Raw genomic sequence first — 72,089 nt, 5'->3', positions numbered from 1 at the left:
AGGCGCTGCGGGTGTAAACCATTTGTCAGGCGCAAACCAAAACAATAATTGTAATTTAATTTGTATTTGTTAAAGGAAAATAAAAGGAATAAGGTCAGTCCCAATTGTGTTCTCATTTGAAATAGTAATAAGGTAATTAGATAGGTAAGTAGGATAGAAATTATAATACACACAAAGCATTTGTCAGGCCCCGGCAGACCGCTGGTGCTGCGGCTTAACACTAAACACTCACGCACATTCGGTAGTTGTCTTGCACCTTTTTAAGAGTGCTGCGACCGAATTAACACTTACAAGTAGTGGTACTAAACATTTTAACTCCATACAAAGCATTTGTCAGTCCCCGGCTGACCGCTGGTGCTGCGGCTTAACACTAAACAAGCACGCACATTTGGTAGTTGTCTGGCACCTTATTTTAAGAGTGCTGCGACCAAATAACACTTGCACATAGTGGCTCTGTATAACTTAACATTATATCTCACGTTTCACACATTCTGCAGTTAAGATAAATCAGTCACGTGGCAAAGAACCCATCCCTGAGAAACTTTGATAAAAAATACAAAATAAAATAGATACAGTTAAATGAAATTCAGATTTAAGTCATTGAGACGTTACAGTACTTTAATTGCAAGGTAGTGTTTTGCCTCATCAACTGTCTATTCTACTGCAATTACCCAGTGAGTGTTGGTGTTCCAAGCCAGTCCGGCGCCCACCATGAACCCCGGCCAGCTGAAGGGGTAGTGTGTGATGTGGTAGGAGCCAGACCAATGCGCCACCACTGTCCCCAACGCTCCTGTGTTCTGTACAGCCTGCACCGCTCTGTATATGTTACATATAGACGCCTCTGGACACCCTGCTAAGCTGTAAATCAATAAAATATTTGTTAGAGTATGCTTCTATATATTTTTTACTCTAGTTCTGCATGACTAGGAGATCTAAACACTCCGATTACACAAAAAATGCTAACAACTTGTCACGATTGATCCACTGTCTTACACCAACCAAAGAGAAACCCACCTCATCCACAGGCTTTTCAATATACTTTCAAACCACATTAAGAAAATAACAGAGAAATGCACTTCCAGAAGGTAATATGACAATGGCTTTTAGAGAGGATATTCTCTACAAACTCAACAAATTCCTAAACTGGAAAAATCTCTAATATGAAGAAAACTTATGAAAATTAATCTATGGGTAACACGTAACACCAATGTATATTTCTATGAAATTACAATGAAGACTCTATGCTATGTATATTGAATACATTTGATAAGGATACCGTTGAAGTGTAATTCTAATCTCTATATTAATTTGAAACTGTTTTTCTTTGTCACAGCTATTTTGAGAGAACGGCTGGGCGTAGAAACTCGGTAGAGGTGTCTAAAGAAAGGTCTTGGTCTGTAGATGAGCCATCAAAAGAGAAACATGGTGAATTCCCTTGGGGCTCTGCCACAGTGGCCTTTGAATTCCCATCCCATGTTATTCTTATGGAGGAAAACGGGTTTTTTGTCACAGGTAATTTGAGAGAACGGCTGGGAGTAGAAACTTGATAGGGGTCTCTAAAGAAAGGTCTTGGTCTGTAGATGAGCCATCAAAAGAGGAACGAGGTCAATTCCCTTGGGGCTCTGCCCCAGAAGCCTTTAAAGTTGCCTCTTCAGATTTGTTTACATTACGACCATATGCATAATTCTACACTACTTTTTAATGAAACATCTGTTAATATTTAAATTGTAATTTATTGAATTTGCCAAAATGAAGTACAGTATTTGTAATGGGTTTTTCTGATTTTAAAATGGATTTTCTTCTGCATCGTGTCTTGTTTTGCAATATAATGTTCTATTACCAAATCAGTGGAAAATCCTATTATCACAGTAACTCTTAAAATTATTTCTTTTGGAGTTAACTTATATCTATTGTATGGGTTGGATTCTGCCTTTTTTACCCCTTCTTGGAGATTGTACGTAGGTGATATTCGTTGGCATATTGCATCTGTAGACGAAACTTGGTTGGGTTGGGTTGGTGATTAGAATGGAAAAGAGTGAGAAATCCTGGATAATTTGATATAGGCTAAAAATAAAACTGAATTAACACTGTTCTAGATTTCTTGAGCAATCATTGAAATAACCGATTTGCAAACAATGGAAACATAGAAAAAGTCATAGAACACAACCAAGTAGAAGAAATAGAAATAATGTTTTTTTTTCATTTATAATCGTTATCATAGACAACCTAATGCGGCTATGAGAGGGAAAATTTTGTAGAAAACACTAAAAAAACAAGATCAGCTTTTTGAAAAAAGATAAGATATTTACAAAAGATTTTGATTATATCTAACTGTTGTGTAGATTTTGAGTATTTCCATAATCTTTGAGTCGCCTGTAATGCAATTGCTCGAATTCGAGCAACAGGTACACTAGTCTTCCCTTATTCTTTAAAAAAGGGGTCGGCAATCTTCCTTGTTTTCAGCCACTTTTAATCTTACACATTACCCTCAAAGGCCTGTGCATGGAAAGAACTCGCAAAGCATGAGGTGAGCTGTTACAGTGCAAGAATGATCTGTACAGGATAAATTAACAGTATTTTGTTTTACATCGACCAATATTTAAATATTTATTGTGTCACTACAAAATTTTCCAAACCATATTAACCAAGAACTCATTCGGGAAAAAATAATCTGAAGTAAACTAGATGGCTGACAAAAATATTTTAACCGGCAATATTTCTTGAACATTAAAATATTGATATTTTTGAGTGGCATCCAAGTAAGTAGTCATAATTTGAGCGAAGCGAGCGAAGCTCTTATACGTCGACTTTTATGCATTTCGTAATACGCAAACTCCTCCTAGACGGCTGAATCAATCGTTTTCAAATTTTGCATGGTGATAAAGACCATATCGGTGAGTGCCAACATCTATATGGCGTTAAAAAAGTCTCTCAGGAATCCGTAGAAAAATGAAACTGAAAATCACATTTTCTTAACATTAGTCTTATGGGTTGCTAGGTAACCATGTTGGCTGAATTAAATAACAAGTAAAAAGTAAACAAAAGATTTGAAGTTTTAGCATGTGTTCATAATAAGCCAACTACCCACAGTATACTAGGAAATTACAAATACAGTACAAAAGGAAAAACACCACTTGTTAATATTGAGCAAAGATTATACTTAAGATTACTCGATACATTGTAGTCAAGGGCAGCAGTGCGAAGTCTAGGATCTGTTTATGACGAATACATTAAGGTATCTGCAATCCTAAAATGCTATGGGAAGGGAAGGAAACAGGTCCGTGACGTAGAAAGTAGTGAAGAAAGTAGTAAAGGCAATCATAAAATGCTATGGGAATAGAGGGAAACAGGTCCGTGACGTAGGAAGTGATATGAAGGAAGTAGTAAATGCGAGCAGTCCGGAGTGTGGGGACTGTTTATGACGATAAGATTAGGGTATCTGCAATCCTAAAATGCTATGGGAAGGGAGGAAAACAGGTCCGCGACGTAGGAAGTGGTGAAGGAAGTAGTCAAGGCGAGTAGTCCGGAGTGCGGGAACTGTTTATGACGATTAGATTAAGGTATCTGCAATCTTTAAGTGCAATGGAAAGGGAGGGAAACAGGTCCGCGACGTAGGAAGTGGTGAAGGAAGTAGTCAAGGCGAGCTGTCCGGAGTGTTGGAACTATTATGACGATTAGATAAGGGTATTGGCAATCAAAAATGCTATGGGAAAGGGAGGGAAACAGGCCCGTGACGTAGGAAGTGGTGAAGGAAGTAGTCAATGCGAGCTGTCCGGAGTGTGGGAACTGTTTATGACGATAAGATAAGGGTATGGGCAATCCTAAAATGCTATGGGAAGGGAGGGAAAGAGGTCCGCGACGTAAGAAGTGGTGAAGGAAGTAGTCAAGGCGAGCTGTCAGGAGTGAGGGAACTGTTTATGGCGATTAGATAAGGGTATGGGCAATCCTAAAATGCTATGGGAAGGGAGGGAAACAGGTCCGTGACGTAAGAAGTGGTGAAGGAAGTAGTCAAGGCGAGCTGTCTGGAGAGTGGGAACTGTTTATGATGATTAGATTAAGGTATTTGCAATCCTAAAATGCTATGGAAAGGGAGGAAAATAGGTCCGCAACGTAGGAAGTGGTGAAGGAAGTAGTCTAGGCGAGTTGTCCGGATTGTTGGAAATGTTTATGGAAATGTTTATGACAATTAGATTAAGGTATCAGCAAACCTAAAATGCTACGGGAAGGGAGGAAAACAGGTCCGCGACGTAGGAAGTGATGAAGGAAGTAGTCAAGGTGAGCTGTCCGGAGTGTGGGAACTGTTTTTGACAATTAGATTAAGGTATTTGCAATTCTAAAATGCTATGGAAAGGGAGGAAAATAGGTCCGCGACGTAGGAAGTGGTGAAGGAAGTAGTCTAGGCGAGTTGTCCGGAGTGTTGGAAATGTTTATGACAATTAGATTATGGTATCAGCAAACCTAAAATGCTACGGGAAGGGAGGAAAACAGGTCCGCGACGTAGGAAGTGGTGAAGGAAGTAGTCAAGGCGAGTAGTCCGGAGTGCGGGAACTGTTTATGACGATTAGATTAAGGTATCTGCAATCTATAAGTGCAATGGGAAGGGAGGGAAACAGGTCCGCGACGTAGGAAGTGGTGAAGGAAGTAGTCAAGGCGAGCTGTCCGGAGTGTTGGAACTATTATGACGATTAGATAAGGGTATGGGCAATCAAAAATGCTATGGGAAAGGGAGGGAAACAGGCCCGTGACGTAGGAAGTGGTGAAGGAAGTAGTCAAAGCGAGCTGTCCGGAGTGTGGGAACTGTTTATGACGATAAGATAAGGGTATGGGCAATCCTAAAATGCTATGGGAAGGGAGGGAAAGAGGTCCGCGACGTAAGAAGTGGTGAAGGAAGTAGTCAAGGCGAGCTGTCAGGAGTGAGGGAACTGTTTATGGCGATTAGATAAGGGTATGGGCAATCCTAAAATGCTATGGGAAGGGAGGGAAACAGGTCCGTGACGTAAGAAGTGGTGAAGGAAGTAGTCAAGGTGAGCTGTCCGGAGTGTGGGAACTGTTTATGACGATTAGATTAAGGTATTTGCAATTCTAAAATGCTATGGAAAGGGAGGAAAATAGGTCCGCGACGTAGGAAGTGGTGAAGGAAGTAGTCTAGGCGAATTGTCCGGAGTGTTGGAAATGTTTATGACAATTAGATTATGGTATCAGAAAACCTAAAATGCTACGGGAAGGGAGGAAAACAGGTCCATGACGTAGGAAATTGTGTAGGATGTAGATGTGTGGATTTATGTATCTCAAATACTACGGTGCTTTCAGAGTGAACTAATGAAAGCTCGGTCCCCAGGTACTATAATCAAATGACGACACTAGCTTGAGGTTCGTGACGTATGAAGAGGTTAAGGAAGTAGTAAAGGTGAACAGTCTGGAGTGTGGGAACTGTTTATGACGATTAGATTAAGGTATTTGCAATCCTAAAATGCTATGGAAAGGGAGGAAAATAGGTCCGCGACGTAGGAAGTGGTGAAGGAAGTAGTCTAGGCGAGTTGTCCGGATTGTTGGAAATGTTTATGGAAATGTTTATGACAATTAGATTAAGGTATCAGCAAACCTAAAATGCTACGGGAAGGGAGGAAAACAGGTCCGCGACGTAGGAAGTGATGAAGGAAGTAGTCAAGGTGAGCTGTCCGGAGTGTGGGAACTGTTTATGACAATTAGATTAAGGTATTTGCAATTCTAAAATGCTATGGAAAGGGAGGAAAATAGGTCCGCGACGTAGGAAGTGGTGAAGGAAGTAGTCTAGGCGAGTTGTCCGGAGTGTTGGAAATGTTTATGACAATTAGATTATGGTATCAGCAAACCTAAAATGCTACGGGAAGGGAGGAAAACAGGTCCGCGACGTAGGAAGTGGTGAAGGAAGTAGTCAAGGCGAGTAGTCCGGAGTGCGGGAACTATTATGACGATTAGATAAGGGTATGGGCAATCAAAAATGCTATGGGAAAGGGAGGGAAACAGGCCCGTGACGTAGGAAGTGGTGAAGGAAGTAGTCAAAGCGAGCTGTCCGGAGTGTGGGAACTGTTTATGACGATAAGATAAGGGTATGGGCAATCCTAAAATGCTATGGGAAGGGAGGGAAACAGGTCCGCGATGTGGGAAGTGGCGAAGGAAGTAGTAAAGGTGAGCTGTTCGGAGTGTGGGATCTGTTTATGACGATTAGATTCAGGTATCTGCAATCTTAAAATGCTATGGGAAGAGAGGGAAACAGATCCGCGACGTAGGAACAGGTGAAAGAAGTAGTAAGGTGAGCAGTGTGGAGTGTGGGAACTGGAAACCGTTTGTAGCAGTTTTAATGTATCTGCAATGCTGAAATGCTATGAGAAGGGATGGAAGCATGCCCAAGACATAGGAAATTGTGAAAGAAGTAGTAAAGTCTAGCAGTACGGACAGTGGGGATGTTTGTTGCAATTAGATTAACGTATCTAAAATACTAAAATGCTATGGAAAGCGATGAATACAGGTCCACGACGTAAGTGGTGAAGGAAGTAGTAAAGGCTGGCAGTGCAGAGTGGGGGAACCGTTTGAGCAGATGGATAACAGAATTTGTAATACTTAAATGCTATGAGAAAGGAAGGAAACAGGCCAATGACGTAGTAAATGGTGAAGGAAGTAGTAAGGCTAACAGCGCAGAGTGTGGGAACTGTCTTTGGCAATTACATTAATGTATCTGCAATCCTAAAATGCTATGGGAAGAGAGGGAAACAGGTCCACGACGTAGGGTGTGGTGAAGGAAGTAGTAAATGTGAGCAGTGTTGAGTTTGGGAATGGATTAATGTATCTGCAATGCTAAAATGCTACGGGAAGAGACTGTAGACTGTAATATGTTAAAAATGATTACGAAGCACAAATTGATACATATTTTCGATACATGCAATCGTTTACAATCGAAATTTACAACTGAGTTGACAACAGCTGATATTTACTCCATAGAGGCTAAAAACGATTTTTACTCCCTAAATATTAAAAATGCTACTTTAGACCCGCAGCGCATGCATGAAAAAATACTGTTTTTACTGCAGTAAGACAAAAACAATATAATATGAACCCTTGATGACTCCGCTCAATTTTGTGGATGCCTTTGCGAACGCCACCTAGTACTTAAGACAATTCCACCAACAAAGAAAGGTAATTTTCATGTTTCAATGTTGCCAAACCTGTTCCAACTGGCAGTTCCAGGACATAAACAGGTTGTGCAACCGTATTGGTGGAACTCTTGCGTCCAGTCAGCAAAGTCGTAATCTGCCTGTAAACAAACCAAGAAATTGATGAATAGTGGCTTGGAAGACAAGTTGCCAAAGCAGGTAACCAGGAGTGAGTAGAATAGTATCGTTTTATCTTATGAGTAATACAATAAAGAATACACAAACCTCTCAACTTGAAAAGCAGCAATAGGCTATGTTTAAATGATTTGGAATTCAGCAACCTACTAACATATTACTTCAGCAACCACGTCATAATTTATTAATCATAAATAAATCCCAAGACATAAATCATAATTAATATGATAAGTTATTTATTTTTATTAGTTAAATTTATTTGTTTACAATTCAAAATAAGAAAAGAAACCCAGTGATATTTCCTGAATTTCCAGGATCCGTTTTCATTTTACTTCTCCAAGTTTAGACCTCCTGTAGGCTACTAAACAATCTATAAATTGTCCTAATATTTAACTGATATACCTGAAAGCCGTAGTCCATCAGTACGATGTTGGCAGGAACATAGACTTTGGCAAGGTGAAGGTTGTGAAGTGTGTTAGAACACAACATAACAGTTACATCAGGGGACAGTGACAGATGATGCCAAATGTCCTGTAGAGACACATCAGCACCTTCCTCTCCTCCACAGATCAGCAGACTGCTTAGTCTAGGGCCTAGGTGGACGTATCTGTAATATATCATGTTTGTTTGAGTTATGTATTTACTATAATCTTATAGTAGGGAACAAAATTGCAGAGATTCAGAAAATGGAGAAATAAGGAGATCTTTGGAGAAGGGGAGATGGAGATGGAGAGTTAGCAAAAAATGTAAAGATGGGTAGACGGAGAGACAACAAGTGAAAAAAATCCACTTCCAAGACTACAAACAGTACAACAATGGATTTAACACAATATTTTTTCCATAAGTATGAGGCAAAGTGAGTAGGGTAGTGTATTTAGCAAAGCACTCACTTGAGGTTAGTAAAGCTAGCGACTATGTCTTGGAACACCGGCCACATTTCATCCAGGTCGTGGCGCTGAACACTGTTGTCTATGTCCAACACAGGGAGGAGACTGATGAACCTGTCATGGCAGTAGCGGTCAATCATCACCATGTCACTGTAACAAACATCAAATCCAATCAATAAACAGTTTTATACTACATCCATTTCATAGAGTTCACTTTTTTGGAAAATCCAGTCACTGCCAGGACCGATTAGTCATGAAAGCACTATATTCGTTTGTTTTATGTCCCAAGTTTCTGGTTATTGTCTTGTTTTGTGTATTTATTAATCTTGATGTTTGTACATGATTTGACAATGTTACGCCTGGAAAAGGTTGGAAACTTAACGGAAAGGACAGAGTTATCAACAGAAATAATTACTGTAAAATGGAGGCTTTGTTATGATCCTAGTTGTCCTAGTTCAATTAGAATAATTTAAAATAAACATTCACTTTTTCCTTTACACAACGGAATTAGTTCTTATTTATAAAAGTAAATTTTGATTTTATAGCTAAAATGCCAAGTCCTAACTCAATTTGAATACCATACTACTGACAAAACAAACGTAAGTTATAATATTAAAATATAAATCAATACAGTTGAAGACTGTAAATTACGACCGACTAACAAAACACATCAATCCTCTCATATCCAGTCATACAATGAGAAAAAATAAATAACAGAAGTTTCCAGACTGTAATCATGCTCAACCACATTTAACATATTCCTGCTCAAGATTACGAGATTGAATGTTGTACCTACCTCTGCTTGTAACACAGTTGCCATTCCCGGCTGGACACCAGTCTAGTGTAGAGATGCAGATGAGAGATTTTGAGTGACGACCACTTGTCTATCATCTCAAACAGGTAATCCTGGAACATAAAGTAGCATCTAAAATGTGCTGAAAACATTGAAACAGTAGGCATCTCATCCAAAAGCATATTATTAGATAATGAACAGATCATTCATAGGTGTACTTAAAAAGTAAAAAGGCAGTAACTTACTAGTACTTGAATTTGTCAGTGAAAATTTCTGTTCCAGTTTAACCAAACAACATATTACAAAATTGCTAAAATCAGAATAAAAAAAAAAACTTAAAATCTAAAATCCAAGCCTATGAAAAATACTAATTAGAATCTTTAGGGAACATATTTTTTTATTATATTTTTATTTAGTAAAAGTGATATGTCATCCATCCTAGCTTTTTTCAAATGTGAATCTTTTCTTGATTTGAGACTGGGCTAAAACACATGTCTACTAAGAGACTTACCAATGTCGGTACTCGGCTCAGTGGTGCAATATCCAGCAGCACGGCACGATGCTTCATGGCCGGGTGGTCCTGTATCAGCACAGGCACCAGGTCTAGACTGTCCTGGGCCTGGGCCAGCTGCAGCAGTTGTGTGAACGTACAGACAGCGTAGTGCAGTCCAGTCACACTGTCTGCAGATATCTGCACCTGTGTGAATAATGTATTTGTATAAATCATCTATTGTTTTAATAAGCTTCCTGAAAGTACAAAAATACGACAAATAACATATATTTACTAGTGATGGGCGGATCCAAGAAAATGGTGGTACCGGATCCGGATCTTGAAAAATTCGGATCCGGATCCAGATACACACTGTAATAAGGGCGGGTTAAAAAAAACGTAATTAACAGAATGCCAATTTATATCATACTGTTTAAAATTAAATTGGTAATGTTTAAAGGTTAAATACATCTTATACAGTAGAACCTCTTTAATCCGAACCCCCGTAATCCGAACCCCCGTAATCCGAACGTCCACTAATCCGAACGCCTCATTGAACTGTACTCTATACACAGTACAGTAGTTATTTATTGTATACGTACGCACCATAATTGTTTCTATTGTAATTTACAGTACTGTTTATTTATTATGTTTACTACTGTATTAAATAAACACTGTATTATAGGCCCTACTTTATAAAGCATTTTTTCACTCTTCCTGTAACAATTAAGAGCCATTTTAGCCACATTTTAGCTATTCTTATGTAAAAACAACAATATGATCTGTAATCCGAACTATTCAATAATCCGAACTACCCCCGGTCCCAATTAGTTCGGATTAAAGAGGTTTTACTGTATATTGAGTAATCTCCAGTTGAGCCCATAATCCCTCATTTTTTGGGGACACTAAAACTTTTCAAAACTTTTCTAACACAAAGCTGCCTGTATCCATGTACAAGACCGATTAACCGGATAACACGGCGTAAAAATTATTACCGGTGGAAGTACATATGCCCGGCTATCATTACCTACTGTGGACCTGGAACAAAATTCGGCGGTAAAAATTATTACCGGTGGAAGTGCATATGCACGGATATCATTACTTTGGACCTGGAACAAAATTGAAAAAAAACAGCTATATACAGTACTGTGTATTTGCTCGACTCTCGATAGTCTAGATTTTTCGTAAGACAGCTTTGTGTTAGTAAAAAAATCGGGAATAATCGGTCTTGTACATGGATACAGACAGCTTTGTGTTAGTAAAAAAATCGGGGGAAATCGGTCTTGTACATGGATACAGACAGCTTTATGTTAGTACAAAAATCGGGGAAAAAATCGGATCCATGAAAACCGGATCCAGCCCAAGATCCGGAATTTTTTGGATCCGATCGGGTGCCAGTTCTGGTTCCGATCCAGTAGTCTGATATCCGGATCCGACCATCACTAGTATTTACACTTATACTGTTTACTCACAAGACAGTAAATACATATGAAGGATGATAATAATTGTAAAAAAAATCTAAAAAAATGAGTGCACAATAACTGAAATCCAGGGAGACAGCGAGACAACTGTATAGATTGTTACCTTATCAGTAGATATGTGTATCTGGTAGGCGTGCTGGTGAGAGAACAACTGGGGGTTGACTACACAAGTGACCTGACTAGACACAGGTCTACCACAGGAAGGCTGTACATCTTTTACTCTCACATCCAGTCCCAGCTTGAGCAACTGACTACGGTGGATCTCCCACACATTCAGTATCCTACAAAAATCAAGGAACCGAGCAAAGCCAATTAGATTACAGGTATCATCTTAAAAATCTGAATCCACAAAACCACAAGAAAAGATTGGATTCCAGAAATTAATCTCGAGTCATATATTTAGAAACACCTGCCATTTTCCTACGCTATCTTAGAACTTGTGGCTCTTTCAAGATTGCAAATGCAAAGTATCAAATGAAGATGTTCAAGGGGCAAACCTTTGTGAAAAAATTCAATTTCTATCTTTGAAGCAAGATTTAAATATTTTAGGGGTTATTCAGCAAATAATCTTGTAGCCTAATATTATTAAGGATACATAGGCCTATGTCAGTAAACCAAGGATCAATCTCGTCCCTTCCGCACTCAACAAGATGCTGAGTAGCTAAGATGGTTACTCACTCGTGAACATTTGTGGAGCTCTGTACAACACTGATCTGCAGTTGGGGGTCTGGTACAAACGGAGGCCCGGCCAGCTCCAACATGTGATGAGGCTGTGGCCACAAGAGATGCAGGCTAGGGTTGGTCACCAAAGGTCTCACCGGAGTACTGATGTGGGTCCGTACCAGGTTCTCTATAACCTGTAGGGAAACATGTTACAACTGTAATAGTTACTCTTTTTAACAAAGATTATTATTTAAAAGATAGGTAAATGTGTTGTGATCAAAATGAGGGAATATTTATTTTAGGAGGAATAGATGAATTTCATCATCATCATCCTCACTCGCGATAGTGGCAAAATTCTGAATATGTCCCGCAGTCACAGAAACGACGTTACCATCGTCATCAGCCAGCGCATCATAATCCTGAATATCTCCTGCGGTCTCCTGTAATCATCATTGACTTCCACAACCATGAAAACGTTATGTTTAATATCTTCCACGGTGGTGTGGTCATCTACATCATCTTCTGAGGTCACAGCGATTATGGGAACTTTATCAACTTCATCCAAATTGTTTGCTCGTGCGAACTTTGCAGATGCGTTTTACAATAGCGATTGTAAAAGCTCGACTCGAGCTTGATTTTCCGACTTTGTGCTCAATCCCTCAAAAATGCTGCTCAAAAATCTAGCCGCTCGCACAAATCTAATAAAAACTGAATAGCCAGGCCAATGTTAGAAAACTTATCTGAATAAAACCCCCAAGTTTAAAAAATAATTGGATACCCCACCAGATTATCTCACCTTGACCCAAAGCTAAAAGCTTTGGGCTCCAGTGCCCCTAAAAAGAACCTGTCTACTGAAAATCCTACACCAGTGCCACCTCAAACTGCCCCCCCCCCCTCAGAACAAGTACGATCTGACATCAACAGGCTTCTGTAGGTCAGCAAAACAAGTTTTTTTTTGCACACAACATCACCAAACACTTTATCTTCACAACTTGATTCCTCAAATAACAGTAGTGTATTTACAGCTACTCACCTGCTCCAGTTTAGGGGACAGGTCCAGAGAGCTAGCATGGTTTAGTGAGTGATCCAGTGGTGCTATCTGTTGTTGCTTCTCATGATGTCCGTTTGTGATGTGGTCAGTTTTGTTCCTCATGTGGTAAGAGTCCACAGAGATGCTGCGGGCTGGTCTTGTGTGCTTCTTCAGATTGACCATGGGCATTGCCTCTGAAAAGATAAATGCTTGATATTCACATGAAAAATTTACTACTTGCTGGTGTTACTTATGTTGTCGTCTGTATTGCTTATATTAAACAACATAAACGTGCTGTGTTACTTGTAAATGTTGATTGCTCACCAGAAGGTCCGTAGTTGTTGTTGTCCAGCAGTGTTGCCAACTGAGGTCTGTTATGCAGCATGTCTAGAGGGGTTGTGCCAATGTGTTTACCTCTAGTAGCTCTAATACCTAGGTCTGGCCCTCCACACAGCAACTCCGCTATCACCTGCACAGCGCACAGCATCAATAGTATAGTCTACCTATGCCGATAATCAGTTTGGATCTAAGTTATAGAATATAGAAAACAGATTTAATTATTAAACCTATTTTAAGTATGGTGTGGAAATTGAATAAATTAAGACAGGGAAATTTATTTACCTCAGCCTCCCCTCTATCAATGGCTTCATGAAGAGGTGTAGCTCCCCAACTGTTGACTGCATTCATATCAGCTCCTTGTTCTGCAAAACACATAGGCTACTCGTAATAAAGGGGACTTGTAAATTAAAAAAGTAAAACGAGTTTAACAAAAACTTATTAACAAAATGAGACCCTCAGAATAACTTTTCTTTTTTTAAGTGAAAAACATAATAACATAATAAATGCCTTATGTAAAAATTCTGCAAACAAAGTTACAAAAGAGTGCTGAAATTGTTATTTGTCTACCTAATGTGGGAAGTGGCACTTTGCTATACACAAGAGAAATGGACACGAGCCGTAGGCGAGTGTGGAAAGTTTCTCAAGTGCAGCAAAGGCACTTTGCACTCGCGTTACACATATTTTTACTAAAGTTACTGTACTATAAAGCATATAAATAATTAAGTCTTTCAAACACTGTCCAAACCTTTTTATGTTAGGTTCAAACCAAACATTGAACGGAAAGGGAAACGCTGCTTCCAGGAAAGGGAACCAGCTGATCGTAGTCGTAATATCTTTCAGTGTTGCCAACCTATTTTCAAGCGTACAAGTATTGAGTGCCTAATAAAAGCACGCTGTTTTGTGTTGTTTGGTTGGAATACTGGTGTGCGGCAAAAAAAAGTCTACAGAGATACCCTATTACATTCACTCACCAATGAGGTAAGCGACCACTTGACTGTCGGCGTAGCACGCTGCCCAGTGTAGAGGGGTGTTGCGAGTCGCGTCACTGTCCCAAGTGTTGACATCCACTCCTGCCTTCACCAACTGGTAAACTCTCTCCAATCTGCAACAGAATAAACTCTGCTCTATACCAAGTGGTGATTAGAATAATCGACTGTTGGACAGTAAAGTAGACATCCCGTCTATATGTAGAATTGTTATTCAAACTGAGCTTAGGTGAATGAACAAATGAGTGTAATGCAACATATAAAACATACTCCCTTAGAAGATTTCTCATCCCTATGTAACAGCTGAAGCCAATTTTATTGTTAGTTCAGTCCGAAGCACTGTAGAGGTTGTGTTTTCTTTATAACTTGTTTCTTGTTATTTCAGTTGATTAAAACCTCGTTTAACCAAATAAAACGATCAAATCATAAACAATAACTCGTCTCCTACTTATAAAAACAAAGAGTAAAGCACAAATCATGAAATTAACCCTAGAACAATAAAAACCAAATTTCGTCGACACTAGCGATCACTGATCAGTGTCACCGGACACCAAATAGAGACGAAAAACAAGCTTCAAAATTTACAATGGGATGAGAAGTCTATTTGTGTTGGTTAGTCTATGGTTATTCTGACAAGTTATATTTTATCCCTTATTTGATTCTTTAAAATAGGCTAGTTGGATGTGACATCAAAGATACTACGTTTAAAAAATGTTGTCTCTCAGTTTGGCTTGGTAGATTAACAAGTTGGTCTGTTTTGGAACAAAGTATAGTAGTCGTATTTAGTGTGGGCGTGCGGCCGCGCTAGGGCCCAGGGTGTAGGGGGGAGTGGTTATTGCTCCTTCCCAAAAACATCTGGCCCACATGGCTCTGGGGTTGTTCAGCTGTCTTCATGGCATTTACCTAGCCCCCAGAGGGGAGGTAAATGCTCCGTGTTGGTATCGGCATTTTCAAGTTGGCCACAGACATGGTCGACTGGGCATCGGGTCCCAGTGACATTCCTTTATCCAGGATGGAGGGGTGTTTAGCTCTAGGAGAGATGGAAGTACATCATAATCTCTAACCTACCTGTGTCTGTGGTTCTTTGGGCTTCGGCCTGCTTGTTGTGTGCGACCAGCATTCAGTGGGCAAATCCTCGACTTTGGAAGTAACCTTTCCTGGAGGTGAAAACGGGCAAGTACCCGCAGCTCACGGGGACACTCAAGGGCAACGTAACTTTCCGCAGTGTGAGGGCAACGGTTTGTAGGTACTTATGCAAACTTATCCCTGTCTCTGAGCACGGACGGTATGGTTATCTTGAGTGTGGGGGGTTCTTCCCGGAACCTCAATTGAGTTAAGGGTGTCGCCACCTCTGGTGGATAGGTTCATCCGGGTGGGTCCCACTTCTATACCTGCCTCCTTTTGGGAAACCCTGATGGCCTGGCAGTGATGTTGGGTCTGACGGGCAAACGAAGTAGATCGGGTGCTGGGTCCGAGCCCGCCAGGGGTATCTGGGGATCTATCGCTCTGGTTATCTCTGGTTTCCCAGCAATGGGTAAGGCCTCGATCGGGCAGCGGTGTAAATGGGAGGTTGGGGTTCCCCCCGTCAGCGTGCTGATGGTCCCCTTCCTCCTGGCTATTGATGGCGGGTTCTGCCTGTCAGGGATTAGATAGGTCCCGAGTGTTGCTTGCACTAAATGCGTCGGGGCGCTCTACTATGGACCTCTAGGTTCCGACCTAGTGGAACCCAGGTGGAGTGACGCTTAAACAAGCAGCCGGAATCCCTGGTTAGGATTGAGGGGCAACCCTCTTTCCGAAGGGTCTGCTTCGGCAGCCGGCGAGCCTGATGACCTTAAGTCATCCGCCCATGATGTGCTAAAGGTTGATGCGTAAGCTTCGGCCTACATCATGGGGCCCGGGTATGTCCTGAAGGATAGGTACCGGGTAAGCAGTCAGGGGGCTTCGGCTCTCATGACAACAAATGTAATGTAATGTAATGTAATGTCTTCATGGCTAGGCGTAGTGGAGGGGGTGGGTGACATGTACACAGGATGGCTAGTAGGAACGGAACCGCGCGCCCAGACTGCTTGCGCTTACTTTACAGTATACTATGTTACAGAAACCATTAACCATTATGTAGCCTATGTGGTGATTGACATTAATACACTTTCTCAACAATGTGTTCATTTTACTTTCTCCCCCTATCCCCTAATTTTGTATAGGCTACGGAGAAAGTATTGTTTCATCAAAATATTCAAGTTTGAGTATTGAGTGCATATATCCAGTTTGAGTCCCCATGGACCCATAAAAGTGGTTTTATAATAGTGATGTCTGTGTGTGTGTGTCTAGGTATTTGTGAATGTGTACAGAACTACAGACCACGCCTGTGGTCCAATTTTGATGAAATTTGGTGTGTAGGTACTAATCCATATTATCTCCAGGGGTTTTTTCATTTTTAAAAATTTTGATTTTAAGGGTGATTTTTCCATAAAAACCCATAAATCAACAGAAAATTAGAATTTTCACAAAAAAGGCCTGAATGATTTCCATAAAATTTTTGAATGTTATATCCCTTTAAATTCTTAACAAAATGGTAGGCCTATAACTCCCATTGCTATAAAAATTATAGTTAAAAAATTATTGTAACTTATGTTATTTTCCCATAAAAAATCCCATAACAGAAAATCGGATTTTCAAAAAAAGCCTGTTTTGCTTAAAATTTGTTTGTTATAGTCCTCATAGTTCTAAACAAAATAGTGCATCCACCTATTGTTGCTGTAAAATTTACGGTTCAAATTACCTATGCAAGTTTATTGGCGGGTTATTGCAACTTTTGTGATTTCCCCTATCAAATATCATAGTTACTCTCATCGCTACTCCCATGACAAATCTTGTTAACAGAATGTATTTATTTTCAAACACAGCTTAAAAATAGTTATGGAATGTCTACTTCTATCATTTTTCAAAGTTATAGTTACAGTATAGATTAAAATAATTGCCCATAGTACTCACAGTAATTCACAGTAAAAAACTATATTAGTTCTATAATTTCGAGGTTAATAAAACAAGAATAAGATTATTAACACAATCATTGATGTATACCAAAAAACTTTAAATGTAAAAAGCATAAATTAAGTTATAGGCCTAGTACCTGCAGTTATCTCAGTCACAGTTGTTTGGTAGTTTACCTTGATAATTGAAAAAATTGACGGGTGATATCACAGATGACAACTGTTTCTGTATCTCAATTTATGAGCAATAGATAGTTAATGTTGCAAATGTTAATTCTTTAACCATGATCATTTAAATCTTTTGTAGCAATCATGCGGACTAAATTTTAAAAATGTGAATATATTAAGATGATTCAGAACATTCATATGCATAATCAAACGTTTAAATGTAAGCTCACTGGTTATTGTAAGTTTTTCCAACCAAACCAGTAACACTCAGGCTTGTGCAATGAAAATCATTGTAAAAACAGAGAAATAACATGTAGGGGTAAAATACCTTTTACGGCGAATATCTCTCTTGACATTTTAAATAAAAATTAGCCATTTTATCTACAAATTTTAAGATAAAAACTAATGTGATGAAGATAAAAATGAATAGAGTGTGGATTAATGATCGGTATCTTTATCAATGACTAAGATCAACTTACTTATGTCTTATGTTACTTATGTGTTTTTACTTATGACTAGGATCAACTGCAAAAACTTACTGTGAATTAGCTATTGCTCGTAGCAGTTCCTCCACGAACGTATGCTTGGTCTGTTCAGAAGAAGCTAGTTCCAGGGCATTGAGGTTCTCCTGGTTTCGTACACTGGGATCTGCCCCCGCAGCCAGTAAAGTGCGAACAATGTCTGTTCGGTTTAGCTACAAAATTTGATTATTTGTTAAAAACAGTATGTTATGATTATTTAATATTACACATTTCAATTGCAAATGTGGTGAGTTTTAACTACAGATAAAAAACATTTGAAGCAGTCAAGGATACTGTACCGGTACAAAAGTTGTTGTTAGGCCAGCTTTTTGGTTTCAATGGCGAAAGTGAAAAGGTAAAGTAAGTAGGTAGGCTGTAAAGATTTAAATGTTGTTTTGTGGCAATAGTAGCTGATATTTAATACACAAGCATTATGTGTCAAATGAGGATTCAATTTTAATTTCCATTTCAATTTTTTTATCACACATCTTTATCAGAGCATTGTTCAGTGAGTTCTGTAGGGATTTTGAAATCTTATGCGTAAACATTATTCAATGACCGTTAAATTTGAAATCCACTAAAAATCATTTCATGTTAACTTTTTCTCTTATTGCAGCTTACAGTTCTTAAAACAAAACGTTCTAGAGGAAAAGCGTATACACCAAAGAAAACATATTTCAAATTATCTTCATTCTGTCTACAGATAGGCCTACATTAATTTTAAACATTTGAAACAAGTTACAAACAAGAAACAAAGTTTTGTTACAGTTGCTTTGAGAAAAATATTTAAAATATGTAAATCTAAAATTCCAACAGTGATATTTAAATATTGAAAATTGCTATACTCGTTGGCATTTCAAGTGTATGAATATCAAATAGAGAAGCATTAAAACATCAAAACCCTAAATGAGCCCACATACAAAACACCGTTTGTTTAAAAATTTCCAAATAAAAAAACATCTCAATATTCACAAGTGTCAAAACAAATTTCCACAATAATAAACGTAATGATTGTTATAAAAAATGAACAACCGACTGCTTACAACCGACTGTTTACATTTCCCACAATGGAGACACCTTTATCACAGACCACACTTCATATTTGCTGTGCACCTTTTATCAGTAAGATCTTTACGGTGTTCTATAGAGCACCAACTGTATTCTCAGTCTTTTTAGAAAATGAAAGTGTGTTAAAGTTTCCTCCTTAAGCAAAAGTGTGTTTCATATTAGGTGCATTCAAGTATCATATTAGGTGCATTCAAGTATATCCTTTTTGATAGGTAATGTTCAACTAGAATTTCATCTATTGATACATTTATATAATCCATTACGTAAATATCTGGGTGAGGAGGGTTAGAACAAAACAGTGATTTGGAATGAAAACATTTTTTGTAGCATCCCCAAGTAGTATTTAGGTTGATTGGGTCCTTGTCATGGGAGTGACCTTAATTTATATGTTACATCGCATTTAATGTAAGATGAACCTCAGGTACGACATGGGTAGAAAGTTTACTAACACCTATAGGCCTATATGTAGGATATTTTGTTAAAAATTACAAAACTAATTTAAAACATTATTAAAGAGTGATTTTTTTAGTGGTGCAATTTTTAAAAAACGGAATTTAAAAATAAAAATAAATTGCAATGACATAAAAATGCATTTATTTTAACGACATTGTAATGACATTAGGTAGTGTTTACTGTTGTGTGTCGAACTGATTCACCAAAGCTCGAAAACCTGACTCCATCTGATGGACGATTACATGGTCCTTAGATCAGACGAAGTAGACAGAAAGTTGCCCAAACTGATCTATGGTTTTCAAAATAAATTTGCACAATTCGCAAAGTTCCTATTTTGTAAGTCTATTCATGATTAGCCCACTATAGACACATAATAAGCACTAGACAATACAAATAATGAAATGAGAGGAGATAACAAACATTACAAGTATTAACTGATTTTAATTTTATTGTTGTGTTAAGCAATGCTACCAACTTCAAAACCACACAACTAAAAAAATCACCTTTCATTAAGAAGAATTAATCTATATGCCTTACTTTTGCAGCAAAAACTAAAAAACCACACAACTAAAAAAATCACCTTTTATTAAGACGAGTTAATCTATATGCCTTACTTTTGCAGCAAAACACAGAAATGATCCTTCGTCCAGTACAAGCTCATCCAATAGTTTCCCCTTTTCTGCTTCACTTTCAACAGAGCTGCTTTTGCTGCCTTAAAAAGAAGGATTATTTAGTAATTTTGGGTTTATAGAATTGATACTTTTTTTATAACTTATTGCCTAAACCTGATGAATAAACAGAGGGAGCTTCACAAAAAATGTAAACAAGATACCCCCGCCGCAGCAAACCTGCCGTCTAAGCGAATTTCCATTTGGCCGAATTGATTTTCAATTGATCTATTTAAATAACATTAGGTTTAACGAGTACCTAGGTTTGCTGCTACAAGGAAACTAATAAAGTAGTGTGTTTTTAGTAAAATATTGATAGCTTACTATAAAATAAATAAATTTGCCAAGTTTGATCAAAATATATCCATAAACAAGCAAACTACAACATTTTACAATATTCTCCATAAGAATAACATGGGAATTTTAAATTTACCATTTTTTTAGTTTTCTCCGTAACCAATAACCGTACAAAAACACTTTGATATACTGAATTGTTTGTTTTTTTAAGTTCTTTAAGAAGGTTTAGAGAAAAATTGGGAAATTTTGTGTTTTGAGGGTAAAAAGTGAGAAAAACCTATTTTTACCCCATAAAACCCTGTTCCCATGGTCCGATCATGCTGGATCGCGAACTCATTCAAGTTTATCCCGCCTTACACCTTCAAACCAAATTTCATCAAAATGGGATAAAAATTACTCAAGTTATCGTGTTCACGGACACATATATATATATATATAAATCTATATATATATATATATATAGGCCTATATATATATATATATACATATATTAAAATCTGAACGAATGGTGTTTTTGGCCTCTGGGGACATTAAAATGAAAAAGTAAATCGGTCCCGGGCCTAAGTCTTACCATGAGACCTACGGTATAGCTACTTCCCTATAGGGAAATTCGCTAAAAGAAAGTTATGAGTCGAGAATAATAAATCCTCCCGCTGCAGCAAACCTGCAGACTAAGCGAATTCCCATTTGCCTGATTGGACTTTCACTTATTTACCAAGTTATACATCCATAAGCAAGCAAACTGAAGATTATGAAGGTAAAGTGTAGGCCTAGGTTGTAGTGAACCGAGTTGTTTATTTATATATTAGCCTACATATTACGAATACGATATATTATCCAGGCTGTTTTTTGCTACCTATTAAAATAGTGGGTTAAACCAAACAAAATAATGATTTAAATAACAATTTTCTGGTGAGGAAATATCATAACAAATAGTCAGTAGATTAACACAAGTAAATAAAACTTTAACCGATCGTAGTTTTTTTAATATTTGTGTGTTAGAAACCTTGACCTTGTGTGCAGAAATATTTGACCGGCTTATGATTCGCCAGCAGTTAGAGGAAGGCTATTTCTATAAAGAATAACTTCTCTTTATTTTTACTTGTGGTGTGCGAAGCTGACGCTGAGGGCAACTGGTAATTTATAGGCGCAGGGGTAAGGTTAGAGGGGAAGTGTTGCAAACAGCGTAGATGTATCCTACTGAAACACGTTTCTTTCTATGGTTATCTTTATCTGTTGGAAATAATATTTATGTTGTAAACACTATGAACTGTTTGAAAACTTACTGTTATTAACCTTAACTTACTTTGAATCGTTTTGGTAGGTACCTAAATCGGTTAGCCTTACTTAGGGTATTCTATGTTTATGCGTTCTTCCTCACGTTCGATTCACCAAGTATTGTCGTCGGAGCTTATGTTTATGTAACTTAATGCATGACGTTTTGTAGCATTACTGTTTGAAGAACTAAGAATTTTTCTGCAGAAACTAAAGTTGTGGACTTAAAACAGAAATAACTTTTCTGAAAAAAAAAAACAAATTTATTAACTTCATATTATAGCCATTTTTTGCAGAAACTGATAGGCCTACAGTTTAAGTGTAAGAAAGAGCCATGTGGCCCTTTGAACTTTGGTTGTGAAAATTCTGTGACATGCCCGTAAGTAAGCTTAGTTCTGCTTTAGGGGTACCTAAATAACTTATATTGTATCCTAAACAACCTGTCATTATCACAGCACAGTGTGGTTTCACTCCCGCTGTTAAACAAGCTTTATAGATAAAAATACCACCGCCGCAGCAAACCTGACGCCTAAGCGAATTTCCATTTGGCTGAATTGATTTTCAATTGATCTATTTAAATAACATTAGGTTTAACGAGTACCTAGGTTTGCTGCTACAAGGAAACTAATAAAGTGTGTGTTTTAAGTAAAATAATTATTGCTTAGTATAAAATGAATATATTTGCCAAGTTTGATCAAAAGATATCCATAAACAAGCAAACTACAATATTCTCCATAAGAATAACATGAGAATTTTAAATTTACCATTTTTTAGTTTTCTCCGTAACCAATAACCGTACAAAAACACTTTGATATACTGAATTGTTTGTTTTTTTTAAGCTCTTTAAGAAGGTTTAGAGAAAAATTGGGAAATTTTGTGTTTTGAGGGTCAAAAGTGAGAAAAACCAATTTTTACCCCATAAAACCCCCCATAAAACCCTGTTCCCATGGTCCGATCATGCTGGATTGCGAACTCATTCAAGTTTATCCCGCCTTACACCTTCAAACCAAATTTCATCAAAATCGGATAAAAATTACTCAAGTTATCGTGTTCACGGACACACATATATATATATATATATACATATATAAAAATTTGAACGAGTGGTGTTTTTGGCCTCTGGGGACATCAAAATGAAAAAGTAAATCGGTCCCGGGCCTAAGTCTTACCATGAGACCTACGGTAATAGCTACTTCCCTATAGGGAAATTCGCTAATAGTTTGGCAGCCAGAAGATCAACCATGGAAATGGTAGCCTAATAGGCCTAGTGATAAGTTTATCGTAGAGAGTGATTATCTAGAGTAACTTAAATTAGGTAAATTCCTAACTTAGCCTAAGTACAAAGATTTGCAAATTCAATCACACCAAAGCTGTACCCACATATAAGCCAATTATTTAACCGGATGGTTGAAAAGGGGATGGTTCTTGATTGAGAACTCCTTTAAGACCTTAGTAAAATAAATCCACTCTAGTTAATCCCATATTCAAAAATAAGGGGGTCTGTTAACTCTAACAAAGTTTTGGAGCATAACTTAATAAGCCCAACATGTCTAGCCTATCCTTATACTCTATTAGTCTATATAAACTAAATAGGACTACGCCTATTGTCGAGTTAAATCAAATGATTTACACTTACAACTATCTAAGATAGTTTTGACTATGTCAGTCCTTCCATATTCAATTGCAGTTCTCATGTCATCGTGTATTTCTTCAATTATCATTTTCTAACATCAGATAAAACCTACGGTGAAATAGTTGGGCTTGAGATAAGTAACAAATCGATGTTTTAAACTAAGAAATTCTTACACATTTTATGCAAATAAGTAAACAATATCAGACGAAACAACAGTTTCAGTCAGATACAGTAGTTACAGACAATGACAATAGCATCAACCAACCAGAGCAAAGCACACAAGACACATGACTAAAAAGAAAATAATGAAAAAATATACCGGTGGTAAACTGAAAAGAGAGAGACTAGAGAGTAAATCGGTAGTAAAACCGGGTCTGACTTAGGGGAGGTACAAATGAGGCATTTAGTTCAAAATTCCTCCGCGAACAGCGCTGTAGTAGAGAGCACTTTGGCAATGAAGGTTTACTAATCGCAAAAATAGTTCTGTTCATAAAATAAAATTATAAATGCCTCAAATTCAATTTTACTATTTTTTAATTATAAAATTAAACTATCATAACCTAACCGAACTAACCAAACTTGCTGATAAAGAAATAATATAACAAAAGTTTAGTAATCGGAAAAATAATTCTGTTTATTAAATAAAACTAGAAATTGCTCAATTAAAATTTTATAATGACTTAATAATAAAATTAAACTGTAATAACCAAACCAAACCAACCAAACTTGCTGATAATAAAAAAAATCTTGGACAAAAAGTTAACGCTACCAGCGGGATTCGAACCCGGGACCTACAGTAAAAAACTACTACTACTACAACTACTACTACAATTTTATGGTGTTCAAATTAATGCTTTAAAACTGCTGAAGACATATCTTTGTAACCGAAGACAGATGGTTTGCTGTGGGGGTCGGTGGTCCGCAGTTGCCTTAAGCAACTGTGGGGTACCACAAGGCTCTGTCTTGGGCCCTCTGCTATTCTTAATCTCTATAAATGATCTTCCATCCAGTCTCAAATGTAACACATACCTTTATGCTGATGACACAACTTTGCTTACACACAGCAGAGATTTAGAATCTCTTGAGCTCGAGGCAAAAAACTCAGTAAAGGTAGCAGCAGAATGGTTCTCTGCGAATAGCTTTCTGTTAAACGATGAGAAAACCCAAACTGTTGTCTTTGGACTTCGTAAAATTCCTGAAGCACAATGTGATAAGGTCAAAGTTGTTAAGTTTTTGGGTGTTTATGTGGATCAACTCCTGTCATGGTCATATCATGTTGAACATCTCTGTACTAGACTAAGTAGATTGACATTTCTTTTCAGAAAACTCAATGATGTTGTTCCTTTTGACTATATAAAAACTGCCTATTTTGCACTTTTCCAATCAGCTCTTAATTATGGAATAATCTTTTGGGGCAGCAGCCCTTACATCACTGATGTTCTTTTAATACAGAAAAAGGTGATCAGGATCATGGCAAATGCCAATCACAAGGAACACTGCAGACCAATTTTTGTAGATTTTAAGATTTTGACCGTTGTTAATTTATTTTTATATAACATTTTGTTGACTAGTTTTAAGAACCTGAAATCCCACACTCTTAGGGGTGATGTACACAAGTTTAATACTAGGAATAGAGGTAAAATTGACATCCCTTATGTTAGACTTGAAAAAATGAAATCTTATTATGAAGTACTGGGACTCAAATGCCTAAATAAACTCCCCAAGGAAATACTGTTATTGAACAACAAAGCCTTCAAAAATAAAATTCTTCTGTGGCTGACTGTACACCCTTTTTATGGGCTGGGAGAATTTTTTGAATGTTCAACCAAAGAAATCATAATCTAGTCACTGCCTTGTTCTAAGTATTTTTTTTCACTGAATTTTATCTTGTTATCTATTTTTTTCTGTAAGTATACCGTAGTCTTCACTGTGCCATCTAAATGACCTTTGTAACTATTTGATTTTTTTTTGTCTATGCCTTATTTGTTATGTACTGTAATTTATCTTTGACTTGTGTTTTTGCAGCATGTATTCAACTTTTTTGACGTATCCTAATGCATGTACATGTCTAATGGAATAAAATATTGATTCTGATTCTGATTCTGATTCAGTAGATCAGCCCGGCACGCTAACCAATAGACCACCGAGGCCGATGGCTGTTGGACGTTTTGTTACGTTAATGGCGTTCCCTCAGCTAATAAGAAGATCTCAGCTGTCATCGTAGCCTCTTCTATACCTCCCCTGAGTAAATACCAGTAAAACCATGGATAAAACCATAGACTAACCAAAACATACTCCCTTGTAAAACTCGTAAAACTACTCAATACCGCTGCACTCAGTCGCGCAGTCCTGATTCTAATTGGCATTGATTTTAGAAACTAGTGAAGATAAAAGATGTAAGTAAAAATATATTAATCTTAACGACAAAAAATTAATTCAGCTCCAGCCATTCCATATAAAAAAACTAACCATCATAACTAACTAAGTTCCTGAGTAATTGATGGTAATTGGTTGATAGCCAGAGGTACCAGATGGTTGACATCCCACCAACGTTTCTTACTGTTAATACTGTTCGATGAAATGGCGGGGATGCGGAATACTATCCCCCGGAAAACTACCCCCCCAGGTGAAACGTGACGTCACAAAATCTGCTAACTAACCAACATGGAAGCCGTGTCCGCGACTGGAATACTACCCCCCTAGAAAAATCATGCTATGTAATTTTAATTTTAATTAGAGTAATTCAGTTGGATAATAGAAAAGGCATGTGGTGAATATAAAACAGATTTTCGAAATGTTACAGCAAGTTTGGTTGGTTAGGTTAGGTTAGATTAGAACTGTTTTACAACTAAATTTTAATGTCCGTGACTGGAAAACTGTCCCCCCGGTCTCTGACGTCAATATGACGTAGGAACCTGCTTGGGGGGGTAGTTTTCCGGGGGGCAGTCTTCCGGCGACCCGTCGCCATTTCGGGTTAGTATAACACTAGTTATACAACTAGTTATACATAGTTGTAGTACAACTAGTTATAGTAGTGTATGTATAACTAGTATAGTACAACTAGTTATACATACATAGTACAATAGTCAATGATAGTAGGTATTTTAAGCCAAGTATGAATGGAGATGAGTGTAGGATGAGTGGCGCGATCTTGTAGTCTTGTTAGTAACTAAGGCCGACATTCCTCAGACACAGCTGATAATTAATAGCCCGTACAGCTAATGGCAACTAACGGACCTACAGTTTATAGTGGAATCTGAACCACATTTTTCCTTGGTATATACGAATTGGTCTATTTATCAGGATAGTACTGCGGATAGTCGTAGTACTCACTCGTGCGGACGTTAATCCACACCAGGGAGTATCACATCTACAGTGCATGCCTATAAATATCCACAATTCGTGACCTCCTAGTAGTTGGATTACAGAACGACGCCACCCGTCCCAGTCAACGTTACATGTATGTCGATGATTAAAGACGACCCCAGCTCCCCTAAAACCACCCCTAGAGTTTACAATAAGCTGTCCTTTCAGTTTATTTTGGCCAAAAAATTGAAACAGTCTGTGGGAATCAGTAATATAAATCAGCTCACTCTCTTAGTGGCTCATTTTGACTACTTGCATTTAAATTTTAATTATAGCTACAGCAAGAGAATTGAATGTCTAGTTTCATCAACAGACAGAGGTTCAACACAGTCAATGAATACACAAACTATAGTTTGTGTATTCATTGACACAGTTCTCGCTCAGAACTCTAAATTCAGGTTAAAATTCATCTATCTAAGTCATAAGAGTGCGTTACAGTTTTAATGGTCAATGAGTCCATTAAATTATATATCATTAATTATAATTAATAACCAATTGAGATGGGAACGCTAACCCATATATGAGTGAAGGATAAGTGTGGAATGAATCTGGAATAAGATTAAATTTTAAAAGTGTCCTTTAAAGCACGATATGTTTTTGACTGCTATAATCTGGCAATTCAATCATCATTGCTCTCTGATATGTCGTGAATACAGTAACAGATTCATAACGAATAAATCCTTTGTGTGCACTACAAATTAGTATCGATAGCGATTGATCAATATAAATTGTCTGGGTAGCTGAGTAGTTATTTTGTAGAAGTGCGTTGGTTCTGTTGTATTCGAAGAAAGATCGCTGGGCCCAAATTTCAAGTGTACTTTACTGTACAAGACCAGGGTGTGGGCCATTCCCTGACAAAACCCGTATACAATGCTAATAACGTAGACATACGAAAATACAAATAAAATAGATCGGCCAATTGACAATAGGTAGAAGAGTGAATTTAGCTCGAAAATCCCTATCTCTATTTAATCTCATTAAACCTGGTGTTTATTTATTTAGACAATAATAGGGTTTTTACATACCTCAGTCAAATAGTCCAAAAATGGTATTGCTCAACAGCTTACATGTTTTGTTGCGAAGACAACATTATCAAAGCTTGCAACTCGTCAAAAACACATTTAAAACACGACGAGTTGCAAGCTTTGATAATGTTGTCTTCGCAACGAAACATGTAAGCTGTTGAGCAATACCATTTTTGGACTATTTGACTGAGGTATGTAAAAAACCTATTATTGTCTTAACAATATAGTCCAGGGGCCGAAAACATGAATTTTGATTTATTTATTCTCAACGTCAAACACCATTTTACAAACAATACGTTATACAATTCAATACATTAGCAAGTAAGCAATAGCAAAAGTAATTCTAAGGTAGCATAAGAAGGTGTTGATGGGTTAAGAGTAAGGAGGCCCTGAAAATAACCATTCTCGTTTTTCATTACCTTTTGCTGTTTTCTTTGGTTCCTCATACTGGTGTCAGTATAATGAAATAAGATGTATATTATTGTCAGATCAAGATCAAATACTTACTACTCTTTGGTCAGTTCTTCTTCTTCTTCGGTTACACATCCGCAAATATTCTTTCTTTCTAGGTTCGGGACTCACCAATAGTTAAGGTTAGTTGACAATTTCCTTATAGGCTAATTTAATGTCATAGTATTAATAAAATACATGTTGTTATTTAGATTTTTCAGTAATTAAGCTGTCCCAATTATTCACAGTGCCAATTTATGAAATCTCATTTGAGGTTTATTCTTATAATGGTAACTGTAGTTTAAGGTAGGATACACACGTGGAATTCGCTCAACACCGACATGCATTTCCATGACTAAGATTTCATTAAAATTTGCTGTAATTAATTACTTTGAAAGCAACTAATATTCTCTACAGATACTAACTTACATTAAGAATCTAAATAACACGATTGTTTACAACTAGGCCTAAGTTACCGGTATTGCAGTGAGTGATCGAGGGGTTTGACTCAGGTCCAGGTGGAGAGCCTTGGCTTGGCTAGGTCTAGGCCTAGCCTTCAATTCAGATCAATTGCACAGTTTATTAACTAAGCTACCCTAATATCGATTCGATTATAAAACGTTCAGGGTACACTTCCATAATCTTTTGGCACAATCAACCGAATGAGTAATATTGATTATTCGATTGTTTAATTCAATAAGTATATTGTTTGGTTAGTTATGTTAGGTTAACCCTCCGAGTGTTTAACACACTTTGTGTAGTGTTTTGTGTCGATTTTTCGACTCACAAACACTGTTTACAGCAAAGGCTCTAGCCTATGACTGACAAAATCGGATTGAACTGGATCGAGTTAGGTATCATTTTTTTCGTTAGATTCTAAGCTTTCTAAAGGTCTGTCTCTAAGCGCTGTATGTTCTCCGAGCCGATCGTAATTGTAGCAGACAGCTGACGTGCATATTTGTAAACAGGTTAGTTAACCTCGGACCGATGACTGATGTGTTTTATTATGTTTATCATTGTTTTAGAGTTAAAAATCAAAAGTAGTGATATACGTGGTGCATTATAAGAAGATTTAAGTGATTTTGAAGGGCTGGTTGATGATCCTGAAGAAGTAGGTAGTGATATTGATGTAAATTATCAGCCAGATTCCTAGCTATGGTTAGGCTATGCATTCTTAGCTAAACGCTATGTACCGAAATCTGTTTTTTGCCCATAACTTATTTATTTGCAGATCTACTTCCTTATATGATTATATATTTGTAATCCTCATAAAATTTAGAACAAAGTGGCTATTTTCAAATATTTATAGGCCTATAATTTATACAACTTCATTGAGCGCAAACTTATTTTTTTTCTGAAAATTTTCCAAAAATTTTTTTTTTACCTAAAAAATTTTTTGTAACAAATGTTCCTTATGTTTTATGTATAATATTGAAGCCCATGATTTTCCAAACAAAATGGTATATAGAACAGTATAATTAACATTGTTTTTAAGCTACTCAGATCCGTTTTAATAAAACCTTGCAAATGTGCAAAAAATAGGCAAACATTAAGGCCAAAACTAGGGACCCTCGGAGGGTTAACCAATCGATATATCGATTAATCTAAATAGGCTAGCCTATAGATCGATATTTTCATTTGGTTGTTTTTGCCAACAGATATTTGGAAGTGTACCCAACGTTTATTGCAAGTTAGGATAGTTTAGATCAGTTTCATTTGATAATTTTATTGATATAACTTATGCATAGAATAGGCCTATCCCGTAAAAAAAAAATTTAAACAATTACTGCCACTGTAGAGGTTAAAAAAGTTAGGTCTTCTATTCTATTTATGGCTGGACTTTAGTATCTGTCCTACACTCATTCGAATGAAAAATATTGATAAATAGATTATTCAACAACTTATAGCGATTATTTCTTTAGGTTAGTTAGGTTAGGTTAACCTAATTAACCAACCAATAATAACAACTTACGTCAATCAATCCAGTATGTTTATGGAGGACGCACGTTTCGACCTTTAGGTCATCTTCTGCTCCGCTTTTACACTAGGTTGTTACGTACTTAGTTGCATTGTTGGTGTAGCAACCGCGTCAAATAATTTACATTGTGAAACATAGTCAGACCACGTAAACATAAAAACACAAAACAAGACACTGACGAAGACTAAAACATTTAAATACTATCACCGTGCGCACGGCTGAACGGGCTCGGGACTGCGGCGGCACTGACTACCAAGAGGTCTAAAGGTCGAAACGTGCGTCCTCCATAAACATACTGGATTGATTGACGTAAGTTGTTATTATTAAGATAAACATCAATCCGTTTGCTACGAATCAATCATGATAACCAACCAAACTTGATAGCCTATCTATATCAAATGAAATAATCAATATTTTGATCGAGATATTCATTTGAATGAGTGTAGGACAGATGCTAAAATGCAGCCGTATTCATTATTATTATTTTATTTTATTTTTATGCCGTAATTTTAAGTTACTCTGGTGAGATGAATGTCACCTCTTTCAAAGCGGCAGTTCGAAACAGCCTGGGATAAAAGCCATTTTCAATTTGATCTAGCTTATAAGTTATTGCACAGTTGATCAAGTATGTACCGGTACCTAGGGTTGCTGTAACAGGTAGGGTTTTAAGTTTGTTAAATGTGAATAATTATTAGCTTTATAAAATAAATAGAATTTTTATCTTTGATCAAAATTTAAGTTAAGTTATCAATAATCAAGTAAACGCAAGAATAAGTTAACATGGGAATTTTTAAATTTACCCTACAAATTTGAGGAGATTAGGCCTACCTTACAAATTTTCGTACAATTTTTGAAATTTTCTCCGTAAACAATAACTGTTAAAAACACTTCAATATAAGTTAGGCCTAGGTATTCACTTAAATTATAATTTTTTTTAATTAATTATTTTTAGTTGTTAATTTAGTTAATTTAACTTAAGTTGGGTTAAGTTTTGTTAATGTTTTTTATTGTTAGGTAGGCTATAGTTGTTAATTATTGTGTTTAATAGTTTTTTTAATTATTTGTTTAAGCTTTTGATGTGGTTGAAAGAGAAATTGGGGATTTTTATTTTTTAAGGAACACAACTTAAATGGGAAAACCTAATTTTTACCCCATTATGTTTAAACCTCTCACAAAACCCTGTTCCCATGGTCCGATAATGCTGGTTCGCCCTAATTTTTTCCCACCCTAGACTAAATCTTTAAGCTGAATTTAATAAAAATCGGACTAAAATTACTCAAGTTATCGCATCTACAGACGTATAAATCTATATATTTATTGGCTGTATGCCTACATAGATAACAATTTGATCGAATAGTGTTTTTGGCCTCTAGGGACATTAAAATGTAAAAATTATATCGATCCCAGGTCTAGGTTTTGCCATGCTTCCTAGGTAGGCCCTAATCCCTAGTAGCTAATCCCTATTGGAAAATTCTATTAAAACATTATATTAAGGCCTAAGCTACAACCTATATATAAAACAAAGTATTCAAGTTTTTTTAAAGTAGGCCTACATCGACACAATCTATCCCACATTGTTGGCCATCGATGAAAGATAGACTGAAAATGTTAACTATTTTATTACGCCCTTATTTTTCACGATTCATCCATCAGCCAGTGTCTGTTTTGTTCTTCTTGTTGTTTCATAACACATTTTTCTTTTTCAGATGCCATCCGTAACATTGAAGGATGTTGATCAACACAAGTTTGTCAAGGCATTCTCGGACTTCTTAAAAAAGTGAGTAGGCTATTGATGTTATTCTATTTAATTAGTTTTAAACTAGGCTTTTGTACTCAATAACCTCCCATTCATTATAAAACTTGTACGGTAGTAATTTTGTTTGGGTATGAACAGTTTTCTTTGATTTTTTTTTAAATTGTAGCCTATTAAGTTAATACAGTACTGTAAAATCTCTTTAATCCGAACTAATTGGGACCAGGGGTAGTTCGGACTATTGAATGGTTCGGATTACAGAACATATTGTTTTTTTTACATAACAATAGCTAAAGCATGGCTAAAATTGATCATAACTATTTTGGGAAAAGTGAAAAAATGTTTTATAAAGTTAAATACAGTATACAATAAACTTCTATTTCTAAACTTATCAAAAATCCTGGAGATAAACATTTTGAAAATGTATTACTATGCTTATATCTACTTCTATACTATACTATGCTATACTTCTATTACTATGCATATATCTATTCAAACTTAACATATGGAGTGATATTTTTGGGCAACTCACAGTCTTTTCCGGCAATATTTAAGATTCAGAAAAGCATTGTCCGTGCTATGACAAATTCCCCCCATACTGCATCAGCCAAACCAATTTTCAGGAAACTAGATATTCTGCCTTTACCTTGCATTTTCATTCTACATACCCTTCTATTTGTTAAAAAAAAATTTTCACAAATTCACTCTTTTAAAATCTACACATAACTATCCTACACGTAATTGTAATCTTTCTTTGCCGATACATCGAACAGCAGCTTTTGAAAAGACACCATTCTATACAGGCAGCCGATTATTTAATAAACTACCTTCTCATATTCGCAATAAATCTTCTGCCAAAGCATTTAAAAGAAAACTTGTTAACTATCTAAAGAGCCATATGTTTTATTCAGTAGAGGATTTCATGTTATCTAGTAACAGTGGTTTGTAAAATGCTTCATGTGGAGAGTTTGTTTTCTCATTATGTTTAAGTTACATTTTAATTTAGTTTTTAACATTTTGCATCATACTAGCTGTAACCCGCGGGTGTTGCCCCGTTTAACTTCTTAATTTTCAAGATGATCTCGTTCGCTACGCTCACTCACCTTTAGGTTGGAGCTCGTTCGCTGCGCTCACTTGCCTTCAGGTTAGCTTGTTCGCTACGATCACTTGCCTTCAGGTTAGCTCGTTCACTATGCTAACTCGCCTCCAGGTTGAAGTTCGTTCGCTATGCTCACTCACCTTTTGGTTGCAAATTAGCTGTTGTCATAATTGTAAAAGAAATAATAGTGCTGCACCCTGTTGGTAATCCTCGTAACTTTAATGCTATTGAACATCATAGAACAGAACCAACTTGTTTAATTGAAACAGCTGTTAAGATTCATTAATTCCATTTCCCATAGGCTAAGGTTAACATGGGAAACTCCAGAGCCACTGGGGCGGAGCCGATTGGACGGATCACGAAATTGATGGTGTATAAACCTATTCCATGAAATTCTACGTGTATGTACCAAGTTTCGTGGCAATCGGTTCAGCGGTGTCTGAGTTTATCACTGCCAAATATATATATATACAAACATCCTCTTTTATACTTAAATAGATTTTTGACATGTCATCTACCATTGAGGAAACTCCTCTGTATATGGTGTAATTTGTGACAATTTACATGAATAAATTAATAAATAAAGGAACTGCTGTACTGTGTATACTGTATAGAGTACAGCAATGAGGGGTTCGGATTAGTGGATGTTCGGATTACGGAGGTTCGGATTAAAGAGGTTCTACTGCATCAGTTATTAATTGTTCTTGGTCAGTATTATTTTTGTAAATCACTCAAAAAAGGGCTCCTTTGCTATGTTACATTCATTCAAGTTCTGTTGTAACAAGAAACTGACTGGAATCTTTGTGAATGGACTTTTGAACTGGACTCTTATCTATAGCTGCGGACAAGCCTACTGAGGCTTTTGTAGCTTTGTATGAAATGTATTTAGATTATTATGTTTTTTGTTGCATGAATAAATAAATAATAAATAAAATAAATAATAAAATAAATAACAATCCGGTTAAAAATTATGAAATAAAAAAAAATAGTGAAAAATAAATACATACTGAGGCTTTTGTAGCTTTGTATGAAATGTATTTTGATTATTATGTTTTTTGTTGCATGAATAAATAAATAATAAATAAAATAAATAATAAAATAAATAACAATCCGGTTAAAAATTATGAAATAAAAAAAAATAGTGAAAAATAAATATACTGTACCTAGCTGACCCACGACCCTTGTAAAGACCGACCCTAGGTCCTTGGTGGGGGGGGGGGGGTAAGCCCTAAAAGCCTCCCCTTACCAGTGTTAAAAAACTCTTATTTTTTATTGTGTGTGCCCTTTGTTCAACCAATTGTCTGTTGTTGTTCATTTGGTTTCCTACAGGGCATATAATAATATTCAAGGTTATCCATTGGAAATCTCGCTTGAGTTATTCCTTTCCAAACCTTGATACAGTTACACTTATGCTAGGCTTATTTATTACGAGTTAAGGTATATGATATTGTCACACATAGCCTACACGCTCTCCTCATACCTATGTAACTTAAGTAGCCTAGGTACTCATAATGATGCACTACAACACTATTTATTTACTTCCCAACAACATTTATACTTAGCCTCTTAACGGTAAAATTTCACATCGGTGTTAGCAAGAAATACCCCCGCCGCAGCAAACCAGCAGACTAAGCGAATTAGTTATATTAAAAATATTTCCATTTAAGACATATTTAAATAACATTAGATGCTTAGGTTTGCTGCTTTAAACACATCACAAATATTTTCTGGAGTTTCAAATTTAATTTTTATTGGTGTCAACGCCAGTGTTATGTTGTAGCAATTAAAAATTAACCCTTTGAATGCCGAGCGTCATTGGGATGGCCGAGATTGTGCAGAAATGCTAGCGCCTCAAAATGAGACGGTCAGAAAATCCATTTTTGTAGCATCATATTTCTATAAAACTGGCTAATAATCACACCAAAGGCGACAGAAGGAGGTCGGCAACAACTAATCGTAAGACAAATGTTTTAACCAAAATCCGAAACAACAACTCCTCAACCAATAGAAGTAGGCCCCTACACAGTTGTGCGAGTGTTGTACCGTTCCGTCTGTTTATGTTCCAATAAATGCTTGTTGTTTGCGATTTGTGTAATTGTTTTAGACACGCTAGTGTTCACTTTCACACCTAAGTTCAGACTTGCTAATGACAAGTTTTGTTCCAGGACTGGTAAGATGAAGGTGCCTGACTGGGTTGACATTGTGAAGAGCGGACGCTACAAGGAGCTGGCTCCCTACGACCAGGATTGGTACTACACCAGGTGTGCAGCCATCGTCAGACACATCTACTTCCGATCTCCCGTCGGAGTGGGAACCGTCACCAAGATGTTTGGAGGTACATTTTGTTAAGTAGTTTGTAATTCAGATTCCATCTAAACTCAAAATGTACATGATCTCTAATTTGTTAGTGGAATCTTTTTATCTTTTAGCTAGTGTATTTATTAATAGTATCAACATCAACAAGGTTTGGTAACATAGTATAGTACAATAATAATAACAACAGAAATTACCTATAGAACAGAATAGTATCAATCCAGAATAGGTGGTACTCAGGAACAATTAGAATCCTGTTATAGCAGAAGTCTTTTTTCTGATTTCGGTGTAACTTGTTCCTTAAATGGTATGGACTTAAATGGTATGGATACAATTAGATCTGACTATGCTTCTACTTGTCTTTAAGGTGCACAAGTCTCGATAAGAGTGACTTATTTCTGTGGTTATGTTTGAAATAATTCTTGCAGTTGTTGTTGTGTGTTTTTTGCATCAATAATTGAATTTGTTTTACTTATAGTAGGCCTACATAAAAAAAATTTTGGTTATCCTTTAATTTTGCAGGGGTTAGGTTAATTATTGAGGTATTTTTCTGTTTTGACATTCCCTGTTTAACTTATTTGCTTTTATGACTATTTGGAATTGTAAGTGGATGGAGATTGTATTAGTATGCCCATGTTAAAAGTTAAACCCTTTTCTTACAGGAAGGAAAAGGAACGGAGTTTGCCCCGCCCACTTCTGCCGCAGTGCTGGGGGAGTGGCCCGCAAGGCTCTACAGTCCCTGGAACAGATGAAGCTGATAGAGAAGAGCCCTGACGGTGGCCGCAAGCTCACTGTACAAGGTACATTTCTAAATATCCTCTTGTTTATTATCCTCTTATTATTGTTATTCCTTCCCGGACGGGTGACAGATATATCCGCCTAAGTATTTGGCGATAAAGGACGGGTGGCGGATATATCCGCTTATGGTTTTTGATGTTCCGGACAGGAAGCGGATATATCCGCCTTCTCTTCAGACAGACTGGCAGGTGCTTAAGAACAGTAACCAGACGTTTCACGGTACCAAGGCGCCACTTTCCTGCTCATTCCATGGCTGCGCTCTCTCCCGCACTCCCCCCTCCCTCCTGTGCCTATCTCTTTCCCGTGTCACCCCCTCTCCCACACACTATCAAACCTCTCCTACGCTGCCCCCTCGAGGTTTTGCGCTCAACACCACGTTATCTTTATTTATTGTTTACATATTGTTCTTTATTTATTGCCTAATGTTGTCATGGTCATATCTTCAAAGACGGGTGCGGATATATCCAGTGCTTTTCTACTCATTCGAGGACGGGTGGCGGGTATATCCGCATACCGGTAATTAAAAACAAGTAAAAAATTATTTTAACAGTATTGAAGGGTTCTATTGTGTTTATTTTATGTAGGCCTATAATACTTGTATTTAAAAAAAAAAAAAAAAAAAAAATTAATTTTTTTCCCTTTAATTTTTTCCCGTTCTATGTCACGATTTCGAACGTCCGGGAAGGGTTAAGTCTTAACCAAACAATTACGTATCAAATACCAGAATCCACCTGCTGGTACGTAGAGTGACCTTCAGATACGAAGGCAAGACCACTGACTGGACAATTAATTTGTTCAAAATATATTGTTGATATTTAATTTGAGATTTAAATACACTGTTTATATGTTCTTATGTAGGGATGGTTTGATTCTGAATTTGATCGCCTACCTCAAATTTGTTGATTATCAGAGCTCACAAAATAATCAAACTATCTACTGTTTTGTTTTCTCAAAACTGATTCTTTCTCAAATTATTATTCGAAAATCAGCCTGTTGCATTTATTTCCTACATTTTTTTTAGATTTAGGCTGATAAAAAAAAGTATTGATCTAATAAAGATTATTCATTCACTCTTTCTCAAAGTCCTAGAACAGCCCAAGCGTTGCAACCCACTGTAACATCACGATCACCTTAGGTAGTAAGGCACAGGGTTCTAGACATTAAATTAAGTAAATCTGTCATAAAATAAAATTGGTATCAATTTGCATAGTTTTTTTTTATCAGTAAATTTTAGAGTTGATTCTGGAATTGACTGGAATTCAGTTGAAAATAATAGTAGCCTACAGTACCAGCCTAAGTGCTAAACTTAATGTGCTTTGCAGGAAGGCGAGACCTGGACCGCATTGCTGCACAAGTGCGTCAGAAGAAGAAGCAACAACAGCTGTTGTTGGCCCAACAGGCCGGCATCACTGTGACGGCACCAACGGCACCTCCAGCAGCGGCACCTGCTGCCGAGCAGCCTGCTACTGAAGGCAGCTGGTCATAGACAGTCAGGGGCTTTTAATAAAATTGTTATAAAATTAAATGACTTTTTACGTATTCCTTGGTGTTTGTTGTCATAGCCTAATAATGAAATCTTATTCATAGAATCATATAATTGGCGAAGTGTTGAATTGCAAGGCTTGAGATAAAACCATCTAGTCACCTAGTCAAAGTTGATTTACTAGAAATTTCATGGAAATAGTAATTGTGTTAAAAACAAAACTCAATCAACCTTGTTTTGATTTGTTTCTTTTTAAAACCTTTTTTACTGTAGTTTTTTGTAATAATATGTTGTTTTCTTTTGTGTCAGTACACAGACATTTTCTGCAATACTGTCGTGAATAAAATTCATCTAATCCATAACTTTCAAATTTTAATTGCACACACTCTCTTAAGTTCTTAGGATGTCATACCCAACAAAGCAATTGAAAGTAAAAAATCAACTACACAATAGCAGTTTATCCTGAACTTCTAAAGTATTTTTTTGTTTTGGTTTCCGGTTTTTTTGTGACTCTTGATAACAGTACTGGAAAAACACAAACACTGACTAATGGAAGTGATAAGAGATTTGGACTTGATTTTCCTATTTTTTAATGAGTTGTCTGTAGAGTTAGGCCATGTTAGGCTTTTACAGCAGGGTACTCAATGGCCTTGTAGCAAAAAAAATTTAATTTTACTTCAAATAAATCAAAACGTCATACTGACAACTTAGATTTTTTGCAGCTAATAATTTCTGTCTTAACACTGTAGCACAAAATTATGTTAAGTACCACAAATGGGTCCTACCGTTGACTATAGACAATTATTATTATTGAAGAAATTGCCATTTAAAAATAAAACAGAAATACATTTTAGGACATTACTATTGTAATAAATTGTTATCAATTATTAATTAAATTTATAAAATTTATTCAACTAAATTGGTAGGATTGGAACTGATACTGGGGCCCATTTCATAATAAAGTACAAACTAATATTATTAGTAAATCAGCTGATCGCCCAATGCAAATCTAATGGAAATTACAAGTTACAAGTTGTAACTTGTAACTTGTAGTTTATTATGAAATGGGCCCTAGATGGATAAAAAAATACAGCTAGCAAATAAATATTCCAAATGAGAGCAAAACAAAACACGACTATGAAGTACTAAGTTCATTCAATTAATATACCTAACCTGAAAGAAGAAATATTACAAATTTTATTAGACTGTTTATGTAGCCTACTTTCAGCAGAACAATAATATGTATACAATGAAAATCCGCAGTAAAAAATATAAGGTTCCATTGGCTCTCGGTAATCCCTATTAGAGTGAAAGTGATAAAACAGAATATATTCAGGGAAACTTGTTTAGTCCAGTAGGTAATGAGTACATCCTGCAGGAAGAGGAAAACCATTGTTGTGACTGATTATCATAACTGATCAATCACAATCAGTGAGCTCCATGTGTGTGATGTGGAATGGCGGCTCACTGGCTGTTGCTTATCTGTCTGGTGAAATCCATTCACTGCTTGAATGATGGTAAGAGAATTTAGTGTGATGCAACCGTGGATTGGGATTCGTTTTTGTTTAAGATATTGAGGAGGATATGAGATGGGCTTGAGTGGGATTTTCATTAAATATTTCCATTTCATGACGTTCACTGTTGCTACGCGTGTATCCTAGTTTCCCTAGGGAAAACTCTCCTAGGCACATTACAATTGTTAGAGGCTTCAATAAATGTTAAAAAATAACGTCCTCTAATTCTCGGTTTTGCTCAACGCAAATATGCCAACTTTGAGTTTGTGGGAACTTTCCAATCCTGGGATTTGTCTAAGCCAATCCTGGGATTAAATTATTTTATAATTTCAACTTTTTAGCCATTTTAAATGGGCATGGAGTCTCCCTGTTGAGTCCCCTAATCTTATAAACTGGCAGTGTTGTACTGACAATTTTATCGTCTTTCTAAGTAAAAGATATTATCACAAAGACTTTTTATCGCCCGTCTTTCTTATATACAGTGTATAAATGTTGATGTGTCATTCATGAATTTGACAAATACAAAAGAAAATACGAGCAACCTTACTTGCATTTAAACCGTCAAGCTTCACTCAACACTAAATTTGTTAAGTTGCACTGATACTTTTGATCACTGGGGAAACTATTGGGCTATTATGGAACCTAATATGGAAATAACTTGCTCTGGACTAAATATGGCGCTAAGTTAAGAACTAAAGGTTCTTACACTCGCTCATCAACGCAAATATTTTTTTTCAGTTCAATAAACAAAAAATACAAGGATAAAAAGATAACGTAAGAAGAATCAGCGGTTGCAGCTGTACGGTATAGATTTTATGTAGATATAGCCATAAAACAATTTAAGGTACAAAGAACAAATCATTTTCTTATGTAGTGATGTGTGTACGTAACACAGCTTAGGATTGAAAAATATTTAATCAGCGCACAAGCATAAAACAAAATAAACATACAGAATTATAGACCTTAAACATAAGCAACATTAATGATACAATTTGTATGTTTAGGCCTTATATGATATTAATACAATAATGTTGGCGTTTATATTATGGCAAAGTTATATTTGCCGTATCAATTGTGTCTCATGTCAAAAGTAAAACTCAAAATAAGTTGTCAATCAGCGTACATCCCGGGATTGAGACTCCTACTATACCATTGTAGATTCCATAGTACTTATTCAAGTTGATTGGCTTTGCAAGAGCAAATTACTAAGCTACCTATGTTCATTCACATAATAAGCGTACAACTGAGATTGTCTAATGCACAGAGATAAAATAATTTGTGGACTAAAATTGTATATCAACTTCCACCATCTTCAGACATATCAGAGGCTACTGACATGCTGTTAATGGAAGGAGAGATATCTCGAATTGTATCTCCTGACGACAAACATCAGAGTGCAGCCTACTCAGAGTCAGGTGTCGGACAAGATCAAACATGTGCGACTGGGGCCAAGTGTACATCCTTGCAGAGCTGTAGACTGGTCCGAACACTGATGAACAAGAATTGTCTTGCTAGTAACAAGTAAGTGTATTTCTACAACAAAAACTGTCAACCATGGGTGCCCACAGGAATTTTCTTGAGTAGGTGAAGAAGTATCTTATTCCAAGCGCCCTCCACCACAAACAAGTCAATGTAAAACGCTGTAAAACATGATTGTTGGCTTTCTGAAATGTATAATTTTCTTTTTGATGCTACAACTGTTTAAAATCTTACAGAGCATAGTGGATTTTCAGTTGATTTTTTTCTCAGGACCATGGCCCGCATTTAAATAATTTGAGCTATTTAACTCAAATTATTTCTCATTAATCTACGCTCTGAAGAACTTCTATATTGCGATAAAATATCAGGGCTATGTTATGTGACTTTATTGTGTCTTAGCCCATACAGAGGCTATAATTTATTTAAGTACACTAGCTGAAACATATATCTATCTCTTTCTAAAAAATCCTTCCAATTAATTGTTTCATAAATTAGAAACTTCTCTCATCTTGCTATACAATATTCTTGCTATACAATATTCTTCCTTACCTAGGCTCCGAGAGCTTACCTGTGGCTACTTGGGTGACGAACCTCTCGTCTGCTGTCCTGTCTCTGCCATCAAACACGACCCTGAGCCTGTCAATGGTGAAGCCTGCGGAGCTCCTCTCCTCTACAACTGGTGGAAAAACAACTACCAGGGAGTTGGGGCTTTACCATTTGTCGCTAGGATCGGGTTTAGGAGTAAGTCTACAGATTGAACCCGGATGTACACCACATTGTGATGTACATTGTTTAATTAGGAGTAAGTCTTTAGATAATACTACCCAACTATTTACTGAGCGTGTTTTAAAAGCTGTATTTAGATTAGCCACTTGTAGTGTTTGCTATAGTTTAAAATATTCTTTGTTCTCGCTATCTTTTGTTAATGACTACTATGATAATTCTAGAATCGTGGTCTTCTGGTAACGACTGTTACCAAAATCTACGAATCAATAAACTCTCACACTCTGATGTTTCGGCCTCAATATAGAGCGCCATCCTCAGGGCGACTTGACTCCGCACAGTTACAAATCAAGCCCCCTGAGGATGGTGCTTTATATCGAAGCCGAAATAAGAGTGAGAGTAGTGATCCATTGATTTTGACACGGTCGTTAGCAGAGAAGACCACGATTCTAGAATAAGTGATCCTGGAAGCCTATCCAGGAAGATTATTCTGTTAATTTTTGATAAGACATAAAATAACGGCTTGGTTAAAAAGTTTGTATTTACAGAAGCTGCAATTTTGAATTGATTTGTGTTCTAAGTATTAAAACAGATAGTAGGTATGAAAAGTACATTAAGACTAGCATCTTCAGGTTAATTGCAATGATGTTTTATTTCAGGTAAAACCCAAGGTACAACATCCTACCCTTGCTGTGGTTCCATAATATCTAAGCGAGTAATCTTAACATCGGCTCACTGTGCACTGGCCCAGACTGCAAAACAGTATGTGTAAGTATTTAAATATTTTTCTGAATATACATAAGTAAAATTAGAAAATATGGATTGTAGGATAAACTTTATCCAAATAGACTGTATGAGCTTATAATGACATGAAGTGCCATGGACTTTCTTCCCCTTAAAAGGTTTGCAGATTTACAAGGATGCAGAATGCAGATGAATATTGTATTGTGGCTATATAAAAACTGCCTACCTACAGTGTACGTACCTTTTTGTTCTAAGGTGGACAGTGAGAGTTGGAGAGTATGACATGGCCAAGGACCCAGATTGTGGTAAATCCTTCTGTGCTCATCCTGTACAAGACATCCTCATCAGCCACGTGGTGGTACATCCTGGATATGAGCCAAAGTCCTTCAGACACAACATCGCACTACTGGTCCTCAGACACAACATTAACTTTTCTGGTTAGTTATCTGCGATTCTTATTTGTTTTTGCGTATTTTTTGTGCTATTTGCATCATTTAAAGTTTTTTGTATGGAAATTGTCCAAACTTCATCTAATGTTGACCTTTCAGTAATTGGTAGACAAATGACAGAATTTGAGTACAGATCCAGACCATGTTTTTTAGCAAACCAGCTACTGGTACCTACAGTTGGTGGGGTTTTTCATATTAGTTAAATATGAAAAAAATATTTTGTTAAGTACAGTTAAGTAATTTTATAGACTAACCAACACAAGTAGACTTCTCATTCCATTGTAAATTTTGAAGCTTCTTTTTCGTGTCTAGTTCATGTTTGGTGACTCTGATTGCTAGTGTTGACAAAATTTTGTTTCTATTATTTTAGGGTTATTTTCATGGTTTGAGATGCGATTTATTGTTTGGTTATACAATTAGGAGACGAGTTATTGTTTATGATTAGATTGTTTTATTTGGTTAAACAAGATTTTAAATAACTAAAATAAGAAGAAACAATTTGTAAATAAAACACGACCTCTACAGTGTACCGGAGAGAACTAACAATAAAATTGGCTTCAGCTGATCCATTAGAATGAGAAATATACTAAGGGAGTATGTTTTATCATAGACAAATAGAATAAATATAGACCAGCAATAGTGCTGTGGTTAGCATATGTTCCGGCGCCCACTGCTAGGAGTACCTTGTAGTTACGGCGCCTGCTGGTAGCATACAATACAATATTCATTATTGTTCATTCGTTAAGAATTAAGCGCATATGGCTCCTGCGCTCCTCGCCTGCAGCGGTATGCGCCTTAACTACACGGTACTCCTAGCCGTGGGTACTGGAACCTTTCTTAGACAGTCTATATTTATTCTATTTGTCTAAGGTTTTATCTATGGTTCTACTTCAAAATGTATTTTTATACATACATAATTTTATTTCTGTAATTACCTTACTGTACTTAATAAAATATTTTGTTATGTTTAACTAACCATATGATTGTTAGATTTTGACATAAACATAACCTTCAGGTTTTGTGATGTGTCTGATGATGCCAGCATAACTGGCGAAAGGCCTCATGAAAATAAAAACTCAAAAATATTGGTGAAGTTTATATTTAAAATTTGAATGAAACCCAATATTACCAGTTCTTGATAATATTAGTTTTTTTTAGTGAATGCTCAGCCAGTGTGTTTAAGGAACAGCCCATATTCTCTAGTTGGACAACGGGCCAAGTTGGTTGGTTGGGGAAAAACTCCTGGACAATTGGGTAAGTTTGTATTTTTTATAGACTTTAAATGTGATATATTTTACTTACAATAGCAATGATCTTGGTTTCCTGATAACGAAGAATGATCCATTCTTGTTTGACGGTGTGATTATGACACAAGTGTATTCGAAACTTGGTGACAAATGCGTTACCTGAAGGATTGTTGATTTTCAGGTACGTACGTAAACCTCTAATTACTATTTAAAAGATACATACACATTGTCCTCTATTCCAGTTATTCCCAAGTCTTAACATCGAGAAAGTCTCTCAATCTTCTCCTATTCCTACATAGTTCCTCTTTCTCCCATCTGCCATCTCACTTCTCTCTTTACCTGATTCATCTACCTCTTTCTAGGTCTCTTTGCCTTTATCATCATCCATTCCATTTTTCTTGAAATTTTCTTTTACATGTCACAACCATAATCTTGTTTTTCCTTCTCCTTTGATTTCTTCTAATATCTTTATTCCTAACTCTATCCCACCTTCCTTTTCCCAATTGCTAAAAATCATATTTCTCCCTCTATTTTAATATTAAGCAATCTGAACTTTCAGAAACTCCCGATGAACAGCAGACTGTGGAGATGCCGATTTTACAAAGGAAAAAGTGCACCGATGTTTATGATGACGTGATTCCTGTCACTCAAGATCATCTTTGTGTTGGAGGCGAGAAGAACAAGGATGCTTGTTCAGGGTTTGGAGGTGCTCCTCTTGTGTACCTAGATAGAACTGACCAGCCTAAGTATTATCAGGTAAGAAACCAGAAATATTCCGTCCAAAAACCTTTATGATAAATTTTAACAACAACAGTTGCAAATAATGCATTAGCTTCATCAGCTGTTGCATTATTTGCAACTGTTGTTGTCTGCACCCCAAAATCCCATAACGGTTACTTTCCGTGCACCACAAATGCACAGAAAGTTAATGTTATGTAATTTTGCCGTGCAGTAGCGGGAATAACCTATTTTCATAGCTCATTTTACGTTTAGAAAGTGTGCTATCATGTGTAGAGTAATGAAAAATAAATGTTTGAACATTTGTAGAAAGATGTTAGCGGAATGTCAATGCCACTGTTTCAGGTGGGGATTGTCTCTTTCGGTTCAGATAAATGTGGAGTACAAGGGATCCCAAGTGTGTACTCTAGTATAGACAAATATCTGGACTGGATCAAACTCAACTCTCCTGATCTGTAATGTTCAGAATATTTACAATATTAGGCGTTAATAAACTTGTATTTTACCATACAATGGTGTTAATTTCCCCCGTTTCCAGTTGAAAATGAGTACAGTAGTCGCAGCTAGTCTGGGCGCGCGGTCCCTTGTGTACTAACCGTTCCCCACGCCAAAGCCATGAAGACTGCGCTGAGGCGCTGAACACCCCCAGAGAGCCTTGTGGGCCAGATGTTTTTGGAAATGAGCAATAAACACTCCCCTCTACACCCCCCGCCATAGCACGGCCGCGCGCCCAGACTAGCTGCGACTACTGTATGCTGGTAGAGAAATTATTGTTGACATTTTATCTGAACAGTATTGTTTATTCTGGTTTACACTTGATTGTGATTAAATTCCTATAAGTCTTTCCAGGATAAAAAAAAAAATGCAGAAGATGGTTTATATGTTTAATAATAAAAGTACTTAAATAGAATTGACTAACTAAAATATTTACAAGTGAAGGTACAATTTAGTAGTGATGAAATATGATACACCCATTTTTATTACTGTGGTAATGATTTGTATTTGTAATTTTAAAAATGATCATAAATGATTAAAATTAACACCTCCCACTTTACCTGCATGTGCCTATTATGATATATTTTCAAATAAAAATATGGGTTAATTAATTTCAAATGTCTTTTATATTCTTTAAGTTTAAAAACTGAAAAATTCAATATTATAATATGATACTTAGAAACGGAAATGTAATCTTAGTAATTTCTCCATAATCCCAAACATTGAAACATTTGTTTACAAAATGTCGAGACAAATTGGTTTAATTCCTACAGCAAAAACCTGTAAAATACTTTCCTCCTTCTTGAGAGCAATATTTAAAAAAAACATTTTTTCAGCAAACAAAAATTAGTAAATATAATAATAAATATTCACATCAGAGAGTGCTGCAGACTTCTTCGATATGTATACAGTATAAAGTTTACCATCTCATTAAAGTAACATCTAAGATTCAGGAGAAGACTTTTTCATCTTATTAAATAAGATAGCATGAAAATGTAGTGTGTTTTGGGACTCAATGACAAATCTTCCTTAAACAAACTATATAAATTCCTAAATAAATATGGTAAAAATGTTTCACTAATGATGTGATTTTTCAAGTAAAATTACTCTTAAAGCTTTCACAACAAGAATCATGTGTCCTACGATCAAAAACAAAACTTTTTGGTTCTATCAACATGAGTTAAGTAAGTCCATCCATTTTTGTTTTTACCTCAGTATAAAGCTCATTGATAAAACACACTTCGCCCTAACACTTTTACCCTCTTACAAATTAACGTTAAAATACAGTATCATCACAGCCTTTGGGGTCGATAGTCTAAAACTTATAACTGGTCTAAACTTAAAATTATCACTGTACGTACACTAATGCAATATCTAGTTTGGGGACGTCTAGTGTTGTACACCCCTAATGGTAACCTAGATCTCTCTCTGTTGATTCTATCCTGAGTAGTCTATTGCGATCTCGTCACTATATCTGGTAAGGCAATAAAGAAGCGAGGACCCGAAGAGAATTCCGATGTTTTGAAGTACGAAAGTCAACAATGCCTGACACTGGCCTTGAGCTAGACTTTCCTTCAACATGTCTTGCAGCTCTGGGATCTGTGGATAAAGAAAAAAAGGATTATTGACAAAATAACTTGATATTTATTGTAAACATTTATTAAAAGCTAACAGAACAATGTAGCCAACAGATAATCCAGACATTTCTGGTATGAGATATTTTTGCCGCAATACCTTATTGTAGTCACCACTCTAGCTTGCCTATGAGACGTATCCTGGTTAATTTAAATTATGTGAATACCAGCTTTGGTATCACATTGCCTTGGATTGCATTCAGTAACTAGAATTGAAATGAAATAAAAATACTTCTTTTTTGAGGCGAACTTAGGACGTCATGGTCCTTTCTTACAGTTAACCTATATTGGGTCTGAGTTGAAGCCATCTTCAGGTTCATTGACATCGCTCTGCCCAAGAATGTCAGATTTAAAAACGAGATAGTAAGCTGAGACACATTAAAATCTAGGTATAGCCTGTGAAGATGCTTCCAAGATTTGGGACAAAAATAGTTGCTGAATGCATTTTATGAACTATATTTTCAATATTTATTGGTATTCCAAAGACCAATATGAAACACATTTTAAATTTGCTTCATGATTGGTCCTAAAGACGCTTCCAATATTCAACGGTCAAAAATATATCTCACCAAATGTGTCAGGGAAACGTAGAGGAAAAGTCCGCCAGCAAAAGCAAAAATGTAAGTAGAGCCTTCCAACTCTCCCAATACGATGCCGAGAGCCAGACCTATGAAGGAGGTACAAGCAGAGAGGAAGTTGTATAGTAGAGCCTTCTGGAGTGACATTCCTGACTGGATAAGGATGGCAAAGTCACCTGAAGACAAAATGCACAGTTAGAAATACATCTGCTGATTACTGCTACTTTAGACTTGACAAAGGGAATAATCATTAAATTTCAGGTTATCTAAATGAAAAAAATTGTTCAAACCCCTGTAGGTTATTGATTAGCTTTAAACAGAGGGAATTTTTTCATGCCAAGCGTATCTTGTTTTCTAGACACCCTCAAAGTCAAGTGATAAAGAGGACTTGCAAGTCCTAACTACGCCTTTAAAATAAAATCATTTTTAATTTGATTACCCTTGGATGATGTGGATTGTACCGTGTTTCTGAAAGACTTTGTTAGATGTATTTTATGTTATAGTTAGTTTTTACAAGAAATAAAAAAGAAAATAGGTAGTGACTAAAAAATCACTGTGGTGGTGTTCCATGAAGTTTAATAGTTGCAAACACACCATAAATGGCTTTTGTAGCAAGCCTGTAATTTTGTGCATTTTTATTTTTTTTTTTATTATTAAATGAGGATGAGATGTAATCTGAACAACGGTTTCCAGGTCAGAAATTCCTTGCTCTACCTACTAGATGAATTGTAACAAACACTAACAAATTCATTTTTAAACTAAGATTTTTCAGATAAGTGAACAAAGATATAGTATTGTGTAATGCTTGATAACATACATAACTTTTTTAATAACTTAACAAAAGTACAAAAAAGAGTAAATTACAAGAAGAAATAAATTTTGTCCCAAATTTACACCAATAACTTACCAAGTTCATGGGGAAACTCCTCGCAAGCAATTCCGATGCTGATGCTGATTCCGGTACCAATACTTTGAGTGAAGCCAGCTCCGATACTCATACCGTCGATGAAATTGTGAAGTCCGTCACCAAATATGATTATCCAAGCAACTGTAGCTACTTTCTGGCTCGTCTCAGTCATGGTCATCGATGCTCTCTGTGAAATAAAGTCCCTAATTCATTTGGATCTCTAGATAATGTCGTCATAAATGTAAAAATATGTTTATTAATCATGGAAAATATAATGGCATAACTCGGTAAAAAATTCATATATTGTTGTTTCTTAGGATCATTTTTTTATGTTAATTTATCGACAATTGAAGAAATGTTTATACAAAAATTAACCCGATTTCTTGTGGGTGGTCTTCTATTCCTAATTCTCATGTTAAATTTCTGCCACTGCTAGTTTAGAGTCCTATGGAGGCTAGCGACCATCTTGGATAATTTAAACCAACTGATGAATTTATCGTCCAAAAAGATTTTTTCAAACAACAAAGTTATTATAATGTAAGTATCTAGTAAACTGTGATATAACAAATGTTCTTTGTAGTTTTTAATTGTTTCCCAAGGGAGTCCATGGAAGCTAACTACCATCTTGGATTTGCCCGCCATAAGAGCAATGTTAATTTTGTTAATTTCAAACAGGCACTGAAGAGTTATTTACCTTTTCAACATATTTTTTCAAACACCAGAGTGATTGTAATTTAAAAATTTAGTATAACTTACTGTTAGATTATAAATATTTTTTGTAGTTTTTTTAGTTGCTTTACGAGTTAGAACGTCTAGTCTCACCAAGGACTATTAATCTTCCTCACACTAGACTAAAAAGTTAAAATTTTTACAAAGAATTCGCTAATATGAAAACCTATTTTTAAGAATTCATTCTCAATTTTAGGAAATTCATTGAAATTATATATCATAGTATTAGTAAGCTTCAACAATGTTTTACATTTTTAATGATATAATCTGTAACTTATTTTAATGTTCTTGTGTTTTCTGCTAAATGGGATAATTTATTTTTAGTTAATATTTTAGTTCATTTCCTATGTGAGATTTAGATTACCTTTAAAGCCAGGAAGCTCTTAACAGAAACAATCAATTACGATAACAATTTAATTAGTTTATTATCTAAATTAACAGAATAATTGATAATGAAATGCCACTGACTGATTACATTAATCTAAGATGTTCGACTTAACAAAGTACACACCACTTAATTGCTTGGAATCCTTTGTTTTCACAGTACATTGGATTTTAATTCTGAAATACTTAATAATCATATTGATTGTCGCAGTTGGTTTTTAGCGAATTTCCCTACAGGGAAGTAGCTATTACCATAGGTAAGACCTAGAGCCGGGACCCATATACTTCATTTTCATTTTGATGTCCCTTAAGGGGCCACTCTATTTTTGTTAAAATGTTTATAAATGTATAGATTTTTATACAAATGTGCACGCAATAACTTGAGTAATTTTTGTCAGATTTTGATGAAATTTGGCTTGAAGATGGAGGGCGGGATAAACTTAAGTGAGTTCGCTAACCAGCATGATCAGGACCTTGGGAACCGGATTCTATGGGGTAAAAATTGGTTTTTCTCATTTTTGACCCCCAAAACAAAAAATTTCCCAATTTATCTTTAAACCCTTTTAAAGACCTTAAAAAAATAATTTAATTGAGTGAAGCTCACTTTCCCTCACTTTGTAACTTCTTTGTAAGAGCATCAGAATGTAATAGCTTGACCAATTGATATGAAATTTGGCCAACAGCTAAAGAATACTGAGCACAATGTTTATGGTAAAAAATATTAGTAAATTTCCTTCTGGATTTTATCTTACGGGTCACACAATTTTGCTTGTTATTTTAATGTAAGTTGAAAGAAAAATTATATTGGGTTTATGACATATGGGTTTATCTCGTATCATTTATATAAGATAAACATACAGGGTGGTAATAAAGTTTGAAGACAGTTAAATATTTTCTAAACGACAACAGATAAATCAATAAGATTTGGTACATCAACACCACACCTAAAAACCTACTTTTTTTAAATATAAATTTTCTGTCATATCATGGGGACGTCCATGCAAGGAGTCAGAAGGAAATCTTAAATAGAAGCATAGGTTGACATGTACATCAAATTAAAGGTCTTTACTAGCAGAATATAAAGCTGCAAATTTGAACTCAAACTGACAACCGAGCCAAGAATGACAGTTGTTCAAAGGTTCATTTAATTTGCATTGCTATTATACGCTTACTCCTCAGGGGGCACAGCCCTAGGAATCGGAAGAAAATTGTTAACGTAAGCATAGGTCGATATGCACATCAAATTAAAGGTCTTCACTAGTAGATTACGATGCCGTAAATTAGAGCTCAAAAGAATGCCTGAGTAAAAAATGGCAGTCGTTCAAAGATTCAAAATGGCGGATTCAAGAAATCTTTGAACATCTGCCATTTTGCGCAGGATCAACCTTTTGAAGTGCGGTTTGCGACATTGTATTCTACTGAAAAAGACCTTTCATTTGATGTGCATATTGACCGATGCTTCGATTTAAGATTTTCTTCCGACTCCTTGTGGGCCGTCCCCTTGAAGAGTTATTGGATCACTGAATATGCGTAAAAATAAAGTTTTATGCTCTGTAACTTTGTACCAAAAGTATTGTAGCTCTATCTACATTATTTTTTAAAACATTTAACTGTCTTCGGACTTAATTACCACCCTGTATGTTAATTGTTTGTAACTGTTTTGTTTACATTTCAATGTTTACTTTCATCCTAGGTTAAAGTTGGAATGTAACAGTTTATCAATGGAAGTAACAGTTTTGCTATATTTGTTTTGAGCATGCCTCAAAGGCCACATCGTAATATTGGTCGTCACACCAATAATGCAAATATTGTAAGAGAGTGGCGTCGTGAACAAGAAGAACCAGATGAAGCAGTGGCGGAAGAAGCTGATAATGATAGGCAGTTAGCTAATCAATTCCAATAAGAATTAGATGCACTAAAATTTTACACTCGCACTAACTATCATCGCCAACAACTAACAGCTTCAAACCAATCACCGATTTGTTAGCGTTGTCGTTCAAATGCAACTAAATTCACAGCGTTAAATAATATGGATGTGTCAAGTGTCCCGAACGAATTAACTGACCTGACGATTGTAGAACAAATGTTGATTGCACGAGTACATCCCGCTATGCGCATTTACAAAGTTCAAGCAAATGGTCAGGATGGCTAGTTTCACTACAAAGGTAACATCATTAATGTTGAGCAAGATATTAATGAAATAGCATCTGTCTTACCTACACTGCCACTGCCCGAAAACTTAAAAGTCATCATTGTCCAACGTCAAGGCGTCTTTGGCCATATCGATTAAATACACATGTCTAACAAATGGTGAATCTGTTGAAAGGGAACATGTTGTAGGTTGTTAGCTGCTTTAGCCATTACTTACTTACTTACTCCTGTGGCCATTTGAACCCTAGAACGGTTTTAGCCTCTCCAACTAGCCGCCTCCATTCTTCTCTGTTGTGCGCCATCCCCAAATCTCCTCCTATCTTCACCAAATCACCCTTAACTTGGTCGTTCCAGCGCATTCTTGGTCTTCCCAAGACCAGGCTTTAGCCATTGACAATCTTTAAATAATGCTTCGCTCATTTATGCTTCTAAAGTGTAATGACAGACCACCCTAGTATATTAAAGTGTTTTTTACGGTTATTGGTTACAGAAAAAATGGTAAACTTAAAATTCCTTATAAATATTAAAATTGTTTAAATGTTATACTTATGGGAACAAGTAATCTAGTAAACCGTTGTAGTTGCCTTTCTTAGTATATATTTGGATCAAACATGGCAAATTTATTTTATACTAAGCTATTAATATTTGGCTAAACACATACGTATTACACTCCCTTTAGCAGCAAACCTAAGAACGTTAAGCCAGCTATTATTCAAATAGATTTAATTGAAAATCCAATCATAGGCAAATGGAAATTCACATTTCTGCAGCTACAGTGGATGTATTTTTAAATAAGTATGGTGAAAACGATTTAGTATTTTAAAGTGAATTGATAGATTTAACCAATTTAAATCAACTAAAATTTGAGTGAAATTCTATGTTCCAAGCACAGTCATAAGCAAGTACAGTTAAAGGTACCTTGGTCCCAGTGGATGGGCTAAGTAGTCCATTGAGTTCAAACTCCTTGATGCCCATGGATCCGCAGTTTCCATTGGTGTTTGTGGCACCTGGATTCTTACGCTGAAAATGCAACATTCTGTTAATTATTCCCTGTCGGCCACACAACGATTTTGATAGTTTTATTAATCTCGATTAATTTTATTCTATCAAACAGTTTAAATAAACCAAAGTAATGTTATAACCTAAACTCTGTTTTCTGTAGTAGATTTTAAAATCCACATTATTTCCTGTTGTAACTTTGAAAGCAAGGGTAAAAAAACTAGTTTAAAATGCAACAAGTGACCTATTAAGTATTTTTGTTAAGTCATACAAAAATATTTAGAACTTGCTTATTGAATGAGTTGAATTATGTTTTATGATGTCAGTATTTTATAGTGCTTGTTTATAACATAGCAAATTAACGTGCCTTACCTTTTTCCTCCCAAACAAGATTTTGGTGAGAGCTTCAACTGAGAACAACACCCAGAAGCTGAACCAAGTGTACATTGCAACCTTTAAGTACTCGTGGTCTGGGTCGTGTTCTTTTAAACTGAAACCCTGTGATAAAAACATGTTGTTAAATTTTAATAAAATCAAACCATTTATTGAGACAGAATTAACAATGCAGTTTGCATTACCTAGGTCGCAAAATATGTATGTTATTAGCCATAGCTTAATCTATGTTGTGATAAATGACATCAATCTATCTAAACAACGTTAAACATTGGTATAGGGATGATTAATTTATGAATTAACAATTAATAGAAAGAAAGAATGAACTGAACAAAATTAAAGTCCAAAGTGTCAAAGCAAGTGTTAAAGCCAGTCAGCAATGTTTTATCTTTAGGACAAAAATCTAACGTTCACATTTTGTTCACTATCAGAAATTTAAATTCAAAAACTATGGTTGTATTAAATTTGAAAATATTTAAGCTACAGCTAAAAAAATAAGTACTTAAGTTTAAAAAAATGTTTTCAATTGAAGAGGAGAAACATTTCTCTGAAAATATAAGATCAGAATCTTGGAGGTTCATTCAGATGGCCTGTACCTAACAAAAAGTTTATGAAGTTGTGTCACTACTCGATAATCAAGCTTTTGATAATTTTATCTAGTAAACTTTAGGACAATAATAAGTGTTCAAAGTTATAACATGTAAACTCAACTTTTTTCAGGGATTTGTTTGATTGTAGCAAGATGATATATTTTGAAAGGCTACTGAACTAGCTTTTACATTTTATTAAAGTATATTTCAATGCATATTTATATGAGGAATATGCTAATCTTAGATGACTTTTCAAAAAAACACACCTTTGATTTACGGATGTGCTGCTTTACTCAACAACAGGTTTTTACTACAATCAGTACAATAGGAAAAGCTATCAGCTGATGATGACTTCAGTCCATCCATCATGTTTATGACATTAATTATTGGAAATAGATGATTTACTCTACCCATTATCCAGGTAATTTATTTTCAAAATTATGACATACTTGACCTTTACCCACCAACAGTAAGTTTATGCTTCGGTTCAATTTTATCACTCCTCAACCATATGGATTATCTCACCATCAACATCTTAGGACAATTAGTGTTAATAGTAACTCCATGACTACCCAGACTATTCAATTTTTAGTAAAAATAACTACCTCTGGAATGAGCTGAAAGATGGCGGTGGAAGACAGTGATCCGACGGCCAGACCAATCAGAACTCTCATGACATGTGGGTAGAAGGGACTGTTGAAGATGGGCCACAGAACAGCTCCAAACACACCAGACAGACTGATCAACCCCACGGATAAACTGCCAAACATCCACACTGGAACATACGAGATCATCGAACATAAGTGGAGTTGTTGCAATGCAACCAATACTGTCATTATCATTACTTAGAAGACAGTCTGCGGAGTTTTTTAGCGGGTAGTTTATGGATATCCAATCCATAGGATTGGATGTAACCGACTACATCATGATCCCTTGGGTGCGTGAACACATTTTCTCCCTCTCCTGGTGGGAAATAAAAACTTATGAGACAGCAAAACTATTGATAGTTGCACGTTTTAAGCTGAATGCGAGATGAGTGTAAAATGGAATGAGATCTAGGTAGCTTTGTTACTGACTGAGATCAGCTGATTTTTCAGCCACAACCATTTACTAAACACCCGATGTTCTCAAGGACAACTGGACCCAGTTTTGAACCCTAAAAATTTACAACTCAATTTACAACTAAGTGTATTTTAATTCACTAACCAGCAGGGCCGTCCCTAGGGTTTGTGGCGCCCGGAGCAAATGTGGTCGTTGCGCCCCCTTCCCCCCAGTAAAAGTCGCATTCACATATTTTAATACTATGTTAATACAAATAGCCGATGCGCGGCGCCCCCTCAGCCGCGTCGCCCAGGGCAACTTGCCCCGGTTGCCCCCCCCTTCGGACGGCCCTGCTAACCAGCGAACAGTTTAAAATGGGGATGGAATGTCTAGTTTTATCAATAGTCAAAGATATTCGTCAATAACACACTGTTAAGAAGACAAAAGTCTGTAAAAACATCAACTGTTTTTTAATCATTCAAATGTTATATTTTTGCTTACAATTTTACAATTCAACAAAAACATAGGCAACTGAAATTCCTTTGAAAGTTTAAGTAATTTTTAATTACTACCATTATATAATATTTACTTCTCAATAGGTACTGTGTTAGTACAATAATTTATGTTTGACTTGTGTATATTTGAACAAAGATAAGAAAGTATCATGCCGCTAAAGTTGATATCTGTGGGAATTGATAATATTTGTAACTTCTAAATCAAAGTTCACAGACTCTTAGTTGCTTTAGTCGCTTCTATGATAACTTTTTAGGAGTGTGTTAAAAACTTGCTGCTCTCAATTGAATTTTATCATGACCCTTAATTTTCAGCTATGCAGCTGATTACAATAATTTTTTGTTAAAGTTCTTGGTTGTTTTCCAACATTATAAAAAATGAGCAGAGACAATGTTTTTCATTTTTTAAACACAATAGTTATTTGTGCAACTAGTGAGAAAAGTGAGCAATTGACTCACTCGAGAGAAATCCTTACTCACGAGCCGTAGGCGAGTGAGGAATGGTTTCTCGAGTGAGGCAATTGTACTTTGAACTCGAGTTGCACATTATACTTTTCCTACAGTTACCATAAAACAAAAACATTTGTGAAGAAACATGAACAAACATAACCTATTTTTACACAGAAGTGAACTTTTAATATAATATTTAATGTGAAGTGACAAATACAACAGTACAACAGCTGACCAGCTGATTTACAGCCAGTGCTGCCAACGTATTTCGCGCGCATACGACGTTGCCTGCATGTTACGCGCTCACTATTTCGTGCATTCACGTTGCAAATCTGGAGTGAGACAAAGTATTTAGAGTGAGACAATGTTAACATTGTCTCACTGGTGAGCGAATTGGCCACTTTGCTTTCTCAAATCAGTGAGAGGACATGTACATTGTTAGGTAACTGTAGGAAAAATCTATTCTCAGCGCTCAATCTATTAGCTAAAAAATTACTTAAGTAATGAAAACACATGCAAGATAGAACTTGTATAGCAAACCCTAGCAATTGGCACAGACAAATGAAGCTTTTTCATCTGCTATAACAATGAGTGCTTAAGCGATGGCTCTATCCACTTTAGTTCACACACTTTAGTTGTGAACAATTTAGTTCAAGAACCCTGCTATGATTAAAATAAACAGTATTTGTATAAACAATGCTTTAGGGTTTCGCAGTAAGGTTCATTATAAACAGACAATAAATCTTCTGTTTCATTAAACAGCAGTGGTTTAACATTTCTTCTACAGGAAGTGTAACTACAGGAATTGCATATCCAAAAGTTTACATATCAAACGGAAACATTATAGGGAATTTTACCCAATTTATTTTATATGCAGCATACAAATAATGTGACACAAGGTAGGTAGTTATTCACCATTACTAGTTTTTACTAGTTTTCAAATCGATATGTCAACACAAGTAGTGTTTTCCTCAGTGCCTTTCCTCTCAGTCCATTTACCAATTGTTTGATCTAGATGGCGGTTGCAGATAAAACAATTTTATTCTGATACATCTGTGCCACTTAAACATGTATGCCAATAGCTCAATCATTTATAATTGCTATTGACAAGTATCAACAATATTGGACCAACATTTTGGATATGAAACACACGAAAGAGAGAAAAACTAACTCCAAAATGAATTATACAAGAGAGCTGTTCTGCCTTGCTATCTGTTAAACTACAGTTACGTTACCCTGGTAAGGTGTGGGTCGTACATGTCTCATGTCAGAGGTAGGCATGAGAGGAGTGGAGCCTGTAGGGTCCAGCAGGAGCCATGTACAGTTCCCTGACAAGTTCTCCAAGTCAAACAGCTGTCCACCATGTTGGCACTGAGGAAAAGAAGAACAATTTTTATCACATAGTTCTAAAGATGCAGTAAAGAAGCAAAAAAGTAAAATAACATCTACCGGTATATAGGGCAGACTGCAATTTTAAACTCAAATGTATCTCTAAATACCCCCCGCTGCAGCAAACCTGCAGACTAAGCGAATTTCCTTTAGCCTGATTGGATTTACACTAAAATGCCTCCTTAAATATATCACATTTATTCCCTATTTAATTAGAATTAGTTTAACGAGTACTTCGGTTTGCTGCAACAGGGAGGGTAAAAAAGTGTTGTTTGTAAAATGTTAATAGTTTAGTAAGAAATTAATATATTTTACAAAATCGATCAAAATATGTGATGTGGAAAGCGAATAGGGACCTCTTGTCGGGAATTTTCCATTTTGAGTTATATACATATTTGAATTCCTTATTAAATTCTGAATCACTAGGTGCAAGTCCCATGCATCTGCGATTTTTGTGTTTAAGTTATAGGACTTTGAAATTTTGTTATGGAAAAGGGTCGTTTTGAGAAAACCACTTTTGAAAATTTCAAGTACGCATTAAAACAGTTTTTTTTTTTGTATTTAAGAAGAGATTTTGGTATCAAAAGAAAGCTTATATGGAGCAAAACCAATATTTGTCTTAACTCTCGATAGTTTTCATTTAAATTATTGTTTTATAGAAGCATGTCGTAAAAATCGCATTTCAGAAAAGAGACCTCTTGTCGGCCCTATGTGTTTCGGCCCTATTTTTTGGACTAAAATATGTTTATAAAGTGAATATTAAAAATGGGACCTCTTGTCGTTATGGCGAAATAACATTGAGCGACAAGAGGTTCCTTCTCTCAGACCGTGCAGAGGCTAACAAAATGATTTATTTTGACCTTATGTCTTCAATTCGATATTTTTACCGATACTGTCCTGTTGTATGATAAATGAGGCATAACAATCGATAACAACCCGAATTTCAATATTTTCTACCTTAATTACTTAAATCGGCCGTACTGAAAATTTTGCATCGCCGACAAGAGGTCCCTTTTCGCTTTCCATATCACATATGTTCATAAACAAGCAAACTACAACAGTTGACTTATTCTCCATAAAAATAACATGGGAATTTTAAATTTACAATTTTTTTGAATTTTCTCCGTAACCATTAGGCGCACAATAACGCTTAAATATACTGTACTAAATCATTTGTTTTTTTTAAGCTCTACAAAATGGTTTGGCAAGAAATTGTAAAATTTTGTGTTTTTAGGGTCAAAAATAGGAAAAACCTATTTTTACCACATAAAACCTCCCATAAACCCCCGTTCCCATATAGTTCGATCATGCTGGATCGCAAACTCGTTCAATAAATGTATGTTTACAAGTTTATACAAAATTTAATCAAAATCGGATAATTTTTACTTTAGTTATCCTAGGTCTTACCATGAGTACTACGGTAATAGCTTATTCCCTAGGCTATGGGAAATTCGCTAAAATCAAACAAAGCAAGTTTCACATGGTTCCAAATAAGGTTTATAAACATTTTGTAGGTTAAGTGGGTTTTAAATGGTTGCTTATTATTGTATTTGATGGAAGTGGAAGTTCAAGATATGCAAGAAGCCACTCATCCTACACTCATCTCCATTCATACTGGGCTTAAAATACATATTTCGTATGGTTGCCATGAAAAGTATTAAAGTATTGATACAAGAAGAATCAGCTGATGAATTAATCAGACTTATGTCATGCAACAAAAATATCATACTGTACTAGGTATTTGAACAAGTTAACTATTATAAGTAACTGTTTTGTATTTTTAGTTCTGTATAAATTAATATTGCCATTACATGTAGTAATTTACGACACGGTTGAGTTATTGTTGATCCTATTTTATTCAACATATATAATTTACAGTAAGCAAACTATTTTCTAAACTTACCAAAGAGCTGTTTGTTATATTATCCATTAAACTGACACATGTACTCTCAATGAAGGACCAATACGTACTATCTGTTGCAACTGTGTTACAATTATTAGTTTTCATTTATATAAATCCAGGATTAGTTTATTATCTTGCGCCAATTCAGATAACGGAAGTACTTAAGTTAGAACTAAACAGCTATGAAACATGTGAACATTAGAATTACACTTTAATTGGTCAGTTTATCTTTATAAACATTGAAATCCATATTTCTAATCACGTTAGAGAAAAACTAAAGTTTACACTGGTTAACGAAATAAGTTATGAACAATTATTATTTATTTACTGGTACATATTAAATAATATACAACCATTAATGAAAATTAGGTAGCCCTACTACATAATTATGTTTGTGGTCTATATTTTTTCTTTTGGTTAAACATTTTTTAGTTAAAAATTGTGAAATCAAAAATTACTTTCAGAGTTATATAACAGCTAACTTATGCAAATAAACTGTTATGCTTCAACCAACTGATCCTATTTGCGGCTACTCTTCTAGTAATCTTATTTATTTATCAACCTCAAAACACATTGTTGCCTCCAATCCGCAAATTTAAGCAATATTTTTGGCTTCAATCATTGATTGTCTCACAGATACTCTCAGACATGAAAGCCAGAGGAATTCTATCAATAATAAGAGATTTGAGAAGTCTCAGGAACGACCTTGATAGCAAGACCTTGCCACTCTCTCTTGTAGACTTCCTTATAACTGTCTTTCTCAGGATACTTCAGTAAGTGTCTACAGCTAGCATCTACAGCATATCGTATCTATAGCTATAGCTTCATAATAGCCAATCAGTTTTTTAGTAAAATTTAATAGTCTTTAAAAAATCTCCATTATTACTTGCAATTAATGAATACACAACATTGTAAATCAGATAGTAATTATTCATTTTCATAAGAGATTATATTTATATGTAAACTAAATATTCTGTAAAGTAACATGTATATTTAATAAAAGTACTCTTTACATTTTTGTAGAATAGAATGGTGTTTAGGGCGAGAAAACGTTCAATGTACGTAAGGTATTGATTTAAATGATATTTTTTAGTTTTTCTAGTAAAAAGTTTATAATCCGGCATAAGATGGTTTTCTTTTGTACAGTTATTTAGTAAAATTTGGGTGATGGACTACCCTACACTCTTGTATTTTAGATATAATTTACATAAATGATGTATATTTAAAATTATGTAATGGCTGTATACATTGATTGGAACAATTAGTTATGAGGCTTGTTTGAGTATAAATAATAAACTGATCTTAAAAATTGGTATGGATATTAATTTGATAATAAAGTAAAAACTTGAGTTCTAATATTTGTTGTAATTAGTTACCTACCTCTAAAGTATCTTAGTAGCCTCTTCATAAAAGTATCATTCTAAAATTATAGTAAATGTGAATTGTTATCTAATACTTAAAAATGTTTAATACTTTTAATTTGAAATGGCGAACATACAAATATAGGTATTTTAAGCCAAGTATGAATGGAGTTGAGTGTAGGATGAGTGGCTTGTTATCTAATATTATACTTGTTTTATTGCCCTTCAACCTATTTTTTTACCCTTTTGTTGCAAGTAATACACTTTATTAACATAGCATTTAAATTAATAACTTAGGTTAGGTTCCTACCTAAATAATCCCAACTTATGGATTAATTAAAAATGGGTTAAATAAAAAATGTTCCTAGTAAAATGAGATATTTGAACAGTATATTTACAAACAGCTGATTATTAAATATTTTATCTGGTGCATAACTATCAATAAGCAAGATGAAATCTTTAGTAGGCCTATTAGAAATTGTTATGAACTACCTTCAAGGAAGGGACAACAAAAGAAAGATTGGAACAGTATATTTACAAACAGCTGATTATTTAAACTTTTATTGCCAATTACTATCAATAATAAACAAGCAATGAAACAAACTACATAAGGATCTTAAGAAAAGCGAGCTCATTTGTAGGACTAAACTTGTGTGTATTGTAACCAAAATGTAAAATGAAAAATATGTTTTGTGAATTTGTACAATATATAATAATTTTCCAGAACTAAAATCTTAACACTGTTGGTTAAATCCATCAGAAAAAAGTTAGTATAGTTCTTTGAAGGGTCAAAACTGGGCTCATCAGCTGTCCTTACTGGACTTTAACCAACAAAACCTAAAATCAGCTGATCTTAGTGTGTTAAAAGGCATTTCAACATACACTAATTTTCTATCTATTAGCACCATCTATCTATATATAAAATCCAATGTATGTTTGTCCTTTATGGACTCCAAAACCGCTCGACAGATTGTAATGAAACTTTCAGGCATTATTAAGCATTATTCAAGGATGGTTTGTGTGAAGTTTGGTGCAGATCCGTCAATAGGGCTCCGCCCCAGTGGCTGTGGAGTTTCCCATGTTAACCTTATGAGTACTCATATTTAAATGGAATTAAAGAATCTTAACAGCTGGTGCAACTAAACAATTTGATTCTGTGATGTTCAATAGCATTAAAAAGTTAATAGGTTTACCAACAGGGTGCAGCACTATATTTATTTTTAATTTATGAGAACAGTTAATTTGCAACCAAAAGGTGAGTGAGCGTAGCGAACGAACTTCAACCTGGAGGCGAGGTAGCGTAGCGAACGAGCTAACCTGAAGGCAAGTGAGCGCAGCGAACGAGCTCCAACCTAAAGGTGAGTGAGCGTAGCGAACGAACTTCAACCAGGACGTGATTGAGCCATGCAAACGAGCATGTGACATAAAACCACAATAGGACAGGACGACGTATGTCGGGCCAGCTAGTTCTATATATAATTCAGTTTTGAAAATCTTTGTACAACTAAATCTAGAGTTCTACTGGACCGATTTTATTGATTAATGGATCGTTGGAAAGCTTAATTCGTGTAGATTTGCAAATAATTATGAAAGTTGGTTTTTGTTATGATTTATGGTGAAAAATTTCAAAAAATCATGTTTTCCATAAGAAATACATTGAAAACGGTGTTTTTCACACTTTTTATTTGGGTGAGACTTTTGGCTGCCTTTTTGAGTGTTTCCAAGAAGTATATGGTATCAATTTGTAGCAAATTTTATTCTCTTTCAGAATATCACCTTCCACTTTGGTTGATTTCCTCACTATTTAAAAGTTATTTGCAAAAAAGCTAATCAACCTCCGAATTTATAGTAATGAGAAAATACAGAGTTAGGGATATTTTTGTTAAACTTTGTACAACTAAATCTAGACTTCTACTGGACCGAGTTTGTTAATTAATGGGTCATTGGAAAGCCAAACTCATGTAGATTTGCAAATAATTATGAAAGTGTGGTTTTATTAAATCTTTGTGGTAAAAAAGTAAAAATAACAAAAATACATTAAAAACTGCTTACAGCAAAAAATCCTGAATTAGATATATTTTTGTTAAAATTTGTACAACTAAATCTATACTTCTACCGGACCGATTTTGTTACTTAATGGGTCGTTGGAAAGTCTAATTCGTGTAGATTTGCAAATAATTATGAAAGTTTGATTTTATTACATATTTGAGGTAAAACATTAAAAATAAACAATATTACATTTAAAACGCCTTTTTCCAAGTTTATATTTGTAGCCAACTTTAGGCTGCCTTTATTGAGTATTTTCCAGAAATATATAATAGTTATTTGTAGGAAATTTTATTCTCTATCAGAATATTACCTTCCACTTTGGTCGATTTCCTCACCATTTCAAAGTTATTTGCAAAAACGTTAAGCAACCTCCCAATTTATAATGGTCAGAAAATACTGAACTAAATATTTTGTACAATTTAAATCTACAACTCTACTGAACCAATTTTATTAATTAATAGGTCATCGGAAAGCCTAATTCGTGTAGATTTGCAAATAGTTATGAAAGTTTGATTTGTTTTTATTTACTAGGTGAAACCCGTCAAAGTCTGACAGTTGCTGTTGAGGTTGCAAGCAAGACCGTTTGACTATAAATCGATGATAAAGAACTCAATTTTTTTTAAACTTGGGTTGTTCGTGATTTAGCAGTGTGCTTTAGGTACGTCCGATCTTAATAATCAATAATTGAAAGGGAAGCTTGTATTTCACTGAAGGTTCTTAATTCAAAACAAAAAGAATAACGTAATTAGTAAATATATCTAAAACTAAATTCCATATCCAAGATATAATTAAATTTATGTTTTCTGATTGAGCGATTCAGGATATCTTTAACTTAACTGATTAAAACTATCAATATTTCAAGTAAAAGCCTTTGAAGTATTATAAGACTAAGACATATAAAATAAGACTTCAATAAAATTTGAGTTACGTATTATTGATTGCAGATAAGTAGCCTACCTAAACGATTATAATTATTGTTGACTAGTGTAGTCTACATGTTGCTCGAATTCGAGCAATTGCAAAGTATTACAGGAATTATTTCAAAACGAATAACAGTCATATTTACAATGTGTTTAAAAGACTCAACTCAATAAGATTACCGGTGTGTACTGTAACTCAAACCATGTTTATCTTCGTTATTGATAAACCTAAAGCATTCCGGCCGATTTTCTCCTTCTTAAAATGCCTCGCTGTACAGGCAACACAGGTCATGATAGAGAACTAATTGAGAACGAAAAGTCGTTTTGGGGTAGTGTTAAAGGGCGCATTTGTAACCTAATAGTTGAGTTTGTCCAGGGTCAGGTGCTGACTGTGATGAGTTAAGCCTATTACCATACTATTACGCACCACACTGTTATGTTTCTGTAGCTGCGGTCGTTATCACGATTACGCCTCCTGTTTCTGTTTCGTTGTCGTCGCGTCGGAGGCATAAAAAAAACAACAAATAAACAAATTATAGCTACACAAAACAATGATGAATGCACAAATTTTAATTACAATCATGCTAACACGATCCGTCATAGCGACACAAAACAACGATAAATACACAAATTTTAAATACAACCATACTAACACGATCCGTCTTGGGGGTTATGTTTACACAAACTCAAATAGTAAATAAATGTACTCAACGCATTTCATTGAATTAAAAAAAATAACAGCAATTAAATTATACAGCTGATCAAAATGTAAACAATTATGTTCTTCATAAGGATAACATGGGAACTTTCAAAGCCACTGGGGCAGAGCCCAAGGGATTTTTTCAAAAATGTAAGGCCAGTTTGCAAATCTACGCGACACGCTCTTTCCAATGAGACGTCAATGGATAAAATCGGTTAAGAAATGGCGGAGGAGTTCAGCCGACAAAGTTTCATGTAGCGTATTAATTATATAGATTCAGCAGTGTGCTTTAGGTAGGATTATTAAGATTGGAATCTTAATAATCAGTAGCTCAAATGAAAGCTGATATTTCACTAAAGGTTTTTAGACCAAAACATATAGGGTTATGTAATTATTAGAACTGCTGGAATACATCTTATATTGAAGTAAAAAAAATCTAATTTATATATTTTTTCGTTGAGTAATATATTAGATAAATTAATAATGATGCTTGATGACAAACATATGCTTGCATAGCTTTATTTTAAGACCAAAATTATGATAATCAGGCTGGTAGAAGAGCCAAACTAACTGAAAAAACCCAAATTTAACTCCCATAAGGAATGTACAGGGACGCATTTTGTGCATAACTCGAAATATACGCCAAAATGAATGCCGATGATTGTTGGCAAATCTGTGGTGCGTCCATACCTTTAGTTTAAGGCCAAAATTATGAAAATCGAACGGGTAGAAGACCTTTAACCCAACTCAGAAAAGAAAAACCAATAATTTTTGTAGATGGCAATAATTGGTTTACCAGTATGCATAATATAAACATACGAAACATGTGTTAATAATTTAACAGCTTATTGTTATATTGTTATTTAATTGATTTTTCTTTGATTAAATGTTGTTGTTAACAATTTGCATTTGTGTTAAAGTGAGTTCCTTATGTTAAGTAAGCGGTTCTAATGTTATGTGCTTAATCTGTACCATTAATATTAGTGAGTAAAGTGGTGTATGGATTTCGCAACCATTATTTTACTAGAGGCCATAACGGGCTCTGTTACTAGTTGTTAAATACTACGTTCACAAAATTTAGGCGGTTTGAGGGAAAGTTCCCCACTACGTTTTTTACTTAATATACAGGGTGTCCCGTAAGTAAACAGGCAAACTCTGTTTGGCTGTTTGGGGACACCCTGTTCTATTGTTTTTTTAACGTATGTTTAAATAGAAGGGATACAGTAGATTTCTTCCCCTAAACCCGCCTACATTTTGTGAATAAAGTGGCTTAGAACTAAAAAATTTCAAATTAGATTTTTAATATTATCTTCTTTTTACATGTTTATTCTGCTATCATTTGGTAGGAATAATGTATTCAGAAAGCTTAAAAAGTGGTGTTTGACTTTTGTAATTTTAAATCAAAAGTATGCAGTATCATTGTAATATGAACAAGAGAGTTCGTTAGACATAATGAAAACTCATAGAAATTTGTCTAATGTAAAAACTAAGCACGAAGCAATAAACAACACACAGTTTAGTTTGCCATGTAAACAAAACGTTTTCACTATTGCTCTGTACAGGTACTGGTTCTGTGCAGTGGAGGCATTGTTATATTTCGCGATCAAACAGTTTCTTAGTTTGTCAAGAACTTTTCCTGTAGTTGGAAATTTAAAATTTACACATTTATATTAAATTATTTTACTCTGTAGTTAGTTTCTTAGTCCTAGTCTTAGTCAAGAATCTTTATTCATATACATAGTTGTAGATGAATATTGTCAAATAAACATAAACTAATGCCTAGACTTATAACCTTTTTAAAAACCCTTTCCACTCTCATTTTAGCCCCCCACCCCATGCCCTAGGTTTAATTTTTATGCAGGTCAAGCCTACCTGTATTTTAACTTCAAATTACACTAATAATGAAAAAAATAAATAAAATAAAAGAAAACAAATTTTTATAATTTTCCCCCTTTTTTCTGAAAGCTGGTATGTCATACGATCGCGAAACGGCCGACAAGTGAGTGGTAAGGGTTAATTCATCTAAATAATAAAAGGACAGGCCAAAAATATTTCTTTAGACTTTTCAATTTATAAAAAACTAAATTCAATAAATACGGCAGCATACAAAAATAAACTATATCAGCAAACTGACACGTACTTTCTCCCGTTAGCTTGTCAACAACCCTTTTATAATGGGTAAGCACTAGGTTAAATAAACTAGGCATATGCAAAAGGTAAAGGTTAATGTATAGGTTAATACATTTCGTAACTCAGTCTACCTCAAAAAATGTAAAGCTTTTTTTGATAAAATTATCAGCTCTCAGTCACAAAATAATTTATACAGCAACACGTGTGCAAAACACTATCAGAATATATACAGTTCATTATTTGTTCAGTGGACTCAGCGTTTCATAGGTTGTAAGGAAAGACATGATTCTATTAAATTATTCATGAACAAAATTTAAATATGTTTGATACAATATTTAGGACATACTTTGTATTTACAATGACCCCAGTGTGTGTTTTTATTCTTTTCATACCAAATTAACTATGAGATATTTTTTTAATATTAGAGGTTTGGGGGATGCGGAATACTATCCCCCGGAAAACTACCCCCCCCCAGGTGAAACGTGACGTCACAAAATCTGCTAACTAACCAACATGGAAGCCGTGTCCGCGACTGGAATACTACCCCCCCCCCAGACAAATCATGCTATGTAATTTTAATTTTAATTAGAGTAATTCAGTTGGATAATAGAAAAGACATGTGGTGAATATAAAACAGATTTTCTAAATGTTACAGCAAGTTTGGTTGGTTAGATTAGGTTAGATTAGAACTGTTTGACAACTAAATTTGAGTGTCCGTGACTGGAAAACTGCCCCCCCGGTCTCTGACGTCAATATGACGTAGGAACCTGCTTGGGGGGGGGGTAGTTTTCTGGGGGGAAGTCTTCCGGCGACCCGAGGTTTGTGCTATAATTTAGTGTAGTAAAAGTAGTGCATGATATTGTATTTTTTCATCGATACCTTAAATACATAATAATTTATGATGTAATGTTAAAGGTGCTATGCTATTACTAGATTCAACGTCAATATATCTTTCAACAAATTGACCGTTTTTAAAGGTAACACTTATTGATAGGGAAAGGGTTTTATGAATGGTAAATTAAAATTTGCTTATGAATTGACATGCTACATCTACTAATTGGTATTACTAAGGATAAATCCATTTAAATACAATTTTTAGTTACGGTATTATATTATAACTAGGTGAAACCCGTTGAAATCGACGTTTACTTTCAAGGTTTACGTTCTAATTCATCTAACTGCGATAAATTGGGTGAAATATACATATTTTGAACATTTAGCATTGTTTAAAGAGTAATAAGTGTAAAAAGAATAATGATATTAATTGCGTTAGTTGCCAAATTTGGTTGATCATTCAATGAATAAAATATTCCCCATACCGCTCAAATAGTATTTTCTGTTTGTACAATATTTTACATCCAAAATGTCGTGTTATTTTCAATAATGTTACCAAACCACTGCGCCAAAGTCCGTAATATAGGCAGGTGCAAATAATTTGTCAAGATGGGTTCCATATTAGGCAAGGTTTCTATGTTTGGATTTTATTAGACACGATAAGAGCAGATATGTCTACATAAATATTTGATATGTGTAGAATAATATGATAAAATGTATTCAAAAGTGGTCAAAAAAGCATACACCAACCCGTAAGAAATAATTGTAAGAGTTATTGTGATAAAAGGATTTTCCACTGATTTCGTAATGGAACTTTATATTGCAACACATGACATGATAAAGAAGAAAATCAATTTTAAAATCAGAAAATAACATTGCAAATACTTATTTGGTAGAGTCATAGACAAATAGAGTGAATAGAATTCAGTAACTTCCAATATAGTCCAGTCAATAAAGGGATTGTAGAGGACATGGAGAGAGGGAAATTTTTTTCTGCGAGAATGTGTTCGGGGTAGTTAGAAGATAAATATACCAAAAGTCCCCGCTCCTGGCCATGCTGCTTCAGCGGGGGGGAGGGGGGGAAAGACCCCATTTTTTAGTTTTTTACTTCTACACTGAAAACCGTGCATCGTACGGAAAAAATGTAAATTATAAAAAGAAAGATGATGAAATTCTCTACAAGAATAGTCGTATTCATTTCTTCCGTATATGCATTGGTTTAAAAGATATTCTCAAAATAATATAAAGATTCTTAAATAAATTGATTTTTCATGCGTTTTTTGTCAAATAAGTTTATATAATCCATTAGCCTGTTGTTGTTTCACATCAATCAGGATAGAAAACAGGTTTTTTAACACTAACCTATATAATATAATATATCAATCGTATATATTGTGTTAAAAATAGTTTATATAAATGTAAATAAGGTACTTTACTTTAATACTTTCTTATGAAATGGCGACCATACAATGTAGGTATTTTAAGCCAAGTATGAATGGAGATGAGTGTAGGATGAGTGGCGCGATCTTGTAGTCTTGTTAGTGACTAAGGCCGACATTCCTTAGACACAGCTGTTAATTAATAGCCCAAACAGCTAATGGCAACTAAGGGACCTACAGTTTATAGTGGAATCCGAACCACATTTTTTCCTTGGTATATACGAATTGGTCTAATTATCAGGATAGTACTGCGGATAGTCGTAATACTCACTAGTGCGGACGTTAATCCACACCAGGGAGTATCCATACCAGGGTATGTATATTTGTCATGGAAACAAGTAATTTTGGCATAATTATTACACTAAAAATTAAAAAAGATTATGTTTGTAGCTTTATTTGTCCAGGTTTATTTACATCAATTACCGAAACCAAGACTTAATACTATTGTTCATGGTCTCTCCATAATCCAATTCTAGTTCATTAGACTCAATATCTGCTGTCGATGTGAGAGTGCAGTGTATATATTCTTCATCATCCTCATTTATCAGAATTGGCATTCTATTTAAACGGCCTCCTTAGCAGTTCTGGCATAACGGCCAATGAGGAACATTTAATGGACATTTCATTGCATGTACATCTTTCGTTGCTACAATCTTTAGTACCTATATTTGCAAAAAACAAGCCCAATATTTCTCGTGGGTTAGGTGGTTCATTGGTTAAAACTGGGAATAGATTACCTTTTTTGCGCTCCCAATCTCACATTTCTGAGGGTAGTTGGTTTTCCAAACAGAGTTGTCCTTGATTAAATTATACAAATGATGAAATATCAAATATTTCTAAACTGACAGCAATGTTTGAAAATCACCCACTCTTCCCTGAAACTCAAACTGTCAATAGCATCTGGAGTTGTAGGAGATAAATCCGTTAACTGTTACGATGCTGTAATACGTAGTCTGCGAGTAATTAACCAGATTGTAATCATTTGCAGACAACAAGCTGTCACGGGAAAATATGGCTCTCCCTTTGTCCTCTGTGAGTTCAACCATCGATATCAATGATTAAAACGTTGCAGCAAAACCTTTAATTCTGTTTCAAAGTTTTGTATACGTTTTGTATACGTATACGATTTGTATAAGTTAAAAAAGTTATCAAGATTTAAAGGATTGTTAACGATTTGAACTTGCTCCATTTCCCTTTATTTAATGAGAGTGGTATGAGTAAAGACCAAAAATGCCTGCACTGTTCAAGTTCTTTGGAACCAACCAACAACAGTTTTAACGACTTTTAATTTGGTTATCGATGGGCTATTTCTCACGCATAAGGTTATATGGCAAAGTTCAGTTTCTGTGATATGTGATGGGTACGTGAGGTACGTGGATACCTATTACCTTGTAAGGTAATGCATTGTTGTTTTTGACGGATATAGCAATTCAGAAAACAGCACGAAGATGGCAGACCAAGAAAGACGCTACAGATTGAAAAAATCAGTAGCAGTGGCGGTCCCAGGATTTAATTTCCGGGGGAAATTATATAAATAATTCCACATTTCCCCCCCCCCCCCGGAAAAAATGTGGAATTTAAAGCACAATAACGTATTTTGATATGCATTTGAGCTCTAAAATATCTTCAAGCTAATAGTATTTATGTTAGCTAATCAATTATTTCGGAGAGGATATATACCTCCCCCCCCCTAAGGGACCGCCACTGGTTATTCATTTGAACATAGACACCGAAATTATAGTAACCAGGAACAGTTAATACCTTAACCAAGTATTTTGCAAATGTACTAAAGATTATAACAGTGCCAGATGTGCAATTTGTGCATGCAAGAAAATGTCCAATAATTGTTCTCCGTTATGCCAGAACTGCTAAGTGAACTTTTTACATGAAATGCCCATTCTGATGAATGAGAAAGATGAAGAATATATAGGCCTACACCGAATTCTCACTTCGATAGCCAATATTGAGTCTAATCAACAAGAATTGAATGATGGAGATGTCCTAGATGGTGGTTTTCAGTTCCAGATGGCACCAGTTTTTGGGACAGAAGTCGGACCCTCTCGTCCAAAGTGAGCCAGACCATGAACAATAATATTAAGTCTTGGTTTGGGTTATTGATATAAATAAACCTGGACAAATATAGCTACAAACATAATCTTTTTAATTTTTAGTGTAATAATTTTGCAAAAATTACTTGTTTCCATGACGAACATACATAACTTATTTAAATTTATATAAACTACTAGCTGTTGTACCCGTGCTTTGCAACGGGAAGAGGACGCAAAATAGAAACATTTTGATCTTTAAAAAATATTCTATACTGAAGTTTTATACTAAAATTAATAGTAGTCTACTGCGCCCTGTTGGTAAACCTTATAACTTGTTAATGCTATCTAATATCATAGAACCAACTTGAGTATTTGCAACTACTGACGAAATTATTTTATTCCTTTTAAATATGATTACTCATAAGGTTAACATGGGAAACTCCAGAGCCCCTGGGGCGGTGCCCGAAAGGACTTTTGAGATAAGAATGCGTCTATATGTTAATCGGGAATGTGAGCTATCATCACACCAAATTTCAGCCCAATCCGACCAGTATTTTTTGCGTTTACTTGTCACAAACATACATCCATACATCCATACATCCAAACTTTCTCATTTATAATATTAGTAGGATTTTTAACACAATATATATGATTGATATATTATATTACATAGGTTAGTGTTAAAAACCCTGTTTTCTATCCCGATTGATGTGAAACAACAACAGGCTAATGGATTATATAAACTTATTTGACAAAAAACGCATGAAAAATCAATTTATTTAAGAATTTTTATATTATTTTGAGAATATCTTTTAAACCAATGTAAATACGGAATAAATGAATATGACCATTCTTGTAGAGAATTTCATCATCTTTTTTGTTATCATTTACATTTTTTCCGTACGATGCACGGTTTTCAGTGTAGAAGTAAAAAACTAAAAAATGGGGTCCTTCCCCCCCTCCCACCGCTGAAACAGCAGGGGCGGGGACTTTTGGTATTTTTATCTTCTAACCACCCCGAACACATTCCCGCAGAAAAAAATTTCCCCCTCTACATGTCCTCTACACTCACCTTTTGAGCATTCATTGACTGGACTAATAAATGTGTGTGGTTTGAAATACAATTTAAAAATGAACAGCTGTTTCATTAAAAAGTATTATTTACATGGCCAAAATGTAAACAACTCTGTGGAGGGATCTTTAAGGGTTTGGGGCAGAGTCCTAAGGGATTTTGCTTAGTTTTTCTTTTGATAACTCATCTACAGACCAAGACCTTTCTTTGGGCACCTCTACCAAGTTTCTACGCCCTGCCGTCCTCTCAAATTAATGGGGACAAAGTTTCCAATTAAATATTTAGATTCCCACATGTTAATCTGATGGGAGAAACTCCAACTTTGATGGCCTGTGGGACAAAGCCTGAGGATTTTTATTACAGGAATTGGTGGAAGGGGGCGTCTACACAAAAAATACTTTATTTTGACACGTCGTTTGTAAAAATCCGTCCATTATTAACGGAGGAGTAGTGTTTCGTAGAAATCGCCTTCACGTATTATATATAAGGATAATAATAACATATGTATATTATAATAGCCTATATTATAATATAATATTAAAATATAGTTAATATTTAGTAGGTACACGCTTCTTTGTAGATTATTTAGCCTATCACAAACCCACCTCAGTCTCAAGAACGCATCCATACTCAGGCGTGACTTTGCAGGAAGTCCTCTGGTAGCAGCTTCCTAGACTTAGACCCACTGACAGCAGCACAAAACACACACACGACCTCATGACTGACACAGATAGTACGCTAGCTAGACATGCCTGCTACCAGCAACAGCAGCTGCCACCAGCCTAGCAGCATGACAGACTGGCAGACCGCGCGGCCCGCCTGCCTTATCAACTACAACTCACGGCCGACCAAGGAAACGCGACCTTGAACTTGCAGAGTTGGAACACAGGAAACCCTTGTGAGGAAAGGGCCGCAGGAAATATGTGTCATGAGAATGTCTATCACTTAAAACACTTTGAAGATAGTAAAACTTGCGTTGGAGGAAATTATTTGTTTAAAAAAGTCTTAATCACCTGATCGTTATTTGTTATGAAAGGTTTTTCAAGACATCCCATTCCCAGATTAAAACTGACACCGGTTACTGGATCAAAGGACAGGTTAATGTAAACTAGTCTGTGCAGGATTTACCCATAGGCCGCGTTTTGTACAAAATAA

At 35.5% G+C, this 72,089-nt stretch overlaps 4 protein-coding genes across 6 annotated transcripts in view; 2 read left to right on the top strand and 2 right to left on the bottom strand.

Annotated features, from left to right (window-relative positions):
* The window catches only part of LOC128987330 (uncharacterized), a 33,479-nt gene extending 10,178 nt beyond the window's left edge, over positions 1–23,301 (bottom strand). The window contains exons 1-15 of one of the 2 annotated variants that reach the window (XM_054408117.1): positions 23,071–23,301; positions 19,809–19,906; positions 17,692–17,846; positions 13,980–14,110; positions 13,291–13,370; positions 12,994–13,138; positions 12,673–12,863; positions 11,655–11,833; positions 11,080–11,257; positions 9,517–9,702; positions 9,009–9,118; positions 8,216–8,362; positions 7,728–7,932; positions 7,203–7,291; positions 672–858 (exon numbers count right to left, since the gene is read on the bottom strand). In XM_054408117.1, the coding sequence (XP_054264092.1) occupies positions 672–858; positions 7,203–7,291; positions 7,728–7,932; positions 8,216–8,362; positions 9,009–9,118; positions 9,517–9,702; positions 11,080–11,257; positions 11,655–11,833; positions 12,673–12,863; positions 12,994–13,138; positions 13,291–13,370; positions 13,980–14,110; positions 17,692–17,846; positions 19,809–19,906; positions 23,071–23,155 (2,166 nt within the window). In that variant the 5' untranslated portion in view covers positions 23,156–23,301. Of the gene's footprint in view, positions 1–671; positions 859–7,202; positions 7,292–7,727; positions 7,933–8,215; positions 8,363–9,008; positions 9,119–9,516; positions 9,703–11,079; positions 11,258–11,654; positions 11,834–12,672; positions 12,864–12,993; positions 13,139–13,290; positions 13,371–13,979; positions 14,111–17,124; positions 17,160–17,691; positions 17,847–19,808; positions 19,907–23,070 lie in introns of those variants that run through there. The other variant, XM_054408118.1, reaches the window with a different exon arrangement.
* A 4,673-nt stretch (positions 23,302–27,974) lies between these two features.
* Positions 27,975–37,388, top strand: LOC128986434 (40S ribosomal protein S19-like). The gene is made up of 5 exons (XM_054406804.1): positions 27,975–28,051; positions 31,593–31,663; positions 34,904–35,073; positions 35,714–35,851; positions 37,172–37,388. Exons 2-5 carry the CDS (start codon positions 31,593–31,595, stop codon positions 37,333–37,335), a joined length of 543 nt encoding a protein of 180 aa, XP_054262779.1. The 5' UTR covers positions 27,975–28,051; the 3' UTR covers positions 37,336–37,388.
* A 1,142-nt stretch (positions 37,389–38,530) lies between these two features.
* Positions 38,531–44,726, top strand: LOC128987380 (venom protease-like). The gene is made up of 8 exons (XM_054408201.1): positions 38,531–38,849; positions 40,163–40,367; positions 40,879–41,066; positions 41,708–41,816; positions 42,048–42,229; positions 43,400–43,495; positions 44,048–44,244; positions 44,572–44,726. Exons 1-8 carry the CDS (start codon positions 38,789–38,791, stop codon positions 44,683–44,685), a joined length of 1,152 nt encoding a protein of 383 aa, XP_054264176.1. The 5' UTR covers positions 38,531–38,788; the 3' UTR covers positions 44,686–44,726.
* A 370-nt stretch (positions 44,727–45,096) lies between these two features.
* Positions 45,097–71,731, bottom strand: LOC128987940 (metal cation symporter ZIP8-like). 2 transcript variants are annotated; one of them, XM_054409050.1, is made up of 8 exons: positions 71,540–71,731; positions 56,325–56,460; positions 53,692–53,861; positions 52,476–52,601; positions 52,023–52,124; positions 47,841–48,027; positions 46,925–47,109; positions 45,097–46,320 (listed from the first exon to the last, which is right to left on the bottom strand). In XM_054409050.1, the coding sequence occupies exons 1-8, from the start codon at positions 71,651–71,653 to the stop codon at positions 46,159–46,161; spliced, it is 1,182 nt and encodes a 393-aa protein (XP_054265025.1). In that variant the 5' UTR covers positions 71,654–71,731; the 3' UTR covers positions 45,097–46,158. The 2 variants fall into 2 exon arrangements, with proteins under 2 accessions (XP_054265025.1, XP_054265027.1); XM_054409052.1 differs by lacking the exon at positions 71,540–71,731 and adding an exon at positions 58,382–58,443.
* Positions 71,732–72,089: the final 358 nt, after the last annotated feature.

The sequence above is a fragment of the Macrosteles quadrilineatus genome, unplaced genomic scaffold (assembly GCF_028750875.1).
Source record: "Macrosteles quadrilineatus isolate MER2022 unplaced genomic scaffold, UCM_ALF_1.0 Scaffold_2__2_contigs__length_208266976, whole genome shotgun sequence".
In the NCBI taxonomy this organism is placed as follows: Eukaryota; Metazoa; Arthropoda; class Insecta; order Hemiptera; family Cicadellidae; genus Macrosteles; species Macrosteles quadrilineatus.
This window is presented reverse-complemented; position numbering and strand designations above follow the sequence as displayed.

Excerpts from the sequence above, each read along its gene's own strand:
- LOC128987940 (XM_054409050.1), bottom strand. The coding sequence starts at position 71,653 with ATGAGGTCGTGTGTGTGTTTTGTGCTGCTGTCAGTGGGTCTAAGTCTA. Across the intron at positions 47,110-47,840 it reads GGAGTTTCCCCATGAACTTG|GTGACTTTGCCATCCTTATC; the intron begins GTAAGTTATTGG and ends TTTTGTCTTCAG. Across the intron at positions 46,321-46,924 it reads ACGTTTCCCTGACACATTTG|ATCCCAGAGCTGCAAGACAT; the intron begins GTGAGATATATT and ends CTTTATCCACAG.
- LOC128986434 (XM_054406804.1), top strand. The coding sequence starts at position 31,593 with ATGCCATCCGTAACATTGAAGGATGTTGATCAACACAAGTTTGTCAAG. Across the intron at positions 31,664-34,903 it reads TTCTCGGACTTCTTAAAAAA|GACTGGTAAGATGAAGGTGC; the intron begins GTGAGTAGGCTA and ends GTTTTGTTCCAG. Across the intron at positions 35,852-37,171 it reads CCGCAAGCTCACTGTACAAG|GAAGGCGAGACCTGGACCGC; the intron begins GTACATTTCTAA and ends TGTGCTTTGCAG.
- LOC128987380 (XM_054408201.1), top strand. The coding sequence starts at position 38,789 with ATGGCGGCTCACTGGCTGTTGCTTATCTGTCTGGTGAAATCCATTCAC. Across the intron at positions 40,368-40,878 it reads AATTGTCTTGCTAGTAACAA|GCTCCGAGAGCTTACCTGTG; the intron begins GTAAGTGTATTT and ends TTCCTTACCTAG. Across the intron at positions 41,067-41,707 it reads CGCTAGGATCGGGTTTAGGA|GTAAAACCCAAGGTACAACA; the intron begins GTAAGTCTACAG and ends GTTTTATTTCAG.